This window comes from Cherax quadricarinatus, chromosome 21 (genome assembly GCF_038502225.1).
Source record: "Cherax quadricarinatus isolate ZL_2023a chromosome 21, ASM3850222v1, whole genome shotgun sequence".
In the NCBI taxonomy this organism is placed as follows: domain Eukaryota; kingdom Metazoa; phylum Arthropoda; class Malacostraca; order Decapoda; family Parastacidae; genus Cherax; species Cherax quadricarinatus.
The window spans coordinates 45,873,837-45,945,925 of NC_091312.1; the positions used below are offsets into that span (position 1 = coordinate 45,873,837).

Below are 72,089 nucleotides of genomic sequence, written 5' to 3' on the forward strand. Positions count from 1 at the left end.
GAGCTTATTTGATAGGAGTGAATGGAGTAAAATGTTTTTTAATACTTGACATGCTGTTGGAGTGTGAGCAAAGTAACATTTATGAAGGGATTCAGGAAAACCGGCAGGCCGGACTTGAGTCCTGGAGATGGGAAGTACAGTGTCTGCACGCTGAAGGAGGGGTGTTAATGTTGCAGTTTTATAACTGTAGTGTAAAGCACCCTTCTGGCAAGACAGTGATGGAGTGAATGATGATGAAAGTTTTTCTTTTTCGGGCGACCCTGCCTTGGTGGGAATTGGCCTATGTGTTAATAAAATATAATAATAATAATAATAATAAATAATAATAATAATAATAATAATAATAATAATAATAATAATAATAATAAGAAGAAGAAGAAGAAGAAGAAGAAGAAGAAGAAGAAGAAGAATGGTGAGATGATTTTACTGATAAAACTCATTCTCTCTCTCTTTCTCTCTCTCTCTCTCTCTCTCTCTCACACACAGATTCTAGACATGGATATAGAGTACAGTTCCGGGTGTGTGGGTGACTACCTGCAAGTGGGCAGACAGGAGAGACTATGTGGACAAAGGAATTCGGGAGAAATACGTAAGTACCCATTCACAAAACCTCTCACGTAAGTATATATACCAACTATCCCTTAGGTCAGTGCACTTACCCACATTCCGTCACGTCAGTGGACTGACCCACTACCCTACATATGAGCACATATACCTGTTAACCGTAATGGCAGCACTCATAGCATAGCACACACATTCCCACAACTCATCACGTCAGTAGTAGACGTAACTTCTACTCATATAGTCAGTATATATATATATATATACACACACACACACACACACACACACACTCACACACACACAGCTAGAGCATCAGGCGCATATAACAGGAAGGGCACTGCAATGGATCAGAGAATACCTGACAGGGAGGCAACAACGAGTCATGGTACGTAATGATGTATCACAGTGGGCACCTGTGACGAGCGGGGTCCCACAGGGGTCGGTCCTAGGACCAGTGCTATTTTTGGTATATGTGAACGACATGACGGAAGGGTTAGACTCAGAAGTGTCCCTGTTTGCAGATGATGTGAAGTTAATGAGGAGAATTAAATCTGATGAGGACCAGGCAGGACTTCAAAGAGACCTGGACAGACTGGACACCTGGTCCAGCAAATGGCTTCTCGAATTTAATCCTGCCAAATGCAAAGTCATGAAGATAGGGGAAGGGCACAGAAGACCACAGACAGAGTATAGGCTAGGTGGCCAAAGACTGCAAACCTCACTCAAGGAGAAAGATCTTGGGGTGAGTATAACACCGAGCATGTCTCCGGAAGCACACATCAATCAGATAACTGCTGCAGCATATGGGCGCCTGGCAAACCTGAGAACAGCATTCCGACACCTTAGTAAGGAATCATTCAAGACACTGTACACCGTGTATGTCAGGCCCATACTGGAGTATGCAGCACCTGTTTGGAACCCGCACTTGATAAAGCACGTCAAGAAACTAGAGAAAGTACAAAGGTTTGCAACAAGGTTAGTTCCAGAGCTAAGGGGAATGTCCTATGAAGAAAGATTAAGGGAAATCGGCCTGACGACACTGGAGGACAGGAGGGTCAGGGGAGACATGATAACGACATATAAAATACTGCGTGGAATAGACAAGGTGGACAAGGACAGGATGTTCCAGGGAGGGGACACAGAAACAAGAGGCCACAATTGGAAGTTGAAGACACAAATGAGTCAGAGAGATAGTAGGAAGTATTTCTTCAGTCATAGAGTTGTAAGGCAGTGGAATAGCCTAGAAAATGACGTAGTGGAGGCAGGAACCATACACAGTTTTAAGACGAGGTTTGATAAAGCTCATGGAGCGGGGAGAGAGAGGGTCTAGTAGCAACCGGTGAAGAGGCGGGGCCAGGAGCTAGGACTCGACCCCTGCAACCACAAATAGGTGAGTACAAATAGGTGAGTACACACACAGAAGAGGTATGATTAAGCTCATGGAGCAGGTAGAGTGACCTAGTAACGACCAGTAAAGAGGCTGGGCCAGGAGCTGTGAATCGAACCCTGCAACCACAACTAGGTGAGTACACACACTCACACCAGAGACTACAAACCTCACCCAAGGAAAAGGATCTTGGGGCAAGTATAACACCGGGCACATCTCCTGAGGCGCACATCAACCAAATAACTGCTGCAGCATATGGGTGCCTAGGAAACATAAGAATAACATTCCGACATCTCACTAAGGAATCGTTCTGGACCCTGCACACCGTGTACGTCAGGCTTATATTAGAGTATGCAACACCAATTTGGAACCTACACCTAGCCAAGCACGTAAGAAAATTAGAGAAAGCGCAAGGTTTACAACAAGACTAGTTCCCGAGCTAAGGGGCATGTCCTACGAGGAAAGGTTAAGGGAAATCGACCTGACGACACTGGAGAAAAGGAGAGATAGGGGGATATAATAACGATACAGCAACAAGGGGTCACAATTGGAAGTCAAAGACTTAGATGAATCACAAGGTTGGTAAAAGTATTTCTTCAGTCACAGAGTTGTTAGGAAGTGGAATAGTCTGACAAGTGTTGTAGTGGAGGCAGGATCCTTACATAGCTTGAAGAAGAAGTATGATAAAGCTCATGGAGCAGGAAGAGTGACCTTGTAGCGACCAGTGAATAGGCTTTGAATCGGCCCCTGCAACCATAACTAGGCGAGTACAACTAGATGAGTACACACAAACACCCACGAACACACAGACATACACATTCACATACACATAAAAACTATAATCCCATTCATTAAGAAAGGAGACAGGCAGCATTAAACTACTGACCACTTTCATTAACATATATAGTATGCTAAGTCATGGAGAAGCTTATCAGAAGAATGATGGATCACCTAGAAAGGAATGAGCTTATACACGGTAACCAGTACGGTTTCAGGGAGGAGAAATCCTGTGTCACAATCGTACTAGAGTTTTATGACAAGGTAACAAAAGTAAGGCAGGAGAGAGAGAGAGGGGTTGGTACATTGTATTTTCTGGGACGGTAAGAAGGCTTTCGACATAGTTCTGCACAAGAGGTTAGTGCTAAAGCTAGAGACGCAGACAGGAATATGAGGGAAGGCTCTACAATGGATCAGATAATACCTAACAGGAAGGAAAGAACGAGTGATGGTACGTGACAAGGTGTCAGAGTTAGCGCCTTTAACGAGCGGGGTTCCACAAGCATCAGTCCTATGGCCGATGCTGCTTCCTGGTATGTGTGAATGACATGACAGAAGGGGTTAATTCAGAGGTGTCTCTGTTTGCAGACGATATGAAGCTAATGTGGAGAATTCATGCGGACGAGGATCAGGTAGGACTACAAAAAGATCTGGACAGGCTGTAAGCTTGGTCCAACAACTGACTCCTGGCGTTTAACTCCGCCAAGTGCAAACTCATGAAGATTAGGGAAGGTCAAAGAAGACCACAGACATAGTACAGACTAGGGGGCCAAAGACTGTAAACCTCACTCTAAGAAAAGGATCTTGCGATGAGTATAATACACAACACATCTCCTGAGGCGCACATCAACCAAATAACTGCTGCAGCATATGGTCGCCAGGAAAACCCAAGGACAGCGTTTCGACACCTGAGTAAGGAATCATTCAAGACTCTGTATACCGTGTACGTCAGGCCTAAATTGGAGTATGCAGCACCAGTTTGGAACCCACACCTAGCCAACCAAGTAAGGAAATTAGAGAAAGTGCAAAGGTTTGTAACGAGACTAGTCCCTTAGCTAAGGAGTATGTCCTACTAGGAGAGGTTAAGGGAAATCAACCTGATGACACTGGAGGACAGGAGAGATATTGGGTACATGATAACCATACAAAATACTGAAAATTACAAGGTGGATAGAAACAGAATGTTTCAGAAATGGGACACAGCAACAAGGGATCACAACTGGAAGTTGAAACTTAGATGAGTCACAGGGATGTTAAGAAGTATTTCTTCAGTTATAGAGTTGTCAGAAAGTGAAACAATCTGGAAAGTGATGTAGTGGATGCAGGATCCATACATAGCTTTAAGAAGAGATACGATAAAGTTCATGGAGCAAGGAGAGAATGGACCTAGTAGCGACCACCAAAGTGGCGGGGCCAGGAGCTGTGACTCAATCCCTGCAACAAAAAACAGGTGAGTACAAATAGGTGAGCACACACACACACACACACACATACACACTTCAAAACACGCTCACTATCCCTTCACCTCAGTATATATACACACACACACACACTTTACTATTCACGTCAGTACCCACACGCACACTCTACCCTTCACATCAATACACACCCACTACCCTTCACGTCAGTACCTTCCCACTACTTAACACGTCTGTGCATGTCTAATCACAATAGTCCTTGTGTCAGAAAGTTAGTACATATACCAACTACCCTTCACATCTGTACACATATCCACTACTCATCACCTCAGCATACATACTAATCTTCACATCAATACTCATACCCACTACCCATCACGTCAGTACTCATATGAACTATACCTCGCATCAGTACAAATACCATCTACTTCTCAGGTTAAGTTCTCAACTTCATAATGTCTGTTTGATCAGGGATAAGGTCATATTCAGTAGGAAGTAACGCATTAATAATCTATTTGACCAGAGACTGACGTCCCTTCAGACTTGGACCTGTGATGTGAAAATTTGTGTGGACTGCCTCCAAGTGAGTCGCCTACCCTGGCAAACTCTGTTGACACCGAGCTCTGAGGTGGGTACCTCAGCCTCACAAGTGGCTTATAGGACAGATTTTCACAAATGATTGGTATTGCAAGAAACCTCGCCTGCATGCACGTATAAAGGACTAACTTACTTGGTGTTGCAGCATATATCCTGATCTTCAACTTCCTAAGCCTAGCTTTAGCCCCTTTGGACTTCCCCTCAGAAACCACGTGCAACCGGGAGCATTAACTCCTGCAATATTCAATCGTAATTAGTGTCCTGCCTGCACCTCAGAAATTCCTATATCCAAGAGGGTATGTATCCCCTAGTATAACTATGCAGACTCAGACACTAGCTTCAGATGGCTCTGAGACACTGGTACTTACTGGGCATGCTCTCTCTGTAGCACGCCGGGCCCACAGTTAAAACTCAACCCACAATCTCCCAATACACTGGCCAGAACCTACAGGAAAAGGTGAAGATCTTGTCTTACTGTAAGGGCTGATGGAGGAGATCATCTACGGTACATCAAGGTGCCTCTACCAGATTTCCCCAGGTCTCAGATGTGAAGACACGTGGGGGCGCCGTCTGCTGTTCACGGCACGTCTTGTCCAGTTGGTGTCTGTCGTAAGAAGGACCCTATTCTGTCTTTGTGACCCGCGCCTCCTCAATCAAGCTAGGGCTGCCAGTTCTCCCTAGCTAACTTATCCTAGTGTTTGCCTACATTATCGGCCTATAACTACCTATGTTAAGGTCTTAGGTCTACTTTATCATTATCTACAGATGCCTCAGTAAACCTAATATTAGTGTACTACCAGTAAAACTACCTACTCCTTCCCTGAAGAGTAAATCTATAAATTAAATAAGCTTACCAACAACTGCCAACCAGAGAATGCCTTGTTTGGGAGGGTTTAAGGGCCGTCCGGCTCAGCCGACCAGACGACCATGCTGGATCTGAGCTGTGGAACTATTTGGACCAAATAAATTTCCACATGTGAGTTGGTTGTAACAAAAGTTCATCAGACGTCAAGCTAAATTAATGTATTCAAAGACTCTTCTTTGGAAATTCATATGGCTAGGATATCAACTACGATTTAAAGCCAATTAATTATTTATTAGGAAATGTTATTACAGGAAGGTATTAATAATAATGAGTGAGTTATAAACTGGTATCAAACATGTAAAATTTATTTTGCTATTGTTTAAAACAAGTTAGATGTATATTAGATAAAGTTATAGGCTGTCGATACATTGTACATAGTCAACACTCTAAGTTAAAAATTTTAAAATATACAAATATATAAAAGAATAGATCAATACTGGTAAATATTAAATGATAAGACTGTTCCACTACTAAGTTGAATGTACATGTTGAATATTACATACAACATAAAATATTTATTAAAAAATATTTACTAATGTTCCATGGACAGTGTTAAAATAATTACTATATATAATTATACATTACGGAGACAGATCTGTAGATCCAGCAAATATGTTTGTATACATGTGTTGTATATCTGTTGTGTATATCTGTTGTATGTATCTGTTGTATATATCTGTTGTATGTATCTGTTGTATATATCTGTTGTATATATCTATTGTATATATCTATTGTATAGGTAAGGAAACCGTATAGTGACACTATGACTGCCACACCAGCAGTGATCAATAACATCGTTTAGTGGCACTATAATTGACACACTGGCAGTGATCAATAACCCCGTGTAGTGACACTAAGACTGCCACGCCAGCAGTGATCAATAACCCATTGTAGTGGTACTAAGACTGCCACACCAGCATTGATCAGTAACGCCGTGTATTGACTCTATGACTGCCACACCAACAGTGATCAATAACCCTTGTAGTGACACCAAGACTGCCACACCAAGAGTGATCAATAACCTCGTGTAGTGACACTATGCCTGCCACACCAAAAGTGATCAATAACCCCGTGTAGTGACACTATGACTGTCACACCAAGAGTGATCAAGAACCCCGTGTAGTGACACCAAGACTGCCACACCAAGAGTGATCAATAACCTCGTGTAGTGACACTATGCCTGCCACACCAACAGTGATCAATAACCCCGTGTAGTGACACTATGACTGCCACACCAACAGTGATCAAGAACCCCGTGTAGTGACACTCTGATGCCACACCAACAGTGATCAATAACCCCATGCCGTGGTACTAAGACTGCCACGCCAGCAGTGATCAATAACCCAGTGTAGTGACACTAAGACTGCCACACCAACAGTGATCAATAACCCCATGTCGTGGTACTAAGACTGCCGGGCCAGCAGTGATCAATAACCCAGTGTAGTGGTACTAAGACTGCCACGCCAGCAGTGATCAATAACCCAGTGTAGTGGTACTAAGACTGCCATGCCAGCAGTGATCAATAACCCAGTGTAGTGGTACTTAGACTGCCACGCCAGCAGTTATCAATAACCCAGTGTAGTGGTACTAAGACTGCCATGCCAGCAGTGATCAATAACCCAGTGTAGTGGTACTTAGACTGCCACGCCAGCAGTGATCAATAACCCAGTGTAGTGGTACTAAGACTGCCACGCCAGCAGTGATCAATAACCCAGTGTAGTGGTACTTAGACTGCCACGCCAGCAGTGATCAATAACCCAGTGTAGTGGTACTATGACTGCCATGCCAGCATTGATCAATAACCCAGTGTAGTGGTACTTAGACTGCCACGCCAGCAGTGATCAATAACCCAGTGTAGTGGTAATAAGACTGCCACGCCAGCAGTGATCAATAACCCAGTGTAGTGGTACTAAGACTGCCACGCCAGCAGTGATCAATAACTCAGTGTAGTGGTACTAAGACTGCCACGCCAGCAGTGATCAATAACCCAGTGTAGTGGTACTAAGACTGCCATGCCAGCAGTGATCAATAACCCAGTGTAGTGGTACTTAGACTGCCACGCCAGCAGTGATCAATAACCCAGTGTAGTGGTACTAAGACTGCCACGCCAGCAGTGATCAATAACCCAGTGTAGTGGTACTAAGACTGCCACGCCAGCAGTGATCAATAACCCAGTGTAGTGGTACTTAGACTGCCACGCCAGGAGTGATCAATAACCCAGTGTAGTGGTACTAAGACTGTCACGCCAGCAGTGATCAATAAACCTATGTAATGACACAATGACTGTCACACTGGCAGTGATCAATAACCCTATGTAATAACACTATGACTGTCACACTGACAGTGATCAAAAGTTAAGGGTTTCCTATAAAACGTTTTCTCCATTACACGGTTCGGTTTCTCGGAACGGAAAAAAATTTAGTGACGCAAACTGGATGACTGACTTACTGACTGACTTGATTTATTGATTTTCTGAATGACTTGATTGACCTAACTTGACTGATTTACTGAATTGCTGACCTGATTTACTGAATTACTGACCTGATTTACTGAATGACTTGACTGAATTACTGACTGGCTTACTGACTTGACTGACTAACTCACTGGCTTGAGTGATTGATTTACTGAATGACTTACTTGACTGACTGACCTGCTGACTTGACTGATTTACTGAATGGCTTCACTGATTTATTGAATAACTTACTTGAATGACTGACCTACTGACTTGACTGATTTACTGACTTGACTGACCAACTTGACTGATTGACTTACTGATTTACTAAATGACTTGACTGATTTACTGACTTGACTGACCAACTTGACTGATTGACCTACTGATTTACTAAATGACTTTACTGATTGACTTAATGATTTACTGAATGACTTGATTGATATAATGACTGCTTATTACCTGACTGACTGATTTACTGCCTGATGGCCTACTAATTTGACTGACTGACTTAACTGATTTACTGAATGACCTGACTTACTGATTTACTGAATGACCTGACTTACTGACTTGAATGAGTAACCTACTGAATTGAATGACTGTACTGACTTGAGTGATTGACCTACTGACTCACTTGACTGGACTGACTTACTGAGAGGACTACCATTCACCTCAGCCCAGATGGGCCTCAGCATGCCTCTCCATTCCTTCACAATCATCCACAAAAACCAGCAACTACAATTTACTGTAAGAAATATTTGTAGCATTTTTAGCTTTAAGCAACAGAAAAAACATACATTGTAACATTAATGAATAACAACTGAATTATTATTTTTATTTTTGTAAGATTTGGAGACCCCCCCCCAAAAAAAAAAGTAGTTGTTAGGCTTTTTTGGGGGTTTTAGGAACGTAACCCTATTTTTCCTATAAGTCCTTCAGTTCCTTTAACATGGATTCATCTAACACTGCATTTTCAGGAGCTTAACTACAGACTTAATCGACAGTCTACTATACATACTAGTGTCATGATCGCTGTAGGTCTATAATTATTATTAATAATTACAGACATATATATATATATATATATATACTATATATATATATATATATATACAGTGGACCCTCGACCAGCGATGGCATCGATTAACGATAAATCTGACTAGCGATACATTTTATCGCAAAAATTTTGCCTCGATTTGCGCTAAAAAAACTCGACCAACACTATTCGTTCCATCTGAGATGCGTCCACTTCTGGCCAGTGTTTACAAGCCAGCCAGCCACCGCAGTCGTTTCCAAGCATACAATCGGAACATTTCATATTGTCACAGCCTTTTTAGTGATTGCACCTGCAAAATAAGTCACCATGGGCTCCAAGAAAGCTTCTAGTGCCAACCTTACAGCAAAAAGGGTGAGAATTACTATGGATATGAAGAAAGAGATCATTGCTAAGTATGAAAGTGGAGTGCATGTCTCCGAGCTGGCCAGGCTGTACACAAAACCCCAATCAGCCATCGCTACTATTGTGGCCAAGAAAACGGCAATCAAGGAAGCTGTTCTTGCCAAAGGTGCAACTATGTTTTCGAAACTGAGATCGCAAGTGATAGAAGATGTTGAGAGACTGTTATTGGTATGGATAAACGAAAAACAGATAGCAGGAGATAGCATCTCTCAAGCGATCATATGTGAAAAGGCTAGGAAGTTGCATGACGATTTAATTAGAAAAATGCCAGCAACTAGTGGTGATGTGAGTGAATTTAAGGCCAGCAAAGGTTGGTTTGAGAGATTTAAGAATCGTAGTGGCATACATAGTGTGATAAGGCATGGTGAGGCTGCCAGTTTGGACCAAAAAGCAGCTGAAAAATATGTGCAGGAATTCAAGGAGTACATAGACAGTGAAGGACTGAAACCTGAACAAGTGTTTAATGGTGACATTGACAATGTTGTGAAACACTTTAGGAATGTCATAAAAGAACGAGAGGTACAGGCCTCTATGAGCAGATATGTTGTGCGACAGAGGTCCAGTGACTCTCAAGCTGGTCCTAGTGGCATTAAAAGAAGAAGGGAAGTAACCCCGAAAAAGGACTTGCCACCTCAAGTCCTAATGGAAGGGGATTCCCCTTCTAAACACTAAGACCATCAACACACTCCCCTCTTCCCATCCCATCAATCATCACCAGATCTTCAATAAAGATAAGTGTCATGTAACTGTGCATGTCTTCTTCAGTTTGTGTGTATTAAAATTAATATTTCATGTGTTAAATTTTTTTTTCAATTCTTTTGGGTGTCTTGCACGGATTAATTTGATTTCCATTATTTCTTATGGGGAAAATTAACTTGACTAACGATTATTCTGACTAACGATGAGCTCTCAGGAACGGATTAATAGCGTTAGTCGAGGGTCCACTGTATGTTGTAACTTTTCCTTCAGTTAGTAAGTTGAAATTTATAAGAAATTTAACAATAGTTTTTTTCTGCCAGCTTAAATTTAGTACGGCTGTTTTTTTCTTCTGGTTGGGTTTGTGTTGTATCAATTTGTTTGGGTTAGGTTAGTATGGGTTAGGCTAGGCTGGGATGGATTGCGTTGGGTTAGGCTGGGTCAGGCTGCTTAAATTTGGGTCAGGTTAAGTCAGTTTGTGTTGGACTGGATTACGTTAATTTAGGTTAGGTTTATATGGATTTTGTTAGACTGGGACGGGTCGGACTGTTTTACATTAGGTTACATTATACTAGGATAGGATTGGATAGGTTTTGTATGGTTAGGACACATATGAATAATCTGTATTAGAATAATCTATATTTGAATAATCTACATTTGAATAATCTACATTTGAATAATCTATATTTATAAATATTTACCTGTTATAAATCGACAGTGTCAATGAAAATAAATATCTGCCTGACAACTTGCAGCGCTAGTCATATCATAGTACCTCTGGTACCTCTGGTATCCCTATAAGTGTTTAAAGGATTAGTAAAGTATTAGTATAGTCGTGAACACTTAAAACATTGGTAACTAAATAAACTTTTAAAGCGTTGGTATCGACATGAATAATTAGAGAGCTGGTAGCCTCATAATAATTTATGGGGTTAGTCTCCCAAAACGCTTAAAGCTCCAATATGGATGGGCTATAATATACAACATTCTCTAATGTATTTCTTGCCTGCAGTGAGATACTGAAATCTTTGTGTTCAATATTATGTAATAATTTCAGCTGAATATTAAAGTACTTCCGAGAATGACGTTACGTTGACTGTCAGTTTCATTCTTTTATTCACAGGCAAGTACCACTTCACCACTCCACTCCTGGATCTCTACTTTCACTCCAACGCATCGGGTTCAAGTCGTGGGTTCAGCATTGAGGTCACTCAGGTCACCTGCGGACACTTCAGGCCCACTTATCCAATCTACCCAAGGTATCCCACTTACAGGCCGCACTATCACCACCACCGTTATAATTACAACAGCCGCAGACCAGGATTTTTCAGGCCTACTAGACCGATTTTGAAACCAAAACTGAATCCATTTTCGAAGTTCAATCCTTTCTCCCGTCGTCGTTACTCAGGTCATTACACAAGTCTTCCCCTCAGCTCCAATAACGCTCCAAGTTATGGTACTTCAGTTCCAAGTGGTAGAACTCCAGCAGCAAGTTACAAGGACCCAACGACAAGTTATGGGGCACCAGTTACAAACTACAGGGCCCCAGCCACAAGTTATGGGGCACCAGTTACAAACTACAGGGCCCCAGCCACAAGTTATGGGGCACCAGCCACAAGTTATGGGGCCCCAGCCACAAGTTATGGGGCCCCAGTCATAAGTTATGGGGCCCCAGCTACAAGTTATGGGGCCCCAGCCACAAGCTATGGGACACCAGCTGCAAGTTACGATATAAGCATAGGTTATATTTCCCCAAGTACAACCTACACTACATTTAGTCCCGGATATTTGCCTCCCATTCCTGATTACACCACCCATAATCCCTTCATTCCCTTTTTCCCAACTACTCCCTACCCAATCACCACACCTTTTCCGACCATCCCATCTACCGTCTCTACCTCATCGACAACCTCTTCTCCTACTCAGCCTACAGTCACTCCTGTTTTCTTTTCACGGCCTATCCTTAAGCCAGCACCTGAAATCCTCTTACCTCAGGCGTTTAATATTAGCAACACCAGGGCAACAACAAACCCTGACGTCGAGAGGATTAAGCCCACCTTTAGGCAGCGGGACCCTAAAGTGATACAAATGCACGATGGCCGTGAAGAAGACGCGTCCTGTCGTCAGGATTTCAACAGCACGAAATTCACTATCCAGAGCCCAGGCTATCCTGGTCCATACTACACCAACATGAGATGCATCTACACTATCATCAGGTAGGTTCTGTCACTCAGGTAAATTCTCCACATCAGGTAGCTTCATTCTTAGATACGTATTCTCCATCAAGAAGGTTCTCCCCATCAGGCAGATCCTCTCCACCAGGTACGTCCTATCCACCAGGTAGGTCCTCTCCGCCAAGTTCGCCCTCTCCACCGGATAGGTCCTATCCACCAGGTAGGTTCTCTCCGCCAAGTAGATTCCATCTACCAGGCAGATTCTGTCCACCTGGGAGATTCTGTCCACCAGGTATATTCTATCCACCAGGTAGGTTTTATTCACCAGGTAAGTTCTATCCACAGGTAGATTCTATCCACCAGGTAGATTCTATCTACCAGGCAGGTTCTATCCACCAGGTAGGTCCTATCCACCAGGTAGGCTCTATCCACCAGGTAGGCTGTATCCACCAGGTAGGTTCTATTCAGCAGGTTGGTTCTGTCCACCAGGTAGGCTCTATCCAATAGTAGGTTCGGTCCACCAAGTAGATCCTGTCCACCGAATAGGTCCTATCTACCAGGTACATGCTCTCTACTATATAGTGCCTCTCCACTAGGTAGATCCTCTCACAGTAGTGGGACAAACCAAGTCAGTTATACACTCAACTGGGTCTAATGAGCAAATGACAAATGCAGAATCATTACTGGGGTGTGTACACAAGGGGCGATAGAGGTTGTACATTACCAAAACATCTCAAATGGTAGATCCTTTTTTGCAAACGTTTAGAGTTTGAAAGCAAATAAAAATGACAAAGATATTTATATTAGTGGGCTCCTCTCAGAGGCGAATCCCATGTTTGGAGCATTTGCAAAAATACTTGCAAGGGATGTTTTGGACGGTAAAATAGTGATTAAAAAACTGTAATATGTATAGATGCTACATAGTTAATAAATCACAGGGAGGAGTAAGACTCTGAAAAGATTATTTTTGTTACACAGAATTCATCAAATTATTCAGCAAAAGTTCTAGGAATTAAAGTAGAAAATAGGAACGTGGTAATTATCCTAGTACCGTCAGCAAAAGCTGAGGAATTTAAAGATTAGATAAGGACGATAGATAGTTGTCTTGAAAGGCTGAAAAATCCGACAGCAAATATGTGAAATGAAAGATGGTTCATCACAGCAATACCAGAAATAGTTCCTGGTTTAACAGGTTTATATCAGGGAAGTAATGAGGCTTTGTGAAAAGTTAGCACTGAACCAACAGATAACTCATCCCATTGGATCTGATTCACAAACAACAAGGAACTTATCAGAGACATAACAATCACAAAAACAATCTAACTATACTCTGACCACAATATCACAGAAGTACAAACGAGTATAAACCTCAGGTTGGGGTATTCCAGCAATAAAGTACAAAGAAGGGATGTTCAGTAACAACTATAGAACTGACTGCGATAAACTTAAACAATAACTATCAGACATCTTGGAAAACATTTATAAGCACCCTAAATCCTCACCAGTGCCTGGAGAAGCTTAACACAAATTCTGTGTTAAATATGTACCATCAAGGAATCCTAGAAGATCAGATATAGAAAGAGAGCACAGAGATTTTTAGAATTTTGCCACCGAAGTGGCTACTTTATTGTGCACCCCATATCCATCCTGTGGACGGTAGCGCAAGAGCATACGGATACACAAAAGACCTAGAAACTAGGCCCTGAAAGAGTTAACAGGTGTACAACTGCTTCACCTGCTTCACGAGACTGCTGGTCTGGTTGCTTTGGTGTTGTCCCTTCCACATTACGGAGGAACCTAAACGGAGATCTGCGATTAACATCTGTACCGGGAGATATCTCAGTTTGGTGCACCATAGTTGCTTCAGCTCTCAACTTTGTACGAATAATACTACAAAGACAAAGCTCCGCAGCAGTGATAGTCCATTGATAATACCAATAGAACTAGCAATTTGCCAGCAATGATGTAGAGATAGTTTGGACAGATTTAGTAGTGTGTATTCAGACACAAATCACTTGACTCATGTCGGTGGCATTAACCCCAACCCAACATGCTGTTTGCATTATAGGCAACAAGCAGCAGTGAATGTGGGATATGCACACACAATAGCAAGGCTGACGTGCAATAACGAAAGTGACAGCAATGCCGACAAACAATGCTGAGCGATAGCAAGGCTGACAAGCAATGCCGAGTGATAGCAAGGCTGACAAGCAATGCCGAGCGATAGCAAGGCTTTCTGAATGGCCCTAAGACCAGCTCCAGCTCTAGATCCCGGACAGGCCCTCATATTACAAACACAGGTAATAATGGCATGTTGACCTGGTCGTAATCGATCTTGGAGCGAAAATAAATACAGCATTAGTCTTTAACTTGTACTTTCCTTCACCAGTAAGATTCAGCTATGTACACTATGTACATGGAGTTGAAATATAAGTGTACCACACGGTGTTTAAAGACCACAACAGAACCCAGAGAGAGCACCGTTCTTCAGCCAGCTAGAAGCAAGTCTGGCAAGGGCTGACTGCGAGTGAAACCACATTGCCTCAGCCCTTGGCAGGCCCGCCTGTGATTGGTTAACGAACGAAGGTACTGATTTAACGATGGGTACCCTTACCGTTAAACCCTTAGCACCTGGGAGTGTGTACATGCTCTGAATAAAGTGTAACACAGTCTTTGCATGCCACATAGATCCTCTCTGTCAGGCAGGTCCTTTCCACCAGGTAGATCCTCTACATCAGGCAGGTTCTCTCCACACCAGGTAGATCCTCTCCATCAAGTAGGTCTCCTCCACCAGGTAGATCCTCTCCATCAGGTAGTTCCCCTCCACTGGGTAGATTCTCTCCATCAGACAGGTCCTCTCCACCAGGTAGATCCTCTCCATCAGGCAGGTCCTCTCTGTCAGGTAGATCCTCTCCATCAGGCAGGTCCTCTCCACTAAGTTGCTTCTCTCCTCCAGGAGTTCCCTCTCCACTGTCAGCAAAGTGAAGCTTCTCAGCAAGGCTGCTCCTCTTAGAATGTTTGGGCCTCTCGCCAATGTGTGGACTTAAAGCTAATTAGGGCCTCTCGGCTCGTTGTGGCTTCTCAGCTCACTATATCCTCTCAGCTCACTGTAGCCTCTCAGCTCATTGTGACCTCTCAGCTCACTGTGTACTCTCAGCTCACTGTGGCCTCTCATCTCACTGTATCCTCTCAGCTCATTGTTTCTTCTCAGTTCACTGTGGCCTCTACTTCGAGTAGATTTCCTTCAGGTACGTCTTCTTCTTCAGGTAGTTCGTCTACATGTTTACCTGGAGTTTACCTGGAGAGAGTTCCGGGGGTCAACGCCTCCGCGGCCCGGTCTGTGACCAGGCCTCCTGGGGGATCAGAGCCTGATCAACCAGGCTGTTGCTGCTGGCTGCACGCAAACCAACGTACGAGCCACAGCCCGGCTGATCAAGAACTGACTTTAGGTGCTTGTCCAGTGCCAGCTTGAAGACTGCCAGGGGTCTGTTGGTAATCCCCCTTATGTGTGCTGGGAGGCAGTTGAACAGTCTCGGGCCCCTGACACTTATTGTATGGTCTCTTAACGTGCTAGTGACACCCCTGCTTTTCATTGGGGGGATGGTGCATCGTCTGCCAAGTCTTTAGCTTTCGTAGTGAGTGATTTTCGTGGTGTGCAAGTTCGATACTAGTCCCTCTAGGATTTTCCAGGTGTATATAATCATGTATCTCTCCCTCCTGCGTTCCAGGGAATACAGGTTTAGGAACCTCAAGCGCTCCCAGTAATTGAGGTGTTTTATCTCCGTTATGCGCGCCGTGAAAGTTCTCTGTACATTTTCTAGGTCGGTAATTTCACCTGCCTTGAAAGGTGCTGTTAGTGTGCAGCAATATTCCAGCCTAGATAGAACAAGTGACCTGAAGAGTGTCATCATGGGCTTGGCCTCCCTAGTTTTGAAGGTTCTCATTATCCATCCTGTCATTTTTCTAGCAGATGCGATTGATACAATGTTATGGTCCTTGAAGGTGCGATCCTCCGACATAATCACTCCCAGGTCTTTGACGTTGGTGTTTCGCTCTATTTTGTGGCCAGAATTTGTTTTGTACTCTGATGAAGATTTAATTTACTCATGTTTACCATATCTGAGTAATTGAAATTTCTCATCGTTGAACTTCATATTGTTTTCTGCAGCCCACTGAAAGATTTGGTTGATGTCCGCCTGGAGCCTTGCAGTGTCTGCAATGGAAGACACTGTCATGCAGATTCGGGTGTCATCTGCAAAGGAAGACAGGGTGCTGTGGCTGACATCCTTGTCTATGTCGGATATGAGGATGAGGAACAAGATGGGAGCGAGTACTGTGCCTTGTGGAACAGAGCTTTTCACCGTAGCTGCCTCGGACTTTACTCTGTTGACGACTACTCTCTGTGTTCTGTTAGTGAGGAATTTATAGATCAATCGACCGACTTTTCCTGTTATTCCTTTAGCACGCATTTTGTGCGCTATTACGCCATGGTCACACTTGTCGAAGGCTTTTGCAAAGTCTGTATATATTACATCTGCATTCTTTTTGTCTTCTAGTGCATTTAGGACCTTGTCGTAGTGATCCAATAGTTGAGACAGACAGGAGCGACCAGTTCTAAACCCATGTTGCCCTGGGTTGTGTAACTGATGGGTTTCTAGATGGGTGGTGATTTTGCTTCTTAGGACCCTTTCAAAGATTTTTTATGATATGGGATGTTAGTGCTATTGGTCTGTAGTTCTTTGCTGTTGCTTTACTGCCCCCTTTGTGGAGTGGGGCTATGTCTGTTGTTTTTAGTAACTGTGGGACGACCCCCGTGTCCATGCTCCCTCTCCATAGGATGGAAAAGGCTAGTGATAGGGGCTTCTTGCAGTTCTTGATGAACACAGAGTTCTATGAGTCTGGCCCTGGGGCAGAGTGCATGGGCATGTCATTTATCGCCTGTTCGAAGTCATTTGGCGTCAGGATAACATCGGATAGGCTTGTGTTAATCAAATTTTGTGGCTCTCTCATAAAAAATTCATTTTGATCTTCGACTCTCAGTCTGGTTAGCGGCTTGCTAAAAACTGAGTCATATTGGGACTTGAGTAGCTCACTCATTTCCTTGCTGTCATCTGTGTAGGACCCATCTTGTTTAAGTAGGGGGCCAATACTGGACGTTGTTCTCGATTTTGATTTGGCATAGGAGAAGAAATACTTTGGGTTTCTTTCGATTTCATTTATGGCTTTTAGTTCTTCCCGCGATTCCTGACTCCTACAGGATTCTTTTAGCTTAAGTTCGATGCTTGCTATTTCTCTGACCAGTGTCTCCCTACGCATTTCAGATATATTGACCTCTTTTAGCCGCTCTGTTATTATTTTCCGTCACCTGTAAAGGGAGCGCCTGTCTCTTTCTATTTTACATCTACTCCTCCTTTTTCTTAGAGGAATAAGCCTTGTGCATACATCGAGTGCCACCGAGTTAATCTGTTCTAGGCATAAGTTGGGGTCTGTGTTGCTTAGTATATCTTCCCAGCTTATATCGGTTAGGACTTGGTTTACTTGGTCCCACTTTATGTTTTTATTATTGAAGTTGAATTTGGTGAATGCTCCCTCGTGACTAGTCTCATTATGTCGGTCTGGGGCTCCACGCATACATGTCTGAACCTCAATTATGTTGTGATCTGAGTATATTGTTTTTGATATGGTGACATTTCTTATCAGATCATCATTGTTAGTGAAGATGAGGTCTAGTGTATTCTCCAGTCTAGTAGGCTCTATTATTTGCTGGTTTAAATTGAATTTTGTGCAGAGATTTAAAAGCTCGTGTGAGTGTGAGTTTTCATCAGAGCTGCCTCCTGGTGTTATTACTGCAACAATATTATTTGCTATATTCCTCAATTTTAGGTGCCTTAAGTTGAAATCCCCCAGGAGCAAGATGTTGGGTGCAGGAGCTGGCAGATTTTCCAGACAGTGGTCAATTTTTAACAGCTGTTTCTGGAATTGCTGGGATGTTGCATCCGGAGGCTTGTAGACTACCACAATGACTAGGTTTTGGTTCTCGACCTTTACTGCTAAAACTTCCACTACATCATTTGAGGCATTAAGCAGTTCTGTGCAAACAAGTGACTCTGCAATGTACAGGCCAACCCCCCCCCCCTCTTTTGCCTGTTCACTCTGTCACATCTGTATAGGTTGTAACCTGGGATCCATATTTCGTTGTCCAAGTGATCCTTCATGTGGGTCTCAGTGAAAGCCGCGAACATTGCCTTTGCCTCTGCAAGCAGTCCACGGATGAAAGGTATTTTGTTGTTTGTTGCTGGCTTTAGACCCTGTATATTTGCAAAGAAGAATGTTATCGGACTGGTGGTGTTGTTGGTACTGGGGGGGGGGATTTTTTTTTTCCGGCATTAGTATCTGTATCTGTTGGTTTGGAGTGGAGGCCATCGACTGTGGTTCCACTCCAGGAATGACTGGATTTGGTGTACGATTTCTGCCATTTCCTGCCAGTTTTTTTTCCTTCCTGGCACTAAAAAACCTCTCCCTCTTGAGTGGCTGTGGCTACCCAGGTTTTCCCATGGCCTGGATGTTTTGTATCTTTTTGTCCCCTTTAGATGGTATGCCTGGCAATTTAAGTTATAGCACAGTCTTTCCTGTACTGAAGAGGTACACAGTTCAGGGTGAAAAAGCTTACAGGAAGGGAGTTTGCATTTTCCTGTTGTCATATGGGCATGGCATTTTCTAGGGTGGTCATAGTTGCACGTCCCATCTGTTTTTCCAGATTTCCCATGCCAGCAGATACCAAGTGCATAGTATGTGCACAGGCTTGGTTTCCGTTTGCCTTGGGTTTCTGTGACTGTATTCCCTGTTGGTGCATATTTTACTTCTATCCTCCCTAGCACCAACAATGCAGCTCCCACCAGTTGTTTTTGGCAATATATCCTCACTATTGCTAGTGGAGTCCTCTTGTTTGCTTTTTCCTGCGGTATTTCTAGTTTGCAATATTGGTTTTATCTTATCTTTGACTACACTTGTTTCCCTACTATGGCTCCTGTCCCCTATGAGGTCATTTATATGTATTCCTTCCTGCGTATAATTCCCGACTACCTGGACAAAATCTCCAGCTTCACCATTACTGTCTCCCAGGACAGCATCTCCAGCTTCACCATTACTGTCTCCCAGGACAGCACCTCCAGCTTCACCATTACTGTCTCCCAGGACAGCACCTCCAGCTTCACCATTACTGTCTCCCAGGACAGCACTATCAGCCCCACATTTACTGACTACCAGGACATCACCTCCAGCCTTACAGTTTGTGACTACATGGCCAGTATCAAGGGCAGTACCATTCAGCCCAGACTTTTTATGTTCCCATCTGTTGTAGAAAGCTTCCAGGTTTTCTATGAAAGCAGCTTTGATGTTGTCCTCTTTTAATACCCTTGTGATTTTAGTCCACAGATTTTTCTCATTTGGGCATACCCAAAAACACTTCCCTGTTTTAACACTGCTTGTAGCTAGTTCTTGGATATCTGCACAAGGGGCGTGACACCAATTTCCACAAAAATGACAATTTACCCATGTGGAAGCCCGTTTGTTTGACTGACCACAGACTACACACAGCTTCATAATGATTTGAATGGTTGATTTACTGCAATTCTACTAGCAACCTCTTGAATATTCTATTAATAACCTCCTTAAATGAAGCTCTAGCTATTTGTATTTCTGTTTCTAACTGTTTTTGTATATTGGACAGCTTACCGTCACGTTCCTGATTTATATTTAATGATTGTGTTTATAAGGGCGCCTACAACCCCATCCGTTTACAGTCTGCTTTATTGTCCAACGAAACCGTTTGAAACCAGTCAAGGGTTCGGACCAGTCAAGGGTTCGGACCAGTCAAGGGTTCGGACCAGTCGATCTGATCTGATCAGTGGGTCACTTATTTAAAACATACTGGTCGGTGATTTGAGCTAACACATGAAGGATCTACTGGAAATTATTTACCCGAGTAATATGTGATTTGATTGATACAAAAGTATAACTTGCGTGCTGAAGAAACCGGTGACTGCTGGCAACTCCTACAATGACGAACGGTCGACCTCAACCCTTGTTTATCAATCGCTGTATCTAGCTTTTCTATTTTTTTTCCGTCTCCACCACAATAAATGCTATATTATCACTATAGTTGACTGGTGGAAATTTTGGAGGAAGGACGCTTTTTCTGTAGTAATAATTGCTTCTCGTTGTGTATATTGCGAGCGCTGGTAACTACAGGTTATATGAAATTCACAGTATACGTCTGGTATTTCAAGAAAAAAGAAACTAATGAAAATCACTCCACTCCACTAAGTACCATTATAATACTGGTTAGTTGCTACTACAACACTGTATTCTGCTATTCACTGGTATCACTAGATTATATGCGAGTACACTAGCAAGCCAGGAAGATTATTAAAAACAGCTGACCTGTGGTAAGTTTCTGGCGACTTCTGGCACCTCCCTCTATAGGCTTATCACTTCATTTACAAATTCACCTGTTTTCAAATGACACTTTAGCCTTTATCATCAATATACTGTCAATATATGTCGCAGGTCATCCATCTTATGTAAGTTGTCTTATACCGGTTGGTCTTCTACTTTAGGTTGGTCTTCTGATTTAAGTAGGTTTTCTAATTTAGGATAACAGATGAACAAGGAGGCTTTAGGAAAGGTAGGGGGTGTGTAGACCAAGTGTTTACAGTGAAACATATAAATGAACAGTATTTAGATAAGGCTAAAAAGGTTTTTGTGGTATTTACGGATTTTGGAAAAGGCATATGACAGGGTGGATAGGGAGGCAATGTGGCAAACGTTGCAGGTGTAGGGTATAGGAGGTAAGTTACTGAAGCAGTAAAGAGTTTTTACGAGGCTAGTGAGGCTCAAGTTAGAGTATGTAGGAAAGAGGGAGATTATATCCCAGTAAAAGTAGGCCTTAGACAATGATATGTGATGTCATCGTGGTTGTTCAATATATTTATAGATGGGGTTGTAAAAGAAGTGAATGCGAGGGTCTTGGGAAGAGACGAGGAGTTTAAAGATAAAGAATCAAACATAAAGTGGGAGTTGTCACATTTGCTTTTTGCTGATGACACTGTGCTCTTGGGAGATTCTGAAGAGAAGTTGCAGAGGTTGGTGGATGATTTTGGTAGGGTATGTAAACGAAGAAAATTAAAAGTGAATACAGGAAAGAGTAAGGGTACGAGGAAAACAAAAAGATTAGGTGACGAAAGATTGGATATCAGATTGGAGGGAGAGAGTATGGAGGAGGCGAATGTATTCAGATATTTGGTAGTGGACGTGTCAGCGGATGGGTCTATGAAACATGAGGTGAATCATTGAATTGATGAGGGCAAAAGGGTGAGCAGTGCACTGAGGAGTCTGTGGAGACAAAAAACTTTGTCCTTGGAAGCAAAGAGGGGAATGTATGAGAGTAATGTCTGAGGGCAATGTGTGGTGTGAATATAATGCAGAGAATTCGTAGTTTGGAAGTTAGTAGGAGGTGCGGGATTCCCAAAACTGTTGTCCAGAGGGCTGAGGAAGGGTTGTTGAGGTGGTTCGGACATGTAGAGAGAATGGAACGAAACAGAATGACTTTGAGAGTGTATCAATCTGTAGTGGAGGGAAGGCGGGGTAGGGGTCGGCCTATGAAAGGTTGGAGGGAAGGGGTAAAGGAGGTTTTGTGTGCGAGGGGCTTGGACTTCCGGCAAGCATGAGTGAGCGTATTTGATACTAGTGAATGGAGACAAATGGTTTTTAATACTTGACGCGTTGTTGGAGTGTGAGCAAAGTAACATTTATTAAGGGAGTCAGGGAAACCGGCAGGCCGGACTTGAGTCCTGAGGATGTGAAGTACAGTGTCTGCACTCTGAAGGAGGGGTGTTAATGTTACAGTTTTATAACTGTAGTGTAGAGCACCCCTCTGGCAAGACAGTGATGGAGTGAATGATGATGAAAGTTTTTCTTTTTCGGGCCACCCTGCCTTGGTGGGAATCGGCCGATGTGTTAATAAAGTAAAATAAAATTTTAATTTAGGTAGATCTTGAGCTTTAGGTAGGTCTTCTAATTATGGTAGTCTTCTAATTATGGTAGTCTTCTAATTATGGTAGTCTTCTAATTATGGTAGTCTTCTAATTATGGTAGTCTTCTAATTATGGTAGTCTTCTAATTATGGTAGTCTTCTAATTATGGTAGTCTTCTAATTATGGTAGTCTTCTAATTATGGTAGTCTTCTAATTATGGTAGTCTTCTAATTATGGTAGTCTTCTAATTATGGTAGTCTTCTAATTATGGTAGTCTTCTAATTATGGTAGTTTTCTAATTATGGTAGTCTTCTAATTATGGTAGTCTTCTAATTATGGTAGTCTTCTAATTATGGTAGTCTTCTAATTATGGTAGTCTTCTAATTATGGTAGTCTTCTAATTATGGTAGTTTTCTAATTATGGTAGTCTTCTAATTATGGTAGTCTTCTAATTATGGTAGTCTTCTAATTATGGTAGTCTTCTAATTATGGTAGTCTTCTAATTATGGTAGTCTTCTAATTATGGTAGTCTTCAAATTTAAGTAGGTCTTCTCTAGACATCCTCTCCACCAGCTAGGTCTTCTCTATCAAACAGTGCCTCTTTGCCTGGTAGGGGCTTTCTACCAGGTACATCTTCTCCACCACTGACAGGAAAGTATATATAGAATAATAATATTTCCGACATATGATGACACCATCGTTACCCTGGAACGTTCCCCGAACTTCCGAAATCTGTATTGCGAAGCAAATAATTTCATTTAAGTAAAATAATTCCATACAAAACTCGAATAATTTTCATTTTACAAACTGATTACAGTTTTTTGTATCTCAGAAAAGTCTTTGAGAAGGACAACTGCTCTTTCCCACTGTGCTGTTTACTCCAGGAATATCCTCCTCGGGAAGGTAAGCTCTCGCTTGCTTCCTATGACACTCTTTACCCCAGGAAGATCCTTGTCAATGTAAACTGTATCCTTCCCATTGCACTGTTTATCCCAGGAAGATCCTTGACAATGTAAACTACCTTCTTCCCGAGTGCTGTGCACCCCAGGATGATCTTTAACACTTGTGGACTCAAAAATAAAATGGAGTCCCAGTGTAAATACACTAAAATAGGTCCAGAGACTTGGCCCCAGACATCTGTCGTGGAGCTCCTCGGTAATCACTTCCTTCCCTTCCTGCAGGTATGGCGTGGACGTGTGTGGTGTCGAATTCCTCACTGACCAGTTCGACGTAGAGGAAACAGCTGGATGCTCTGAGGCTAGCCTGGTACTGGCTGGACGTACATACTGTGGAACCATCCCCCCAGGCTCCCACAGTGAGTGTAGAGTGTGTGACACCCCCAGTCTCCAACAAGTGAGGAACGAGGTATATAATGTGGGACAATTCCCAGGCTCCCACAGTGAGTAAAGAAGTATGTACTGTGGGACAATCCCCTCAGTCTCCCACAATGATTAAAAAAGGATTATGCTGTGGGACAATTCCCCCTGCTCCTACAATGAGCAAAACGGTTTATTCTGTGAGACCATTCACCGCAGGCTCCCACACTGGGTAAAGAAGTATATACCCAAGACCATCCATCCAGGCTCCCACAGTAATTAAAGAGGTATTGAATGTGTGACCATTTTCCCAGTGTCCCATTGTTTGCAAAGAGAGCCATACTGTGGGAGTATCTCTCTTGGCTCTCACAATAAAGAGGCATATTCCGTATTTCCCCTATCTCCCACAGTGAGAAGAGAGGTTTGTACTGTGGGATTATTATCTTAGGGTCCCACGGGGAATAAGAGGCAAATAGAGTGGGATTACATCAGGCTCTTCAATGAGCACGCAAGAACACACATCCGTCTCTCGCCGATTAATGAACACAAATTCCATGGGTGACTTCTTTACAAGTAGAAAGAATAACACACATTATCGCAAGCCTCTGTATGCCTGACCAAAGAATATGTTGACCAAAGAATATCATTAAACAGTCACCATTTCCATAAGGTGTACTGGCGGCTCACGCCGGCTGGCTGCCTATCATAAAACGTTTTCCACAGAACAATTAAATACATACGTTTACATCTGGCACTATTAAACGGGTAAGGCACACCCCACCACACATTTTGGTACAAAACTTCGCCTATACTGAACCAAACACCCTCCTAAAATTTCAGGAAACCCGAAGCTGTTTGCTTGTCCATTTCGTCATCACGATGACTATCCGCCGCCTCCGCCCTGCATACAGCTTTGACGTGATACCTCGTCATATAATCCAATCACAAATGTTCAATAACCCAAATACAATATACAATATACTCATAATTCAATTACATTGATAATTTTTAACTATATTTTAACCCAAAAATTATTTAGTATATTTATTGCAAGAACACTGAACAAATTATTACCAAAACTAAATGCATAGAGTTCCTTGCGTAGTAGTATATACAGTATACTGTGGGATCATCCTAAGGGCTCACACAGACCTAGGGGAAACAAACCATGGTAGTTACAACCACTCTAGAGAAAAAGATAGAGAAAAAGATTTTTTAGTGTCAGGAAGAAAAAACTGGCAGGGAATGACATAAATACTACACTACCTCGGATCTCTACTGAAGTGTAGGCACAATCAGTGGCCCCCATTCCAGAAGAACAGATATTAGTGCCAGCAAATAGTCCCCCTATATACCACCAATTCAACATTTGAATCTGTAAATATGCAGGGTCTAATGCCACCAACAAACAAGAAAACACCTTTCATCAGTAGATTCCACGCAGTCAAATGCTTTCACAGACACATACACAAAGGATCACTTTGACAACGAAATATGGATCCCAGGGCAAAACTTATTCAGATGCGATAGAAAGAACGGGCAAGAAGGTGAGGTTGGCCTGTGTGTCATAGTCGCTTATTTGCTTGGAATTGCTAAATGCCACAAATGATATAGGTGAAGATTTAGCAGTAAAGATTGAAAAACCAAAACCTTGTCATTACAGTTGTATACAAGCCACCTGATGCATCTTCCCAACAGTTCAAAGAACAGTGTTTGAAAATTGGCTACTGTCTGTTGCTGGGTGATTTCAGCTTCAGACATTTAAAACTGAGGTATGTGGCAAATAAGGTCTTTGCTGAGATAAGCCCAGGAAGCAGCTCTGATGAAAATTCACACACAGACTGCAATGAGTTCGCCTTAAGTAAGCAATTAGTAGAGCCAACAAGACAGGAAAATTTATTTGACCTTATTTTCGCTAATAATGATGATCTGGTACGAAATATAACAGTAACAAAGACAGTTCACTTGGATCACGTAATCAAAGTACAGACATGTATGCGTAGAACTCCTGACCAGCAAAATGAGATCGGTTATGAGAGTACTTGCACCACATTCAACTTCAATAACAGAAACATACAGTGGGATCAAATTAACCATGTCTCAAATGAAACAAGCTAGGAAGATATCCTAAACAACATGGATCCAAACCTTTGCCTAGAAAGAATTAACTCTGTGGCACTTTAGATATGCTCAGGCACATTCCTTTAAGAGAAAAGAAAAGTAGATATAAACTAGAAAAAGAGAGACGTTTCCTCTACAGGCAAAGACGAAGAACCATAGAGCTGCTCAAAGAGGCCAATCTATCTGATATACAGGAGACACTGGCCAGGGAAATAGAAAATATCGAACCTAAGCTTAAGAAATCATACAGGGGGCAAGAAACGCAGGAAGAACTTTAAGCGATAAATGAAATTGAAAAAAATATATTTCTTTTCTTATGCCAAATCTAAAATAAAAAAAACACAGTACTGGGTCTCTGCTCAGATGAGATTGGACTTAACATAGATGATACAAAAGAAATGAGTGAGATTCTGAAGTCCCAGTATGACTTAGCATTTAGTGAGCCGTTAATCAGACTGAGGGCCGGCAATCTAAATGGAATTTTTATGACCGAGACTCAAAATTTAGTTAATTCATGAATTTTTGATGTAATCCTAACACCACAGGACTTTGACTAGTGGTCCCAAGCCCAGACTCGTGGAACTCCATGATCATTAAGAACCACAACAAACTCCCTTACACGTGCCTTAAATGTTCAATGAAGAGAGAGCATAGATACAAGGGTCATCCTACAGTCACTAAAAACAACGGATATAGTCGCACCCTGCAAAGGTGGCAGTAAAGCAATTGCAAAGAATTACAGACCGATAGCACTAACATCCCGCTTCATAAAAATCTTTGAAAGGGTTCTAAGAAGCAAGATCGCCAGTCACCTGGACACCCAACAATTGCACAGCCCAGGGCAACATGGGTTTAGAACAAGTTGTTCCTTTCTCTCACAACTACTGTACTACTATGACATGGTCTTGGACGCACTGGTGGACAAACAAAATGCAGATGAAGTATACACAGACTTTGCAAAAGCCTGTGACCAGAGCGATCATGGTGAAATAGCACACAAAATGTGAGATAAAGGAATAACAAAAAAAGTGGGTCAGATGGATCAATAACTTCCTAACAAATAGAACACAAAGACTAATAATAAACAGAGTAATGTCAGAGGCTGCTATAGTGAAAAGCTCTGCTGTACAAGGTATTTACTCCCATCCTTTTCCTCATCTTCATATTTGACATAGGCAGAGATGTAAGCCACAGCACAGTGTCCTCCTCTACTGACGATACCAGAATTTGCATGACAATCATCCATTAAGGACACTGCAAATATCCAAGAGGATATTAACCAGTCTTTAAATCAGCCTTAGAAAACAATATGACATTCAATGAAGACCAATATCAATTACTCCGTTATGAAAAACTCGAGGAAGCAAAAATTGGATCGGAGTATAAAACAAATTCCAACTACACACTAGAGAGAAAAATGAATGTGATGGACCTGGGAATGATAATGTCAGAGAATCTCACTTTCAAAGATCACAATAATATATCCATCACATCTGCTAGGAGAATGATAGGATGGATACTGAGAACCTTCAAAACTAGGGATGCCAAGCAGTGATAATTCTCTTCAAATATCTTGTTCTCTCTAAGTTGGAATATTGCTGCACACTAATGGGCCCTTCCGAGGCAAGCGAAATTGGAGACCTGAAGAATATAAAGAGAATTGTCACTGCACGTATAAGTACAATAAAGCACCTAAATTACTTGGAATGGTTGAAGTTCCTTGACCTTTACTCCTTGGAACGCAGCCTAGAAAGATACATGATAATATACTCTTGGAAAATCCTGGAGGGATTAGTCCCAAATCCGCACAAGGAAATCACTCCCTACGAAAGCATAAGATTCTGCAAGCGGGCAACATCCCCTAGTGGAAAGTACAGTGCCTACATTCTATAGGATGGGTGGAGATATTTGCAGTTTTCAGCTGTAGTATCGACGACCCTCTGGCAAGACAGTATGGTGTGAGTGATGGTGAAAATGTTTCTTCTTTTTTGAGGTCACTCTACCTTGGTAGGAGACGGACGGTTTGTTGAGAAAAAAATATTGATCAAAATTTGGTACATTATCATAGTGCTGTTTCCCTATTACATAGGATGGATTTTAACAGCTTGATATGGAAACTCCGGTTGGACATTGATGATGTCTTTAGGTATTCTATGTGCGGCCAGTAGTAACAGCCTCGTTGATCAGGCCATGATATACCGGAAGACCTGGTCGTGGGCCGGGCTGTGGGGGCATTGATCCCCAGAAAGCCCTCTAGGTAGACTCCAGGTAGGTAGGGTTCATCAGCTACAGAGGCTTCGAAGGTTTCATTGAAGCAGAAATGGAGTTACTGTTACTTGGGAATTACCATTCCTCAAGATGGCATTTCCCATACACACGAGAAATGGAATTTATAAAGAAGTCTTATAAATAGGTATATAAATGCCTATATACACATTTAAATACAGACAATACCTTCGACACAATTCTAGCAAACATATGCAGTGTCAGGAGAGTATGAGGACAGGTGTGTAGGTAGAGTGGGGGAGGTGTGTAAGTAGAATGAGACAGGTGTGTAGATGGATTTGGGAAGTTGCGTAGGTAGAGTGTGGCACATATGCAAGTAGAGTGGGGCAAGTGTATAAGAATGAGACAGGTATGAAGGTCGAGTGGGGAAGTTGTGTAGGTTGAGGGTACAAATGTGTTTATAAAGCGAGACAGGTGTGTTGGTAGGGCAGGATATGTGAATATATCAAATAGAGGAGATTAGTAGTTTGAGTGAGGCAGGTTTGCAAGTAGACTGGGTAAATATGTTCACAGAGTTGCGTAAGTGTGTAGGTACAAAGAGACGTGTCGGGACTGGTATAGTTTGTATTTTTCACCTGTCCACTCTTGTTTCTCTGTCCAGGTGTGGTACCCTTCCCTAGGGAGGGACCAATCATCATGATGTTTGTCACAGGACGCTTCCACACGGGCGCCGGTTTCAGCCTCCGGGGCCGCCAGATTCCTTGTTCTGAACGATCTCCTATGGTGACTTCAGAGGATAACAAGTCTGGCTCTAGAGTAATGAGTCATCAAAACCCTAAACGAGAGATCAAGGAAGAAGAGAAGGAGGCAGCGCCGCTGCGATCGTCGGAGGGACACCAGGAGGCCGAGTGGGTGGACGGATGGACGGAGGAAGACACATGGGCAAACGTGGGTAAAATATCACTTTTACCTGAGCATTATGGCTGAGGTATTGCTCAAGGCTGTTGATGAAATCTGTGGTGAAAACCAAGACCGATGCGAAGGTAGAAACCACATTTAAATGCAGTTCTGTTGAACAAGTTTGAAAACAGTGTTACAGAAGCAGGCTATCATGATATATTCTTTGTAAGTTGTCGTTATTTGTGCTTTGTTGAGGCGAAAGTGATGGTCTTCTTGAAGCCATGACACTCCTGAGAGTTTAGACGTAGACGCTCAGGCTGGTACTGGCTCTGCCTTTAGCTGGGTCTCTCTCTCTCTCTCTCTCTCTCTCTCTCTCTCTCTCTCCCTCTTTGTCTCTCTGTGAGTGTTTCTGTCTCTCTATCTGTCTCTGTCTGTCTCTCTCTGCCTGTCTCTGTTTGTCTGTCTCTCCCTCTCTCTCTCTCTCTCTCTCTCTCTCTCTCTCTCTCTCTCTCTCTCTCTCTCTCTCTCTCTCTCTCTCTCTCTCTCTCTCTCTCTCTCTCTCTCTCACACACACACATACAGGGTTTTACAAGGTTAGGGTAAGGATTCTTAACTTTATATACAAGCTAAGAGCTGTTTCCTACATCAGCTCATTTGAAATAATTTTTGTTGTTATGAAACATACAAGTCGGGAACAGGATGAAGTTAGAGCCATCAGTGGGCCAGCAATTTCATTTGATCAACTGACTTTATTTCGCTGATATCATTATGCTGTACGAACATGTTTCAGTCTCCAGTCATCTTAGAAATAAATGATCTCATATGAAGTGATGTTCTGGAAAAGAGTACAGTTAGAATGTTGCTGCTTGCTGTCCTTGTACAAAAACTCGCTTCTCGTTGTTCTAGGAGTGGAGCCAAGTGTGCTACTTTGACAATATTGGCCTTGTATATAACACTAAGGCCACCCACGTCCCTCCTGTATTGAAGGCTCTGCTGAAATGACAGATCTATCCAGACTGAGTCCAGATGAGACGGAGGGCAGGCAATCCAAGAAAGTGGAACATACTCAAGGTGTGAGCATACCTGCGCCTCGTACAGAATCTTGCAACCTCTACTGTTGAGCAGATGCGAGATACGTCGAAGTGCTGCCTTGTTTGCAAGATTTACAAAGTGGTTCTTCATGGTCAGTTTGGAGTCAAATTTAACCCCAAGGATATCAGCTTCGTCCCCGGGTACCAACACTTTCCCATTCATTCTTATCACTGCTCCAGCATTACCATCATGGTGCTTAGAGACCATCATCTGTCTTTTCTCAGGAGTAAACGTGACCTGCCATCGTTTACCCCAGACTGATATGGCTGTAAGCTGGTGATTGATGTAACTTAGAGCAGCTGGCATTTCCTCTCTTGGATAAGTTAATGTCAGAGTACAGTCGTCTGCATATGCATGGGATTTTGGGATAAGATGAAGAAGGTCATTGAAGTAGACATTCCACAACAATGGCCCAAGTACACTTCCCTGTGGAACCCTTTCACCAATGGGATGTCTTGCTGACTCTGTCCCATTGAGAACTACACTTAAAGATCTACCTTGAAGGTAATCACTGAAGAGACATAGTGTAGAGCCTGCAATTCCCAATGCTTGCAGTTTTGCCAAGAGGCCCTGGTGCCATACTCGGTCGAAAGCACCAGCTATGTCCAGTGCAGCTACACAACTGACTTTGGATTCATTAAGTGTCTGGTGCCACTTACGGGAGAGGTTTAACAACAGATCAGCAGCAGAGTAACCTTTTCTGAAGTCATATTGACGGTCACAAGTAAGTGAGTGGTAGTCGAAAAACTCCATCATCTGCTGTGAGATTATTGTCTCAAGAATTTTGCTAGTGATTAACAGGCTTGACACTGGTCTGTAGTTGCTGATTTCTGCTCTGTTCTTGTTTTAGGGAACAAGGATTACATTAGCCTCCTTCCACAGAGAAGGCCACTTACACTTTGCTAGGCAGTGCTGATGCGAGTTAGAGGTGCTGTTAGCTGGTCTGCACATCTACATAGCAATCTTTGGCTCAACTTATCTCTCTCTCTCTATCTCTGCCTCCCATCCCCCTCCTTTCCGTCTCATACAAATATTACCGTGTATATTTGTGTGCGTGTTGATTTAGAGAAACAATATCTATATTTACTGTATGAGGAATATTCTATAAATAACCATTATTAGTGATACCTTTATTAATAAAGAATCTTATGACCACATACGCTGGATTGATTTCATCCTCTTGTTCTCATTACTCGGGCACACTAACTTGAACTGACTATTTTCCCAACAGGTAAGTGTGAATACCGACCCATAACACAGAGCTATAGAACACAGAGATGTGACTACAAACCAAAACTATAGTACTAGACTAGAGGCAAATATAACTACATATCCAGATTAAACGCCTTTACCAGTACACCTCTTTTACATGATCACAGTATTTACTGGAATGAAGATGAAAAGGTATGCGAGACCCCAATATTTAATAATTGTTAAGAATTTCAGCTGACCCCTAGGGTTAAAAGCCTTGTCGAGGGGCGCTAAACAGCTGGACAATACTTTAGGGTTCATTACCAGGAAGGACAGATAAACTCGCATATACAAAAATATATTATCAGTAAAACTATATACACAACATAAAACCTACCTACACCACTTTTCACTGCTACTAATTATTTAAAGTCAGGCCACATGATAACGCCACACCAGCATCTGCCTCCTCCTCACTGCCTTACACACCTCTCTCAGTCGCCTGTACATAAAAATGGCCTTCTCTAAAACACGTCCATTTGCCGTTCAGTCCGCTTCCACTGACACTATTTATTGAGCGTTTTTTCACCCACACTACTACACTTTTTATATTTCACAACAATTCAGAATCCTGCATAATAATAATCATCTATGTCTTTCTGAAGCAGGAAGCGTCTCTCATGGAATCACTGCGTTAGTGACAGATTTTAGCCCACTAGGTACGTGTACTATATGCAGTAACAAGCTGTTTGCTACCCATCTGTCTAGAGCAGTAGTCTCTAACCTTTCTACATAATTGAACCACATTAGATGTTCAAATGTGTGATGAAGGGCACACCTTAAAACAAGTGATAAGAGCTCGGCCTGTACTTGTTAATTTCGGTTGGATCCCTTCATTTTTGGATTGAGTTGCAATGAAAATCGATAGCACATTGGCGAGTTATATATATATATATATATATATATATATATATATATATATATATATATATATATATATATATATATATATATATATATATTTATATATATAAATATATACATTTATATATATATATATATATATATATATATATATATATATATATATATATATATATATATATATATATATATATATATATATGTCGTGCCGATTATGTAAAACTGGTCAATTAGCAAGAACTCATTTAAAATTAAGTCCTTTCTAAAATTTTCTCTTATACGTTTAAAGATATATTTTTCTCGTTAATGTTAATGTAAAAATTTATAATTTTTCACCACAAGAATCTTAGAAAACTTACCTAACCTTATTATAACAAGCGTAATTTATTTTAGCCTAACCCAACTAAATATATTTTAGATTTGTTTACAGTAATTTAATACTAAACAAACACAGTTAGGTTCAGAATGATTTTGGCGAAATTATTGCATACACAAATTTTCGCTTGTCCTATATGGCAAGATGAACGTTGCTATTTAAGCCAAGATCGCAAGTTCTGCCTATTCGGCACGATATATATATATATATATATATATATATATATATATCTTTCTTTCAACACACCGGCCGTATCCCACCGAGGCGGGGTGGCCCAAAAGGAAAAACGAAAGTTTCTCCTTTTACATTTAGTAATATATACAGGAGAAGAGGTTACTAGCCCCTTGCTCCCGGCATTTTAGTCGCCTCTTACAACACGCATGGCTTACGGAGGAAGAATTCTGTTCCACTTCCCCATGGAGATAAGAGGAAATAAACAAGAATAAGAACTAGAAAGAAAATAGAAGAAAACCCAGAGGGGTGTGTATATATGTGCTTGTACATGTATGTGTAGTGTGACCTAAGTGTAAGTAGAAGTAGCAAGACATACCTGAAATCTTGCATGTTCATGAGACAGAAAAAAGGACACCAGCAATCCTACCATCATGTAAAACAATTACAGGCTTTCGTTTTACACTCACTTGGCAGGACGGTAGTACCTCCCTGGGTGGTTGCTGTCTACCAACCTACTACCTATAATAATATATATATATATAATATATATACATAATATATATATATATATATATATATATATATATATATATGTATGTATATATATATATATATATATATATATATATATATATATATATATATATATATATATATATATATATATATATATATATATATATACATATATATATATATATATGTGTGTGTGTGTATATATATATATATATATATATATATATATGTGTGTGTATATATATATATATATATATATATATATTTGTGAATGTTTTGTCAATGTACTTTGTCTTTAAATAAAATATATATTAAATATAGGGGGTGGTAGGAGAAAATTCTCAAACAGCTTCAGGGAGAACCTTGAGTTTTCCCTGAAGCAAGTTCATTCTTGTATATATATATATATATGTATATATATATATATATATATATATATATATATATATATATATATATATATATATATATATATATATATAGATAGATAGATTCTTCTTTCAACACACCGGCCGTATCCCACCGAGGCAGGGTGGCCCAAAAGGAAAACGAAAGTTTCTCCTTTTACATTTAGTGTTATATTCAGGAGAAGGGGTTACTAGCCCCTTGCTCCCGGCATTTTAGTCGCCTCTTACAACACGCATGGCTTACGGAGGAAGAATTCTGTTCCACTTCCCCATGGAGGTAAGAGGAGATAAACAAGAACAAGGACTAGAAAGAAAATAGAAGAAAACTCAGAGGGGTGTGTATATATATGCTTGTACATGTATGTGTAGTGCGACCCAAGTGTAAGTAGAAATATATATATATATATATATATATATATATATATATATATATATATACATATATATATAAATGGTGGTACATTCAGTTTCTTGCCTGCTTTGTTTTTTTTGGGCATTTAGTATTGATGTTGTCTATGTAGTATTAGTTGCGGACAGGTAGAGCGAGTTTTAATAACCCTCACTGAGGTAATCAGTAACCTGGGCAATTAGGATTCGGATTTCATTGGCAAGGAAATGCCCTATGGCTGAGAAGAAGCTGCTATAATTATTTACTTTATCAGGCGCATTGGTGGGAGTTTTGTTAGGTCTGATTAGTATAATTTCTTTGGCCGTTACAATTTTGAGACGAGTATACGAGAAAGTGTTCTCCAGGTCTTTTTTGATATCGCTCTTTATTTCTTAGAAACTGTTATCATAATACAGCTTTCTGAATTTCTTTATAAGCATGGTAAGTTCTGATGTATATCTTTTCCTAATTTTGTTTAGGGAGGGGGTGGGGGCGGGAAATTAGGTCCATTCATTATTGTTATTCACTGTTGTGCTTCTTGTCAGTGAATCTGGAAATGCTGTTCAACCAAGGACTATTTCCACTCATCGTGACATGTTTGATTTCTCTTTGCCAGTGAAAGTTACTTAATACTATAATAAAATTATTCACTAATACCTCATTGTGGAAACTCAAAAGGATTTTTTTTAGTGTCAATTGATGATATAGTTATGTTGATGACTATGAAGAGTTGATGAATTTGCATCTTGATTTGACCACATGTGGTCAAATGAAGCTGCAAATGTGTCAAGTTTGTCTGACAATGTTAGTTGCCATGTTGCTGTCTCTCTTCAAAGGGGCCAACGTTAGTCTTGTTGATGATGCATCTTGCATCAAGTTTCCTGCAATCACGCAAGAAGTGAAAAGAGGAAAGGTATTAAGCTGAAAGCTTGTGTGACATATATTCATTTTTTTATAGGAAATGTAAACTAGAAATTGATAGCACTTAAGTAGAAGCTGATTACTACTTCCCTCTTAGTCCTTTTGTTATGTTGTTAGAAGTGTATTTTTTTTCTTGTTGTAAGTCTGTAAGAGCATATCAAGAAAAGGTAGCTGATTATTCTCCTCCACTAGAGTGAACTTAATAGTTGATTCAAGAGTATTTGTTGATGGAGTCAAGGATAACTCACACTTCAAGATTTTGGGCAAAATGACTAAAGACATCCAAGTGACTGAACTGACAATGGTAGGTAGATTACGGTTGAATTATAATGTCCTGAACTGTATATAATTGTCTTTATCCACATCTCGCTGGTGTGGTTTTATCCCATTTTGGGAGATAGTTATAGATACAGGTATGAAGTGACCAACACCTAATGTTGTTACGTGTTCCTGCGTTTATAACTAAGTGAAGATGATTTAGGGTACGCTATGGTGGAGAATATGTGGTAATAGGTGTTAAAGTTATATTTATGAAATGAGATTGGTAAATTAGTGGGTTTAAAAGCTGACCTGACTATGAAAGACAGAGCGGGTCCTGCTATCTGGGAGACACCAGTGTCTACCTCTTCTGGGACTTCCACAAGTTCTCTACCTTCAATTTGACCCATGATTCTTAAATAAGAGTACCAGTGCGTTGGTTCTTAGCTACAAATAATTAAATTTATTTAGGTAAGTTAAATTATCAGTGGATGACATGTACTGTAAATCATTAATATTAAAAAAAATAAATACCACAATAAAATCAGTGTACACATATTAATGGTAGCATATAATATTTGCATGGCAGCACATAATGTAACCGAGAGACAGGTCCTAAGCAGGTAGGCTTATATTTTGAGAATACCACTAAAAATATAAATTAGGAGTAGTGATGAGATGCAACACAAAGTGGAAGCGACCACCACTGTAAATTATGTCTGGGCCAGTGATTAATAATCTACGGTAATTATAACAGCCAACATGATGCTGATATCATAAATTATGTCGTCACTAATTACATTAAGAATGGTTGGTTAAGTAATAATATTATCTATATCAATGGAATTTTGTAAATAATAAATATGGGAAAAATAAAATATCACTTGCAAGCTGCACGATTATTATATTTCAAGATTACACTACACAAGACATACATTCCCTTGATAAAGTATACATATTACACTACATAAAAGACATACCCTCCCCCTGATAAAATATACATATTACACTACACAAGACATACATTCCCTTGATAAAGTATACATATTACACTACATAAAAGACATACCCTCCCCCCTTGATAAAGTATACATATTACACTACACAAGACATACCCTCCCCCCTGATAAAGTATACATATTACACTACACAAGACATACCCTCCCCCCTGATAAAGTATACATATTACACTACACAAGACATACCCTCCCCCCTGATAAAGTATACATATTACACTACATAAAAGACATACCCTCCCCCTGATAAAATATACATATTACATTGCACAGAAGACTTATCCTCCCCCCTAATAAAGTATACATATTACACTACACAAGACATACCCTCCCCCTTGATAAAGTATACATATTACACTACACAAGAATTCCTCCATCCCCCGATAAAGTATACATCCATCCCATTCCTCACATTTTTACCACTGTTTCCCTTGACAAGGAAGAACACACCACAGGATTTATTGTAGTGTGTTCTGCCGTAACCAGGAGGACCAAGACTCTTTAATAATCACAGTCCTTTGATGGCATAACACGGTTCAATACCCGAGCACCTCATACATGGAATACAAGACGTCACATACTCTCCTCAAGGTGGTGAACATAGAACAAAAACTAAGCTACACTAAGTGTTCTCAAAATCAACAGTAGAATTTTTAGTTGAAAATTCACGTGAAAATAATATCCATGTTAAATAATCCTTAACAATATTACTATGACAGAAATGTGAATTGTATTTTTCAAATTCTGTATATTACCCAAATTCGACATTTTTAATAAATTAATCTTGTCTTATTTATAATAATAAATAATGCAGTATTGTAACTTTCAATGATAAGTTACAATACTGTAGCCGTAACACCTGACACATAACTTACTTAAGCTAAGACGAGGTTCTGTCTGTCATGGATCACTGTCAAGTCACAACAGACTTGACAGTGTTTTGAATATGACTTGACAGTGTCGTGAATGCGACTTGACAGTGTCCTGAATGTGACTTGACAGTGTCGTGAATGTGACTTGACAGTGTCGTGAATGTGACTTGACAGTGTCGTGAATGCGACTTGACAGTGTCCTGAATGTGACTTGACAATGTCGTGAATGTGACTTGACAGTGTCGTGAATGCGACTTGACAGTGTCCTGAATGTGACTTGACAGTGTCGTGAATGTGACTTGACAGTGTCTTGAATGTGACTTGACAGTGTCCTGAATGTAACTTGACAGTGTCGTAAATGTGACTTGACAATGTCGTGAATGTGACTTGACAGTGTCGTGAATGTGACTTGACAGTGTCGTGAATATGACTTGACAGTGTCGTGAATGTGATTTGACAGCGTCGTGAATGTGACTTGACAGTGTCGTGAATGTAACTTGACACTGTCGTGAATGTGACTGGACAGTGTCGTGAATGTGACTTGACAGTGTCTTGAATGTGACTTGACAGTGTCGTGAATATGACTTGACAGTGTCGTGAATGTGACTTGACAGTGTCGTGAATGTGACTTGACAGTGTCGTGAATATGACTTGACAGTGTCGTGAATATGACTTAACAGTGTCGTGAATGTGACTTGACAGTTTCGTGAATGTGACTTGACAGTGTCGTGAATGTGACTTGACAGTGTCGTGAATGTGACTTGACAGTGTCGTGAATGTTACTTGACAATGTCGTGAATGTGACTTGACAGTGTCGTGAATGTGACTTGACAGTGTCGTGAATGTGACTTGACAGTGTCGTGAATGTGACTTGACAGTGTCGTGAATGTGACTTGATAGTGTCGTGAATGTGACTTGACAGTGTCGTGAATGTGACTTGACAGTGTCGTGAGTGTGACTTGACAGTGTCGTGAATGTGACTTGACAGTGTCGTGAATGTGACTTGACAGTGTCGTGAATATGATTTGACAGTGTCGTGAATGTGACTTGACAGTGTCGTGAATGTGACTTGACAGTGTCGTGAATATGACTTGACAGTGTCGTGAATGTGACTTGACAGTGTCGTGAATGTGACTTGATAGTGTCGTGAATGTGATTTGACAGTGTCGTGAATGTGGCTTGACAGTGTCGTGAATGTGACTTGACAGTGTCGTGAATGTGACTTGATAGTGTCGTGAATGTGATTTGACAGTGTCGTGAATGTGGCTTGACAGTGTCGTTAATGTGACTTGACAGTGTCGTGAATGTGACTTGATAGTGTCGTGAATGTGATTTGACAGTGTCGTGAATGTGACTTGACAGTGTCGTGAATGTGACTTGACAGTGTCGTGAATGTGACTTGACAGTGTCGTGAATGTGACTTGATAGTGTCGTGAATGTGGTTTGACAGTGGTCCAAGGCGGGCTGAAACATCATCGTTAATCATGTCTGTAATTATCAAAAACCTGCAAGTATATGTACATAAATACTCAACACAAATTTTAATAAAAATTAAAATAATGCAGACAATGATACTTTCTCCCCGACAAGTCCTGTACAATGATACTTTCTCCCCGACAAGTCCTGTACAATGATACTTTCTCCCCGACAAGTCCTGTACAATGATACTTTCTCCCCGACAAGTCCTGTACAATGATACTTTCTCCCCGACAAGTCCTGTACAATCATTATTAAAACCTTGAAATTCTTATAATTACAATAAACAAACCATATTTTAACCTTCTTTGGTGTTTGAAAAATTGTTTATCGTCAACATAAGAGTTTACGATGCATGCATAAGTAGGGAAGATTTAAAAGTATTAACAAATTAACAAATACAGAGGCATTTTAGCGGCTATACTCAATTCTGCAAATATGCGACTTGTAAATATATTTACCTGACCAATAACAGATAATTTATTAAAGAAATACAACACATACCTCCTAAAATCTTAGTCTATCTTACATCGTGGTGTGTGTGTGTGTAGGGGGGTGTAGGGGGGTGTAGGGGGTCGAGTCACAGCTGCTGTCCCCGCCCCTTCACTGGTCGCTACAAGGTCACTCTTCCTGCTCCATGAGCTTTATCGTACCTCTTCTTAAAGCTATGTATGGATCCTGCCTCCACTACATCACTTCCCATACTATTCCACTTCCTGATTTCTCTGTGACTGAAGAAATACTTCCTAACATTCCTGTGGTTCACCTGAGACTTCGTCTTCCAACTGTGACCCCTTGTTGCTGTGTCCCATCTCTGGAAAATCCTGTCTCTGTCCACCTTGTCGATTCCTCTCAGTATTTTATATGTTGTTATCATATCCCCCCTATCTCTCCTATCTTCCAGTGTCGTCAAGTCGATTTACCTTAACCTCTCCTGGTTGGACATGCCTCTTTGCTCAAAGGACTAACCCCTGTGAAACTCCGCTCGTTACAGGGGCCCCCTCTGAAACCTCGTCACGTACCATGACTCGCTGTCTTCCTGACAGGTATTCCCTGATCCATTACAGTGCCTTCCTTGTTATACCTGCCTGGTCCTCCAGCTTTTGCACTAATCTCTTGTGTGGAACTGTGTCAAACGCCTTCTAACTATCCAAGAAAACGCAGTCTCCCACCCCTCTCTCTCTTGTCTTACTGCTGTCACCCTGTCATAAATCTCCAGTAGGTTTGTGACGCAGGATTTCCAGCCCCTGCAACCGTGCTGGTTGTCGTTGATAAGCTGATTCCTTTCTAGGTGTTCCATCACTCTTCTGATAATCTTCTCTATGACTTTGCATACTATACATGTCAATGACACTGGTCTGTAGTTTAATGCTACGTGTTTATCTTTAAAAATTGGGACTACATTTGCTGTCTTCTTTACCTTAGGTAGTCGCCCTGTTTCGATAGATGTGTTGAAGATTGTTGTTAATGGTGCACATAGCGCCTCTACTTCCTCTCTCAGGACCCATGGAAAGATGTTACACGGCCCCATCACCTTTGAGGTATCTATCTCGGCGGTATGTATTGCGCTGAGGTATCTTCTTCCAGGCGTTATGTATTGTGTCCAACACTTGGTGGTGTGCCCCACCTTTCCGTCTTTCTAGAGTCCCTTCTGTCTCCTCTGCGAAACTTCTTTGAACCTCATGTTGAGTTCCACATATACTTCGCGGTCGTTTCTTGTGTTCTCCCCTTCTTCCTTCCTCAGCCTGATTACCTGGTCCTTGACTGTTGTTTTCCTCCTGATGTGGCTGTACAACAGCTTAAGGTCGGATTTGGCTTTCGCTGCTGTCATTTTCATATTGTCGTTGGGCCTCCCTTCTTATCTGTGCATATTCATTTCTGGTTCTACGACTGCTTTCCTTATTCTCCTGGGTCCTTTGCCTTCTATACTTCTTCCATTCCCTAGCACACTTGGCTTTGGCCTCTCTACACCTTTTGGTGACCAAGGGCTCATCCTGGCTTTCTCGTTATATCTGTTTCCCTTGGGTACAAACCTCTCCTCAGCTTTCTTGCATATTGTTGCGCTATGTGTGTGTGTGTGTGTGTGTGTGTGTGTGTGTGTGTGTGTGTGTGTGTGTGTGCTCACCCAGTTGTACTCACCCAGTTGAGGTTGCAGGGGTCGAGTCCTAGCTCCTGGCCCCGCCTCTTCACTGATCGCTACTAGGTCACTCTCCCTGAACCGTGTGCTTTATGATACCTCTGCTTAAAGCTATGTATGGATCCTGCCTCCACTACATCGCTTCCCAAACCCAAACTATTCTACTTCCTGACTACTGTGTGGCTTAAGAAATACTTCCTAACATCCCTGTGATTCATTTGTGTCTTCAACTTCCAACTGTGTCCCCTTGTTGCTGTGTCCAATCTCTGGAACATCCTGTCTTTGTCCACTTTGTCAATCCCTCTCAGTATTTTCATTGTCGTTATCATGTCCCCCCTATCTCTCCTGTCCTCTAGTGTCGTCAGGTCGATTTCCCTTAACCTCTCCTCGTAGGACAAACCCCTTAGCTCTGGGACTAGTCTTCTTGCAAACCTTTGTGCTTTCTCTAGTTTCTTTACGTGCTTGGCTAGGTGTGGGTTCCAAACTGGTGCCGCATACTCCAATATGGGCCTAACGTACACGGTGTACAGGGTCCTGAACGATTCCTTATTAAGATGTCGGAATGCTGTTTTAATTTTTGCTAGGCGCCCATATGCTGCAGCAGTTATTTGGTTGATGTGCGCTTCAGGAGATGTGCCTGGTGTTATACTCACCCCAAGATCTTTTTCCTTGAGTGAGGTTTGTAGTCTCTGGCTCCCCTAGACTGTACTCCGTCTGCGGTCTCCTTTCCCCCTCCCCAATCTTCATGACTTTGCACTTAGTGGGGTTGAACTCCAGGAGCCAATTGCTGAACCAGGTTTGCAGCCTCTCCAGATCTTTTTGTAGTTTTGCCTTGTCTTCGATCGAATGAATTCTTCTCATCAACTTCACGTCATCTGCAAACAGGGACACTTCAGAGTCTATTCCTTCCGTCATGTCGTTCACAAATACCAGAAACAGCACTGGTCCTAGGACTGACCCCTGTGGGACCCCGCTGGTCACAGGTGCCCACTCTGACACCTCGCCACGTGTGTGTGTGTGTGTGTGTGTGTGTGTACTGAGGTGTGCTGTCTTACATTGAATTGTTATGGGTTGAATTATGGTGCGATCCATTACGCTGGGTGTTTTGAATTGTGATATGATTCAGCGTGTTATTTCAGTGGGTTGATGTATACTGTGATCCGGTATGCTGCGAAGTGTTCAGATGTGGAGATATGTTTCAGGGTGTGGTACGATACAGTGTGCTAGTATGTCTTGAGATGTGGTGTGATACAATAAAATAATTGAGGAGTGGTGTCATACATTGTGCTAATAAGTGTAGTGTGATACAGAATGTTAGGGTGTACTGATGTTTGTGATTCAGTAGGTAGGTTGTGTTGACCAGTGTGAGCATGTTTTGGTGTGTTGAGGAGCGGAGTGAAAGCATTATGCCGTGTTGAGATGTGGTGATAACGGGCATTTGTTTTGTGTGCCAACAGTGGGGAATAGATTAGTGCACATCATTTTCTCAAAATTATCACACGCATATCATCCCCAGTCTTAATTTTTGTTGTTGCGTTCCTTTTCTGAGTGCGTTGTGTGCTAATTTCTTTTCGAGTTGCTGGAGGTAGGTTGCCTGCAACATCCAACGACACACAAAAGTGTCAGCCACTTGCCAACAGGCGGAAAGTCAGGGCATTTCGGAAGTCATTCCTCACTGAGAAAATAGTGAAACGAAGTTAAATGTTGATACAGCCTTTAACATCTGGAGAAAAACATTTTTAAAGCACGTAAATCACTTGCTAATTCACATAAAATGTAGAGCAATATGACAAATATATCCTGGAGACGAGAAGTGGAATATTTACCTGTATTGAACAGTGAACGGGTGGCGGAGGAAGACCAGTGTTCAGGAGAACGAGTGGGGGTGAACCAGTGTTAAGGAGAACCAGCGTGGAGGAGAACCAGTATTTAGGTGAACCAGAGAGGAGGAGAACCTGCTCAGGAGTATGAGAGAGGAGGAGAACCAGTGTTCAGGAGAACCATGTTCAATAGAACACTAGTGAAGGAGAACCAGTGTTCAGGAGAACCATGTTCAAGAGAACACGAGTGAAGGAGAACCAGTGTTCAGGAGAACCAGAGAGGAGGAGAACCAGTGTTCAGGAGAACTAGAGAGGAGGAGAACCAGAGTCCAGGAGAACCAGAGTGGAGGTGAACCAGTGTTCAGGAGAACCATGTTCAAGAGAACACGAGTGAAGGAGAACCAGTGTTCAGGAGAACCAGAGAAGATGTGAACCAGTGTTCAGGAGAACCAGAGTGGAGGTGAACCAGTGTTCAGGAGAACCAGAGAGGAGGTGAACCAGTGTTCAGGAGAACCTGATTGGAGGCAAACCAGTGTTCAGGAGAGCCAGTGTTAAGGAGAACCAGAGTGGAGGAGAACCAGTGTTCAGGTGAACCAGAGAGGAGGAGAACCAGTGTTCAGGAGAACCAGAGTGAAGGAGAACCAGAGCTCAGGAGAGTGAGAGTGGAGGACAACCAGTGTTCAGGAAAACCAGAGAGGAGCAGAATCGGTGCTCAGGAGAACCAGAGAGGAGGAGAACCAGTGTTCTGAAGAACCAGAGAGGAATAGAACCAGTGTTAAAGAGAATCATTGTTCAGGAGAACCAATGAGAAGGTGAACCAGAGTTCAGGAGAACCATTGAGGAGGTAAACCAGAGTTCAGGAGAACCAAAATGGAGAAGAACCAGTGTTTAGTAGAACCAAAGTGGAGGTGAACCAGTGTTCAAGAGAGCCAGAGTGGAGGTGAACCAGTGTTCAGCAGAACCAGAGAGGGGGAGAACCAATGTTCAGGAAACGCAGAGAGGAGGTGAACCAGTGTTTAGGAGAACCAGAGTGAAGGAGAACCAGTTTTCAGGAGAGAGAGTGGAGGTGAACCAATGTTCAGGAAAACCAGTGTTCAGGAGAGTGAGAGTGGAGGAGAACCAGTGTTCCGGAGAACCAGAGAGGAGAAGAACCAGTGTTCAGGAGAACCAGTGATCAGAAAAGTGAAAGTGGAAAAGAACCAGTGTTCAGGAGAACCAGAGAGGAGAAGAACCAGTGTTCAGGAGAACCAGTGATCAGAAAAGTGAAAGTGGAAGAGAACCAGTGTTCAGGAGAACCAGAGACGAGGAGAACCAGTGTTCAGGAGAACCAGTGTTCAGGAGAACCAATGTGGAGGTGAAACAGTGTTCAGGTGAACAATGTAGAGGTGAACCAGTGTTCAGGAGTACTAATGTGGAGGTAAACCAGTGTTCAGGAGAACCAGAGTGGAAGTGAACCAGTGTTCAGGAGAGTGAGAGTGGAGGAGAACCAGTATTAAGCAGAACCAGAGTGGAGGAGAGCCAGTGTTCAGGAGAACCAATGTGGAGATGAACCAGTGTTCAGGAGAAGCAATGTGGAGGTAAACCAGTGTTCAGGAGAACCAATATGGAGGTGAACCAGTGTTTAGGAGAACCGGAGTGGAGGAGAACCAGTGTTCAGTAGAACCAGAGTGGAGGTGAATCAGTGTTCTGGAGAACCAGAGCGAAGAAGAAACAGTGATCAGGAGAACCAGTGTTCAGCAGAACCAGTGTTCAGGAGAGTGAGAGTGGAGGAGAACCAGTGTTCAGGAGAACCAGAGAGGAAGAGAACCTGTGTTCAGGAGAACCAGTGATCAAGAGAACCAGTGTTCAGGAGAGTGAGAGTGGAAGAGAACCAGTGTTCAGGAGAACCAGAGAGGAGGAGAACCAGTATTCAGGAGAACCAGTGTTCAGGAGAACCAATGTGGAAGTGAACCAGTGTTCAGGAGAACCAATGTGGAGTTGAAACAGTGTTCAGGAGAACCAATGTGGAGGTGAACCAGTGTTCAGGAGAACCAGATTGGAGGAGAACCAGTGTTCAGGAGAACCAGAGAGGGGGAGAACCAATGTTCAGGAGACGCAGAGAGGAGGTGAACCAGTGTTCAGGAGAACCAGAGTGAAGGAGAACCAGTTTTCAGGAGAGTGAGAGTGGAGGTGAACCAATGTTCAAGAGAACCAGTGTTCAGGAGAGTGAGAGTGGAGGAGAACCAGTGCCCGGGAGAACCAGAGAGGAGGAGAACCAGTGTTCAGGAGAACCAGTGTTCATGGGAACCAGTGTTCAGAAGAACCAATGTGGAAGTGAACCAGTGTTCAGGAGAACCAATGTGGAAGTAAACCAGTGTTCAGGAGAACCAATATGGCGGTGAACCGGTGTTCAGGAGAACCAATGTGGAGGTAAACCAGTGTTCAGGAGAACCGGATTGGAGGAGAACCAGTGCTCAGTAGAATCAGAGTGGAGGTGAATCAGTGTTCAGGAGAACCAGTGTTCAGGAGAACCAGTGTTAAGGAAAGTGAGAGTGGAAGAGAACCAGTCTTCAGGAGAGTGATAGTGAAAGAGAACCAGTGTTCAGGAGAACCAGAGAGGAGAAGAACCGGTGTTCAGGAGAACCAATGTGGAAGTGAACCAGTGTTCAGGAGAACCAATGTGGAAGTGAAACAGTGTTCAGGAGAACCAATGAGAGTGAGAGTGGAATAGAACCAGTCTTCAGGAGAGTGAGAGTGAAAGAGAACCATTGTTCAGGAGAACCAGAGAGGAGGAGAACCGGCGTTCAAGAGAACCAATGTGGAAGAGAACCAGTGTTCAGGAGAACCAGTATTCAGGAGAGTGAGACTGGAAGAGAACCAGTCTTCAGGAGAGTGGGAGTGAAAGAGAACCAGTGTTCAGGAGAACCAGAGAGGAGGAGAACCGGTGTTCAGGAGAACCAATGTGGAAGTGAGCCAGTGTTCAGTAGAACCAGAATGGAGGTGAATCAGTGTTCAGGAGAACCAGTGTTGGAAAAATAAACACATATGCAGTTTAATGTGATCCTTTATTGACAACGTTTCGCACACACAGCGTGCTTTTCTCAAGTCACAAACAGATCAACCTGGGGTGGAAGGTAAGCGAGTATTTATACTCCCGTACCTTCCACCCCAGGTAGATCTGTTTGTGACTTGATAAAGCCCACTGTGTGGGCGAAACGTTGTCAATAAAGGATCACATTAAACTGCATATGTGCTTATGTTTCCATTGTGTCGGAATTTTATACCATTTATTTTCAGAACCAGCGTTCAGGAGAGTGAGAGTGGAGGAGAACCAGTGTTCAGGAGAACCAGAGAGGAGGAGAACCTGTGTTCAGGAGAACCAGTGATCAAGAGAACCAGTGTTCAGGAGAGTGAGAGTGGAAGAGAACCAGTGTTCAGGAGAACCAGAGAGGAGGAGAACCAGTATTCAGGAGAACCAGTGTTCAAGAGAACCAATGTGGAGGTAAAACAGTGTTCAGGAGAACCAATGTGGAGCTGAACCAGTGTTCAGGAGAACCAGAGTGGAGGAGAACCAGTGTCCAGTAGAACGAATGTGGAGGTGAACCAGTGTTCAAGAGAACCAGAGTGGAGGTAAACCAGTGTTCGGCAGAATCAGAGAGGGGGAGAACCAATGTTCAGGAGACGCAAAGAGGAGGTGAACGAGTGTTTAGGAGAACCAAAGTGAAGGAGAACCAGTTTTCAGGAGAGTGAGGGTGGCGGTGAACCAATGTTCAAGAGAGCCAGTGTTCAGGAGAGTGAGAGTGGAGGAGAACCAGTGCTCGGGAGAACCAGAGAGGAGGAGAACCAGTGTTCAGGAGAACCAGTGTTCAGGAGAATGAGAGTGGAAGAGAACCAGTGTTCAGGAGAACCAGAGTGGAGGCGCACAAGTGATGACGAGTGCGAGGCGATGAGGAACCATTAATGTTATTATCCAGTATCCCTGTAATGATACTTGTCCTTGATGGACTGATTTTCTCTCTCCCTCCAAAGTTTAACTTTTTTTTTTTGCTAATTACTTCATAAGGCCACATTTGATGGGCTTTAGATTTTCATTGTTGATGAACCGTAACTTTTTCAAATTTCCTGCACGTGATGGCATTTCCAGATCAAAGTTATAAGACCAATTCAAAGAGTTTTGGAATGGTTTCGATAACTCTTTGAGTGCTTCCTGTGCTTAGCTTCGAATATCCCACGAAGACGTTGAAGCGTCTCGGCGCTCAGTCGGCAATTTCATATATAGTGTGAATTTTTTTTTTTGTCTTAACAGAAAAAAATCACACTATACAGGAGGAATTAACCAACAAACGAAGCTTGTAGTGCCCGCTTTGTGCCTCTAGTGCCTGCTTTCTGCCTCTAGTGCCTTCTTTGTGTCTCTAATGCCTTCTTTGTGCCTCTAGTGCCTGCTTTGTGCCTCTAGTGCCTGCTTTCTGCCTATAGTGCCCGCTTTGTGCCTCTAGTGCCTGCTTTCTGCCTCTAGTGACCGCTTTATGCCTCTAGTGCCTGCTTTCTGCCTCTAGTGCCAGCTTCCTGCCTCTAGTGCCTGCTTTGTGCCTCTAGTGCCTGTTTTCTACCTCTAGTGCCTGCTTTGTGCCTCTAGTGCCTGCCTTCTGCCTCTAGTGCCTGCTTTCTGCCTCTAGTGCCTGCTTTCTTCCTCTAGTGCCCGCTTCGTGCCTCTAGTGCCTGCTTTCTGCCTCTAGTGCCTGCTTTCTGCCTCTAGTGCCTGCTTTCTGCCATTAGTGCCTGCTTTCTGCCTCTAGTGCCTGTTTTCTGCCTCTAGTGCCTGCTTTCTGCCTCTAGTGCCTGCTTTCTGCCTCTAGTGCCTGCTTCCTGCCTCTAGTGCCTGTTTCCTAACTCTAGTGCCTGCTTCCTGCCTCTAGTGCCTGCTTTCTGCCTCTAGTGCCTGCTTTCTGCCTCTAGTGCCTGCTTTCTGCCTCTAGTGCGTGCTTCCTGCCTCTAGTGCCTGCTTCATGCCTCTAGTGCCTGCTTTCTGCCTCTAGTGCCTGCTTCCTGCCTCTAGTGCCTGCTTTCTGCCTCTAGTGCCTGTTTTCTGCCTCTAGTGCCTACTTTCTGCCTCTAGTGCCTGCTTCCTGCCTGTAGCTCCTGCTTTCTGCCTGTAGTGCCTGCTTCCTGCCTCTAGGGCCTGCTCTCTGCCTCTAGTGCATGCTTTCTGCCTCTAGTGCCTGCCTTTTGCCTCTAGTGCCTGCTTCCTGCCTCTAGTGGCTGTTTCCTGCCTCTAGTGCCTGCTTTCTGCCTCTAGTGCCTGCTTCCTGCCTCTAGTGCCTGCGTCCTGCCTCTAGTGCCTGCTTTCTGCCTCTAGTGCCTGCTTCCTGCCTCTAGTGCCTGCGTCCTGCCTCTAGTGCCCTCTTTCTGCCTCTAGTGCCTGCTTCCTGCGTCTAGTGCCCGCTTCCTGTCTCTAGTGCCCTCTTCCAGCCTCTAGTGCCCGCTTCCTACCTCTAGTGCCTGTTTCCTGCCTCTAGTGCCTGCTTCCTGCCTCTAGTGCCTGCTTCCTGCCTCTAGTGCCTGCTTCCTTCCTCTAGTGCCTGCTTCCTGCCTCTAGTGCCTGAGTCCTGCCTCTAGTGCCTGCTTCCTGCCTCTAGTGCCTGCTTCCTGCCTCTACTGCCCTCTTCTTGCCTCTAATGCCCGCTTCCTGCCTCTAGTGCCCGTTTCCTGCCTCTAGCGCCTGCTTCCTGCCTCTAGTGCCTGTTTTCTACCTCTAGTGCCTGTTTCCTGCCTCTAGTGCCCGCTCCCTGCCTCTAGTGCCCGCTTCCTGCCTCTAGTGCCTGCTTCCTGCCTCTAGTGCCTGCTTCCTGCCTCTAGTGCCCGCTTCCTGCCTCTAGTGCCTGCTTCCTGCCTCTAGTGCCTGCTTTCTGCCTCTCGTGCCTGCTTCCTGCCTCTAGTACCTGCTTCTTGCCTCTAGTGCCCTCTTCCTGCCTCTAGTGCCTGCTTCCTGCCTCTAGTGCCTGCTTCCTGCCTCTAGTGCCCTCTTCCTGCCTCTAGGGCCTGCTTCCTGCCTCTAGTGCCTGCTTCCTGCCTCTAGTGCCTGCTTCCTGCCTCTAGTGCCTGCTTCCTGCCTCTAGTGCCTGCTTCCTGCCTCTAGTGCCTGCTTCCTGCCTCTAGTGCCCTCTTCCTGCCTCTAGTGCCTGCTTCCTGCCTCTAGTGCCTGCTTCCTGCCTCTAGTGCCCTCTTCCTGCCTCTAGGGCCTGCTTCCTGCCTCTAGAGCCTGCTTCCTGCCTCTAGTGCCTGCTTCCTGCCTCTAGTGCCTGCGTCCTGCCTCTAGTGCCTGCTTCCTGCCTCTAGTGCCTGCTTCCTGCCTCTAGTGCCTGCTTCCTGCCTCTAGTGCCCTCTTCCTGCCTCTAGTGCTTGCTTCCTGCCTCTAGTGCCTGCTTCCTGCCTCTAGTGCCTGCTTCCTGCCTCTAGTGCTCTCTTCCTGCCTCTAGGGCCTGCTTCCTGCCTCTAGTGCCTGCGTCCTGCCTCTAGTGCCCTCTTCCTGCCTCTAGTGCCTGCTTCCTGCTCTAGTGCCTGCTTGCTGCCTCTAGTGCCCTCTTCCTGCCTCTAGTGCCTGCTTCCTGCCTCTAGTGCCTGCTTCCTGCCTCTAGTGCCCTCTTCCTGCCTCTAGTGCCCTCTTCCTGCCTCTAGTGCCTGCTTCCTGCCTCTAGTGCCTGCTTCCTGCCTCTAGTGCCCTCTTCCTGCCTCTAGTGCCTGCTTCCTGCCTCTAGTGCCTGCTTCCTGCCTCTAGTGCCTGCTTCCTGCCTCTAGTGCCCTCTTCCTGCCTCTAGTGCCCGCTTCCTGCCTCTAGTGCCTGCTTCCTGCCTCTAGTGCCTGCTTCCTGCCTCTAGTGCCTGCTTCCTGCCTCTAGTGCCTGCTTCCTGCCTCTAGTGCCTGCTTCCTGCCTCTAGTGCCTGCTACCTCACACATGGATCTCATGAGAAAGTTCCCCTAACCCGCAGCTTAGTTATGAAAAACAAAGAGGACTGATGTCTAACCAACGTAGTACAATGTCAACACCAAGGATATGACGGACTGTGTGATTATGCTTAAGAAATATGTTGTAATTAACACAGTACTTGCCTTCATAATTTGGTTTTGCATTACAGTGTCAGAGATACCTGACATTAACTGTCCTACCAGCATTAGCTTTATGGTCCCATTCACAGTGAATGGGTACCTGGTAGGCTATTAGATTGTATCAGGAAAGGTACTTTCCTGGTAGACGGAAAAACGGGTCGATAAATTCACGCTGTTCTCATTTATTCGATTCCATTTCAGCTACACAGCGTGTCACAAACGTTCAGCTGACAATAATTATGAGAAATAATCACCTTTTTCTAGGAAGCTCTGGAGCAAGTATCAAAACTCTTAACACTTTCTCAAGTCGACTTAACACAGAGAAGAGGAAGGAATACTCCTACAGACCACTCGCCTAAAGCTAATATCCTACCCAAATTACTGACTAGGACATTTAAATTTAATATATTCAAGCTCTATGCCTAATTTCTGGACGAACCCTTTAATAAATTATAGAAATTAATAATTTTTTCCAATTGCACATGTCAAAGATTTATATTATCACTTGAAAGAAATTAGTTAACATGGGCGTACATGGTTGACATGCTTGGGACCTTCCAAGACTGGGTAAGGAATCAATGAGATACCCTGGAGCAGGTTTTTTTATGCAGAACCATAAAATTACTCACTATAATTTGCTTGGTTTGGGATTCGTTACATAAACGGGAGACAAAATTGAAAATTAAAAGGCATTGTTCGACACTGAACACTGACAAAAAGTCTCTTACCAAGTATCACCGAGTGACTAACTAATAAGAATTAGACACATGTGCAACATTTGGGTAGTTTTATATGTAGATCTCTCGCTGTCCAGCAGTTTTATCAACACAAATTTCCTGCCTGTTCTTTAGATTCTTCAAGACTTCGGTGCTCATCACCAACTCCTAGACAGAGGGACTGATTACCTCGTATTTTGTATATAACTCTACGGTCTTCGCAGTATGTCCTTGAATTGTATTGATAAAGCCACTGGATGGCGCAAAGTCTACATATAAAGATACCCAGATGTTGCACATGTGTCTAATTGTTCATCCTGTCGGTATTGTATACTATTCATATGCAATATTATAAGAGATTAAAGATACACACACGCTCATAACTCGAGAACGCGTGATCCAGTCACCTCCAAATTTTACATCGCTTGTGTACGGTAACGAGCCCCATATTCTTGGAACATCTTGTATGTTTACGTGTCCTATTAATGAAATTGTTGAACCCGTTCACACCAGCCTTAATAACTACAACTAAGTCGATTCGATTCGATTCTTATGAGCAGAGTCTTTGGTAAGATGGGTAAGGAATAAGGATGGGTAAGGATAGAAACATTGGAAAAGGGTGGGATGGGGGGAGTGAGGTAGGATATTAAAGGTAAGTGGCCCAACCACTTTGGTGCAATTTAAAAAGTGAATGTGGAATAATAAAATATTCTTGAAGGGGTATAATACTAACCCATTAGAGTCACATAGATATAACTGATATATAAGTACATGACTCTGATTTGGTAGTAAATATACAAGTTGCAATTTTTTTTTTTTTTTTTTTTTTTTTTTTGTGACTGCACAACGAATATTTAAACGACAATGAAGGCTGGAGGGAGACTTTCAGGCCGTCCAGGTTACTTATGCTTCATATAGGGAAATTAGGTAAAATAAAAAGATCGTAAATGAATAACCAATAGATTAAATCATACCATAAGTCAAAAGAGAGGAATTTACAGGCTAATCAAAAGAGGAGAGGGACACTTAAGTTAATCAATATATTTAATTGACAAGAGAAATAAAAAAGGAATTAGAGATTCAATGGTTAACCCAAAAGGTTTCTCTCAAGTACACAAGTACACAGAGAAGATAGGCCCACGTAAAAGTTGTTCAGATAAGCTCACTGACAGTGACGAAGATATGAGTACAATCTTCATTGTTTCCCTCTCAGTTATTAAGAGGAAAAATACAAGATAAATTTCAGAAAAAAAATGTACATCAGGACGAAAATAAGTTGTGGACGATCCAAGTCACTAGTGAAATGGTTCTCAGACTAATATATAAATTAAGACCTAACAAATCCCCGTCCCTGACGAACCGTTCTCAACAGTTATAAAGGATTGTAAGTCTAGTCTTTTCAACATCTTACTACAATACTAGTATAATGCCAGAAAATAACAAATGTGATACATTTCTACAAAGCGGTAGCTTCGAACTATAGACCAATAAGCCTAACCTCCAATGTGGGGAAAATTGGTGGAATCAATAATTGCCGAGGCTATTCGAAGCCACCTTAAGACATAATTGATCAGTGAACCTCAGGATGGTTTTACAAAAGAGCTTTCCTGTCTTACGAATTTGCTAACTTTTTTCACTAAGGTATTTCAGGAGGTAGATCATAGTAATGAATATGATATTTTGCATATGTATTCATTAAGACTTTTGATGGAGTTCCTCACATAGATTGTTTAGGAAAGCAGAGACACACGGGATAAGAGGATCATTTTTTTCCCGGATGGAGGCGTGGTTGACAGATAGGCATCAGAGAGTACGAATAGATGGGGAGAAATCAGACAGGGAAAGCGTCACAAGAGGTGTTTCACAGGAGTCGGTGTTGCGCCCTTTGTTGTTCACAATATACATAAATAACTTAGATGATGAATGATGGATGTAGGTACATAAAGCAAGCTTGCTGATGACACCAAAATAGGCCGTCGAATTAATTCTGACGAAGTCATTAGAGCGCTACAGGAAGATCTGAATATACTGATGCAGTGGTCGAAGAAGTGGGAGATGAAGTTTAATATAGACAAATGCAAAGTTCTAGATCTTGGAAAAGAAAATAACCATGGCACTTATAAACTAAATAATGAAGATCATAATCACTCTGAATGCGAGAAAGATTTAGGAGTACTGGTTAGCAGTAATCTAAAACCACGACAACAGTGCGTAAGTGTTCACAATAAAGCTAACAGAATTCATGGCTTTATATCAAGAAGTAAATAACAGGAGTCCTCAAGTTATTTTTCCGTTCCTTATACATATCCCTGGTTAAGCCTCATTTAAATTATCCTGCACAGTTTTGGTCACCGTAGTAAAGAATGAATTTAAATGTGCTGGAAAACGTGCAGAAAAAGATGACAAATTTAATCCCATATACAAGAAATATTTCTTACGATGACAGACTGAGGGCACTAAACCTGCACTCTCTAGAAAGGCGTAGAATTAGAGAGGATATGAATAAAATGCATAAGTAGAAAATAGGAATAAATAAAAGGGATGTAATAACGTGCTAAAAATGTCAAACCAAGACAAGACTCGCAGTAATGTGTTCAAGGTGGAAAAAAAATGATTTACAGAGGATATAAAAAAGCATTGGTTTGATACTATAATTGTGGATGAGTCGAATAAACTTCCGTGTAATGTTAATGAGGCTGAATCATTGAGTAGCTTAGACAGGTACATGAATAGGTGGGTGTGAGTTGGACTAGCTTAGCTGGGGCTAGTAGGTTGCAGCTGTGCTCCTTCCTTCATAAGTGGATGTGATCTGGACGTGCCTAGCATAGGCCATTAGGCCTGCTGCAGTGCTCCTTATTTTTTATCTTCTTATGTTCATCCTGTAAAGGCTAGAATAACCTCTTCAACCCTCAGCGCCGTTGCTTCATACGTTACAAAAAACGAGCCAAAAAAATCGACGACAGCGGAGAGTGAAATTGTGTAGGTGCAAATTCGAAAATTTTATGTGTTAACTACTAATCATGGGAAGCGCTAAACCCGTAGGGATTATACAGTGCCTATGGGGGGATGGAAGGTATTCAGACTCAATTTGGGGAACTGGAGCACAAATCAAATTCCCCAGATCAAGAGCCCCTCACCAGCGTCAAGGAACCTTTTATGTGTAAAATAGTGTGAAATTTTTATTCCCGTAAAATCACGTTAAATAATTTTCAGTTTACCTCTTCTGAACAGCTTCAACATTTAATGGGTGATACATCTAAGACCAGGACAGTACCTGTCAAGTTTCGTTGACGTGCAGACATGTTCCCTGATACAGTAAAATGCAAACAAAAACTTTTCATCGGTGGTGTTTTTTTTCTGAACACCAAACTCACGTTGAACCATAAGTCCAAATTTGTCAGATTCATTGAATAAACAGTGATATTAATTATTTTATTCAGTAAATAATGATGCTTCATCTGATTGGCTTCAAAATATTATTAACGACGTATTTTATAAGAAGGGTGACACCCCATGAGCTTAGTTAGAGTAGGTATATACATAATTTTTTTTCTGAAATAGTTAAGAAACTTGGAATCGTTGGTATCAAATCAACTGGAGAATGTTTTTTTTTTCTAATCGGCTTCAAACTTTTACTGTTGATGGCTTCATTAAAACTTAGCTTGCTATTATTATTATTATTATTATTATTATTATTAAAGATTCGCCGGTATTCTCCTGGCCCAGGCCTTTTCCAAGTGGTGGCCCTGCCTTTGCTCCCTGTCTTGGGAGTGTTTGAGACCTAAGTCTCCCATGGGAGGAGGTACAAGTACCCCCTCATCTTTGGGACCAACTGTCCCCAGGCCTAGCCATATTCCTCGCCCTCACGGGGCTCGTAGGGAGAAGCTAGGCCTCTCTGGTCTGCCATCCCCGTCCCAAAGAGGCTAATGGGATCGATGCAAGAGAGAGTGTGAGTCCGAGGATCAAAATGGGTGCGAGTACCTGTATTTAAAATATGGAGGGGGTGGGTAGCAAGAAAAGCCTCTAACTGAATGCCACGGGAATCACAGTGAGACCCCCCCAGAGGAAATGATGGGCATTAAAATCGCCAAGTAACAGAAGCAGTGGCGGTAATGACGAAACAAGAAAGGCAATATCCGGGTTAGATAATGACCGAGAAGGAGAGAGATATAAAGAACAGAGCGTATACCACCTATGCAAGTGGATACGGGCTGCTGTGTAATGCAGTGAAGTACGAACAAATAGCTGATGGTACGGAATATCAGTGTGTAGAAGAAGGGCACATTCATTAAAGGTCCCATCAGGAAAAGGATCTGAAGAATAGAATAAATTATAGCCTGAGATGGGATAGATAACAGCAGATTGTAATTTTGCTTCCTGTAAGCAAACACCAACAGGGGAAAACTGGGAGAGTAACATCTGAAGCTCACCCCAATTACCCCTGAGGCCGCGCATATTCCACTGTAAATAGGCCATGTTTGGAAACGATAAAGATACCTGAAATTCGTAGGTAAAGGTTCCTACGGACTAGAGAGGTTAGAAAAGTCTACATGCGGTGGCAGCGGAAAACGTTCAAGCAGCAAAGGAACGGTGCGCTGCGAAGAAAGGAGTTGCACAGATGGGGGAGAGGAGAGAGAAGGAACAGAGGGTGGATCAGTGTCCATTGATGGTTTGGTCTCTGCAATATATTCAGAGATTGCTTCAAGTGTTTCGAAATTAAAAGACGTCGTATGGGAGACAATAATGGAGATGGAAGGGGGAGGATGAGTAAAGATTGAAACTGTAATGGACTGTACCAAGGTAGGGGGGAAGCGAAAGGGTGGAGGGAACTGGAGAAGAAGCGTGGAAGGGGACAGAAGAGACAGAAACCTGGGAGGTGGCAGAAGAGGAAGAAACTTGGGAGGGAACAGGGGAAGAAGGTACAGTACTAGGAAGAGGGTGAACCTCTACACTTGTAACAGAGCCAGTGAGAGGGGAAGAACCAGGTACAGAGACAGGGAAGGTAAAATGAGGAGGTAAAAGAAGGGAACGAGGGGTTAAAGGAGCTTTTTTTTGACTTCTGAGAAGTAGAGGGACGATTGGGAGGAGGTGTCGTACGAGATCTCGTCGACACCGAGGCTTGTGAGGGAGAACACGAAGAAGCGAGAACAGACTGAGGCATTGAAGTAGGGACGTCTGAGCCCAGGACAGCAAAAGAATTAGATACAGGAGTGACTATGGGAGGGGTAACCACAGAGGAGGCTGCAGAAGATGGGACCCCAGAAGTGGGGGGACATTTTGAAGCATGGGAATAAGAAACACGGGGTAGTCTCCCTTGAAGGCAGAGATGAGAACTGCCATGGCATAAGGGAGACCTTCTGCCTCTTTGAGATAACGGATTTCCCGCTCATTTAAATAGACTTGGCAACGGCGAGAGTACGAAGGGTGAGCATCGTGACAATTAAGGCAAGAGGGAGGTCGATTGCAAGACGTATTAGAATGGTCATCAGTACCACAGACTGGGCATTCGGCTATAGATCTGCAATATTTCGCTGGATGGCCAAATCGCCAGCAATTTCTACACTGTTGCGGTGTAAGGATCACCTTTCGAACTTGTAACCGATGTCCTGCTACACAAACTGAGGATGGGAGTTCACGACTGTTAAATGAGCCACATTGCTAGGGTATCGTCTCCGCCCTCGGGCAGGAAGAACATAAGTGTCTACCTTGAGGATTGGGAGATCTTGGAGTTCCAGCTGTTCAAGAATGTCATTGCCACTTGTCTGGAAATTTTGTTGAACTATGGTATGGGGCAGAATGACGGTACCACTACAAGAATTGAGTGAATGATGTTTTTCAATAGTGACAGGAACAGTATCGGTATGGGAAAGAAGAGAAAGATCATGAGCTTGGGTAGCGTTCTGTACAGTGATGATGCGCATACCACTCTTAAGAGCATGAAAAGAAATATCTTTACCAACATGGCATAGGAGTGCCTTGCCAATACTTTGGTCAGAAAGATAGACAATAGAGGAAGTTGGTATTAAAGTGAAGAATTTAGTCCATTGTGCATTCTGAAAGTGAGTGTGGAAAGGGAGTGCATGATGTGATCTTTTCTGAGAAGAACGAGGTGGAGAAGTATCATCAGCAGGTAACTGTCGTTGGCATTTAGGAGTAGGACCAGAGTTGGTCCGACGTGGAATGGGCCAGCGATTCGAAAATTGCCGCACCGTAGAGGGAGAGGCCGGAAGCATAGTCAAAGGAAAGCGGAGGTCAGATACATCGAAAGAGTCAGTCGAGACCTCAGTACCTGAGGTGTCAGCACCAGCAAGAGGATAGAGGCATTAGGAGTGTCAGAAGAGTGGTCCAAAGACCAGGCGGGGTCAGAACGGGGTACCTTATCAAGAAGGGGCCCAGGGGTAGCAGGTTCATGGACTAGGGCTTCCATGGTTAGGTTACTTCTTTCTTTTTGTTTTTAAGAAAAAAAGAAGAAAAGAAAATAAAAATAAAAAAAAGAATAAAAAAAGGGGGGACTGGGGAGGGATAGTTCCTGGGAGGAATGAGAGGGCCAGAAATCTCCCTCCGTGCCCAAGAGGACCTCAGCACCGCAAGTAGAGCAGATGCAGCATGGAACCCGTGCCATACTCTACCCATCATGACAGTAAACCAGCAATCTGGGATAGCAACCTCACATTTGCCGAGCTACCTCGGTGGACAAAAGAGAGGGCGGCCGGATATCCGCCACAAAGCATACCTCCTTTGGCCACCACCCCCAGAATCGGAAAGGCAGCCTCCAGAGATACACCAGTCGCCCGAAAGATACCCAAAGCCACTCCTCGGGAGACCGGAGAGGGATTGGGACATCCCCAGGCGATCCAGATTCCACGGAAACTACACCACCGCCAAGAACCTCAACGGAATGGAATGGACCCCAGTACCCTTTCCCCTACCCAGGAACTAGCATGCCTGTGGGGGAAAAAAAACAAAGGCCAAAAAGAGGAAGGGTAATAGGGAGGGATCGGGAGGAGGAGGAGGAAAAGAAAAAGGGAAGGGGGATTGGGGGGTAATTAGGTTCGGTCTGAGGAAGGAGACCAACAGGTTTAATTCCTCAGACCAAGAGCCACTTCACCACGCCAAGGAGCCCCCCTTGAAGAGGTGGAAGGGGTAAACAGGATTATTTTTATTTTAATATCCAATATTAAGCGCTAAACCCACAAGGGTCATACAACGTTGCAGGGCTAGTGTGTGCTATAGGTTTAATATGCTTGATCTTGGACTAGCAAGGGTGGAGAGTATAACAGAGGTAGAGCTAATAAGGTCGGTGAGGAGTGCTAAAGGAAATATAATCGAAGTTTGTGTAATAAATCTGTTGCTGTCAAAAAAGTCGAAGAGGGAATCTATGTCAAAGGTGGAGCCGTCAGCGAGGAGGGAAGATAAAGGGTGTTAGAGCGGTAACGACAGAGGTAAATTCTGCGTGCTCGCTAGTAGACAGAACAGTCCAGTAGAATATAGCATACTGAAATCAAAACCTGACAATTCTCACAGAGTGAAATTGGGCACCTTTCCATGAGATGCCCATGAGTGAGACGTGTGTGCCCGATGCGAAGATAGGAAAGAGTAGTCTCCCAACCATGACACTGATGATAAGAAAACCAGAATCCTGAAAACAGTTTGATAGAATATAATTTGTTATGAATCACCTCAGACTAATTTTGTTGCCAAAGGTTGCAAATGTGGTTAGATATTACAGCAAAATAGTCTGAAACGTGAAGGTCATGTACCATTGACCGTGCAGCAGAGACCACTTGTTTATTTCTCTGAACATCCACATGAAATTGAAAGAAATTCGAAATATTTCATTTCATATGCCAAAAACAAGGCAAATACCACATCTAGCATCGGGCCCTTGCTCAGACAAGATGGAACTTACATAGATGACAACAAGGAAATGAGTGAAATACTGAAATTCCAGTGTGACTCTGTGTTTAGTGAGCCACTAATCAGTCTGAAGATCGACAATCCAAATGATTTCTTCATGAATGAGCTTCAAAACTCCATCAATGTATGCCAGATTTCCGACATTACCCTAACTCCGATAGACTTTGAACAAGCCATTGACAGCATGCCCATGCACTCAGCCCCAGGCCGAGACTCGTGGAACTCTGTGTTCATTAAGAACTGCAAGAAACTCCTTTCATGTGCCCTAAGTATACTATGGGGAAGGAGCTTAGACATGGGTGAAATTCCACAGTCACTAAAAACAACGGACATTGCCCCACGCCAAAAAGGCCGCAGCAAAGCATTAGCTAAGAACTATAGACCAATAGCTCTAACGTCCCATATCATAAAAATCTTTGAAAGAGTGCTAAGAAGCATGATTGCAAACCACCTGGATTCCCAAAAACTGCACAATCTAGGGCAACGTGGGTTCAGGGCAGGTCGCTCCTGCCTCTCGCAACTACTGGATCACTATGATATGGTCTTGGATGCACTGGAAGAAGAACAGAATACAAATATAGTATACACAGACTTTGCAAAAGCGTTTGACTAGTGCAATCATGGCGTAATAGCACAAAAAATACGTGCTAAAGGAATAACTGGCAAAGTGGGGAGATGGATCATCAACTTCCTAACCAATCGAACACAAAGAGTAGTGGTCAACAGAGTTAAATTGGAAGCTGCCATAGTGAAGAGCTCTGTTCCACAAGGCACAGTACTCGCCTCTATCCTGTTCCTCATCCTCATATTAGACATAGACAGAGATGTAATCCACAACACCGTGTCATTCTCTGTAGACGATACTAGTATCTGCATCTATTGAGGACACGGATAACCTCCAAGAAGATATAAACCAAGTTTTCCAGTGGGCAACGGAAAACAATATGATGTCCAGTAAGGACAAATTCCAACTACTCCGTTATGGAAAACTGGAGGAGATAATAACTAGAACTGAGTATACTACAAACTCTGGCCATACAATAGAGCGGAAAAATAATGTAAGGGACCTGGGGGTGGTAATGTCTGAGGATCTCACTTTCAAGGATCACAACAGTGCCAAGATCACAAGTGCAAAGAGAATGATAGGATAAATAATGAGAACATTCAAAACAAGAGATGTCAAGCCAATGATGATCCTTTTCAAATCACTTGTTCTATCTAGGCTGGAATACTGCTGTACATTAACATCTCCGTTGAAAGCAGGTGAAATTGCAGATCTAGAGAGTGTACAGAGAACCTTTATTGCACTTATGAGTTCTATCAAGCACCTCAACTACTGGGAACGCTTGGAAGCACTTGACTTGTACTCGCTGGAACGCAGGAGAGAGAGATATATTATAATCTACACTTGGAAAATCCTAGAAGGAATGGTTCCGAATCTGCATTCAGAAATCACTCCCTACGAAAGTAAAAGACTGGGCAGGCGATGCAAAATACCCCCAATTAAAAGTAGGGGCGCCATTGATACACTAAGAGAAAACACCATAAGTGTCCGGGGCCCAAGACTGTTCAACAGCCTCCCAACAAGCATAAGGGGAATTACTAATAGGCCCCTGGCTGCCTTCAAGAGGGAGCTGGACAGATACCTAAAGTCGGTGCCAGATCACCCGGGCTGTGGTTCGTACGTTGGACTACTTGGACTACAGCAGTAACAGCCTGGTTGATCAGGCCCTTATCCACCGGGAGGCCTGGTCGTGGACCTGGCCGCGGGGGCGTTGATCCCCGGAATAACCTCCAGGTAGACTCCAGGTAGACCAGGAACCCAGCAGAAAACGATTTCATTATTTTTGCTAGAAATGCGTCACAACCAAAGTTGTATAAGAAGAAGTAGGATATAAGGCGAATTAATTTTTTTATAGCTTGCAAAGCCCTAAAGTAGACAGAAACTACACGAATGTTAAGGTCCAAGTGATTTTTTAGTGGCAGGAAAAAAAGAAAGAAAACTAATAGAAATACCCAAAATAATCCACCACCTTGGAGCTTTGTTGGGCTGTTGGCCCTCCATGTCCCTCCAGAACCACAACTACTTATGCCAACACCAAATTTTCCCCGACAAACACGAAACACGACTTCATTTATATTTGCTAATATACAGGGCCTTAAGCCATCCACCACCAACAAAATACTTTTCACCGGTGGACTTTTAAGGGAGTCAAACGCGATGTTTGCGGCCTTCACAGAGACCCACGCAAAAGATCACTTTGACAATGAAATATGGATAACTGGCTACATTCTTTTTAGATGCGACAACAATAACAGACAACAAGGGGAGGATGGCCTGTATGTAAAAGAGTCGCGCATTTGCATGGAGATACTGAACACCACAAATGATTTAGTTGAAGTTCTAACATTAAAGATCGGGAACCAAAACTTAGTCATTGTGCTTGTACATAAGCCACCAGATACAACTTTCCAACAATTCAAGGAACAGCTATTGAAAATTGACTACTGTCTAGAAAACCTTCCAGCCCCATCCTCAAACATCTTGCTGGTTGGTGATTTCAATCTAAGACATGCAAAACAGAAGAATGTAGCAAATAATGTTATAGCAGAAATAATCCCTGGAGACAGATCAGATGAAAAGTCATACACACATGAGCTGCTGAATTTCTGCAATAAAAACACCCTAAGTCAGCAGATAGTGGAGCCAACAAGACTGGAGAACACACTTGACCTTATTTTCACAAATAACTAGGACCTGGTAAGAAACATAAAAATATAAAAAACAACTAATTCAGCAAAAGCATACAACTAAGAGGGTGCCTTCACCAAACTCAATTTCAATAAGAACATCAACTTGGACCAGGTAAACCATGTTCTAAATGGAACATGTTGGGAAGATATCTTAAATAACATGGACCTTAATCAGTGCCTTGAGAAGATCAGCTACCTGGTAGCTGAAATATGTTCAAGGCATATTCCCCTAAGAAAAAAGAAGAGAAGAAGTAAATTGGAGAGAGACGCTCCCTCTACAGAAGAAGGCAAAGAGTCACTGAGCTCCTAAATAATGCTAGATTATATGAAACACGGAAGGAAGCACTAACCATGAAAATGGAAAATTACCGAATTAAAGTTAAAGGATTCACACAGGATCCAAGAGAGACAAGAGGAGCCAAAAGCGATTAGCTAAATTGAAAGAAATTCGAAATATTTCATATCATATGCCAAAAACAAGGTAAAACCACATCTAGTATCGGGTCCCTCCCCAGACAAGATGGAATTTACACAGATGACATCAAAGAAATAAGTGAGACACTGAAATCTCACTACGACTCTGTGTTTAGCGAGTCAATAATCAGTCTAAAGATCGACAATCCAAATTATTTTTTCATTAATGAGACTCAAAACCTTGTTAATGTATGCCAAATTTCTGACATAAACCTAACTTCACTAGACTTTGAGAAAGCCATTGACAATGTGCCCATGCACTCATCCCCAGGCCCAGATTCGTGGAACTCTGCGTTCATTAATAACTGCAAGAAACCCCTTTCGTGGGCCTTAAGTATTCTATGGAGAAGGAGCATGGACACAGATGAGAGTCCACAGTCACTAAAAACAACAGATATAGCCCTACTCCATAAAGGTGGCAGCATAGCAATAGCTAAGAAATATAGACCAATAGGTCTAACGTCCCACTTGGATTCCCAACAATTGCACAATCCAGGGCAACATGGGTTCCGAGCAGGTCGCTCCTGCCTCTCGCAGCTACTGGACTACTATGATATGGTGTTGTATGCACCGGAAAACAAACAGAATGCAGATGTAATATACACAGATTTAGCAAAAGCCTTTGACAAGCGCGATCATGGTGTAATAGTACACAAAATGCGTGCTAAAGGAATAACTGGCAAACTGAGCAGATGGATCTTTAGCTTCTAACGAATCGAACACAAAGAAGTTGTAAACAATTAAATCGGAAGCTGCCATAGTGAAGAGCTCTGTTCCACAAGGCACAGTACTCGACCCCTTCCTGTTCTTCATCCTCATATCAGACACAGAGATGTAAACCATAGCACCGTATCATCCTTTGCAGATGATACTAGGATCTGCATGAAAGTGTCATCCATTGAGGACACGGTAAATCTCCAAGAGATATAAATAAAGTCTTCTATTGGGCAACGGAGAACAACATGATGTTCAAATTCCAACTACTCCGTTATGGAAAAATGGAGGAAATAATAACTAGAACTGAGTATACCACAAACTCTAATCACACAATAAAGCGGAAAAGTAATGTGAAGGACCTGGGTGTGGTAATGTCTGAGGATCTCATCTTCAAGGATCACAACAGTGCCACTATCACATCTGTGAGTAAAGTGATTGGGTGGATAATGAGAACATTCAAAACAAGAGATGCCAAGCCAGTGACGATCCTTTTTAAATCACTTGTTCTCTCTAGGCTGGAATACTGCTTCTACACTAACCTCTCATTCAAGGCAGGTGAAATCGCAGATCGAGAGAATGTACAGAGAACCTTTACTGCACATAATAGTTCCGTCAAACTCCTCAACTACTGGGAACGCCTGGAAGCACTTGACTTGTACTCAGTGGAGCACAGGCGAGAGAGATACATCATAATTTACACCTGAAAAATCCTATAGGGACTAGTTCCTAATCTTCACACAGAAATCACTCCCTACGAAAGCAAAATATTTGGCAGGCGATGCAACATACCCCAGTGAAAAGTAGGGGCTTTACTAGTACACTAAGATAAAACACAATAAATGTCCGGGGCCCAAGATTGTTCAACAGCCTCCCACTAGCCATAAGAGGAACTACCAATAGACCCCTGGTTGTCTTTAAGAGGGAACTGGAAAGATACCTAAAGTTAGTGCTGGATCAGCCGGGCTGTGGTTGGTATGTTGGACTACGTGAGGCCAGTAGTAACAGCCTAGTTGAACAAGCCCTGATCCACAGGGAGGCCTGGTCATGGACCGGGCCGCGGGAGCATTGATCCCCGGAATGCCCTCTAGGTAGACTCCAGGTATACCTGGAAGCAATACGTATAATCGCTATGGGAACTGCTTAGAGTTCTGCTGTGAAAATGCTAGCCAAGTCTAATAAATTACCTAGTACAGCACTGTCCGGGAACAATGTTGCAAACCAACACCATCAGAGGATTTAGAATCATCAGTATAAACTGCAACGGCATAAGAATTAGACTGTAAGTGGCTAAGAAAAAGGGAACAAGAAACAACTGTAGGAATTTGAGTTTCCTCTCAAACATACTCGAACTGCCGGAACCTCCCAAGGGAGGAGAGAAAAGTTAGATGCTAAATGAACATATACAGGGGGCAAATGAAGAGAAGCCAAGAGAGAGTGAAGACGAAGAGAAAAGGGAGGAAGAAAACAGGAGCGGCGAACAAATAATGGACCTTTACTAACGTCCGTTACTTTTCTGTACGTAGAAGAATCGTGGATCGGAGGCATTAGGCATCACGCCGATCGTTCAAAGGTTTAAATTCGCCTCTGCATATAGGCTTTCCACAGAGGAGGAACGAAAAGCACCTAGACACAAACGTAATCCCTGATGATGAATTGGATCAAGTTTAGAAAAGGTTGCGGGATAGGTCGCAGAATATATCGGATCACTGTAATCTAGTGAATTAGGGCTGAGTGAAGTCGAAGGAGAGTTCGATGATTCGCCCGTCAAGAAAGGTGAGCGAGAGTTTTAATGAGGTTCAACCGGCTGTGGCTGAACCTTCAGGTAGGAATGTGAGGTTTCCAGAACAGCAGGCAATCAAATAGAAGACAGAGAAATCCGACCGTGTCACGCTCAGGGATCTGGGAACCAAACAGGTATAACTGAGTATTAGAAGTAACAAAACGTCTAGTTAAAGTAATCCGGTGCGTTTTAGTACCAGAAAATTTAAACCAATGAAGAGTGACCCAATGGGAAACACATTTTATAGCATTCTGGAGAGAGGCGGCTACTAGGTGGAAGTTAGTACCTGCACAAGTTGTAGCAAACTCATCAACATAACGTAATGACCAAATATTAGATGGAGAACAGAGGCCAGATTATTAATAGCTAGTAGAAAAAGAGTGCCAAGTACACATTTCAGAGGACACCTTCAGCCTGGATATAGTCAGGGAAAAGCAGATTATCAACCCAAACACAGAAGTATCTTTGAGACAAAAACCTTTCAGGAAAATGGCAGACTGCCCTGGAGACCTAAGGAATGAGCTTGGGACAAGATATTATATCTCCAAGTAGTGTTATAGGCTTCTTCAAGATCAGAAAACACTGTGATAGACGAGTGTTTACTATCAAAGGCATTACAAGCATAAGTATCGGAGCGGAATTAGGGGGTCAGTAGTGGAGCAGCTCTTACGAAGGCCAAATTGACGAGTGGGAAGACTAATTTGTGTCTCCAAATACCACACTCAACGTCTATTTACTAAACGTTCCATCAACTTGCAAACTGCACCAGTAAGACTAATGAGTCGATATTGGGAGGCATCATTGCCCGAAATATCCGGTTCAGGAAGAGGCAGAACTACAGCAGTTTTCCACAGCTGGGGAAGAATTCCCTGTGACCAAACAAGATTAAAAAGACGTAATAGACCTGCGGATGTAAATTTTGAAGGCTGAGGCACTGACAACCTCAAATCAACGTATTTAAGGGTAATGGACTGATTGCATCGTCTTCACATCTTTAATGCTCCTGCCTACTTTCTGTACTCGAATGAAGAAGCCTACTGTGTAGGCGAAACGTTTCGGAATAAAGATGCCTAACTGTTGCCTATGTGTCTTACTTACCAACCTGTTGGTATTGTACGCCCTTTCGATATTCACTGTTGTCTTGGCTTTAAATTTCTGCTTACTATGACTCCCAAGTCTTTTTTATATTCTGTGAGTTGACGCTCTACATCAAAGAGATTATAACTTCGAGGGATGTTTTCATTCTCAAGGACTAGGACTTTACACTAGTCCACATTGAACGCATCTGCTACTTTTCAGACCAAGACATGAATTTGTCCAAATCCTCCTGAGTACACTGGTATCCTCTTCAGAATCAATTATTCGGCCTATTTTGTATCATCAGCAAATTTACTCATGTCACTTGCAATTCCCTCATCAAGGTCATTAACGTAAATTATGAACAATAATGGGCTTAAAACTGATCCTTGTGGAACGCCACTAGTGACTGATCCCAAATCAGACTTGACCCCATTTGCTTTCTATTGGTAAGCCATCCTTCGGAGCATTTAAGAGGAACAGCGCTCGAAAGAGTGAGAGGGGAGGAGGAACAGTGTTCAATATAGAGTGGAGGTTTACCAGTGTCAGGAAGAGAGAAGTAGGAGGTGGACCAGAGTACAAGAGAGCCAGGGTAGAGGTGGACCACTGCTCATGAAACTGAGGGAAGAGGTGAATCAGCGTTCAGGAGAGCGACTGAGGAGATGGACCTGTCTTCAGAAGAGCGAGTGGAGTAAGACCTGTATTCAAATGAGCAAGAGAGGAGTTTGACCAGTGTTCCAGAGAGCGAGAGTGGACTTGGACCAGTGTTCATGAGTGATGGTGGACTTGGACCAGTGTTCATGAGTGATGGTGGAGGTGCACCAGTGTTCAGGAGAGTAGTGATGGAGGTGCACCAGTGTTGATGAGAGTGATTATGGAGGTGCACCAGTATTCAGCTGCAGCAGGATCACTTCATATGTCACCAGCGCTCCCGTAGTCTGCTGAGGACATACAATGTATCTAGTTACTAATTGTGCATAATTTGGAGTTCATCATAAATATCTTTTATAAAATAATCATACTACTACTGCTACTGCTGCTACTTACTATTACTATTACTATTACGACCACTGCTGCTGCTGCTACTATTACAATTATTATTATTATTATTATTATTATTATTATTATTATTATTATTATTATTATTATTATTATTATTATTATTAAGAAAATTTTTTTAACACCTCGACCCCTCTTCCACTGATGTAGGGGGACCTAAAAGAGAGGAAACACTTTCTTTGTCATTCATTCTTGTGAGATGCATGCTCACATTATAATCCAGATAACCCTACCAACTGCAATATTCTGGCCCCTCCTTCACTGTACAGGTATTGTACTTCTCACATACACGATTTCTCACATTCAAACTGGTATCTCTTAATCGCTTTGTAAATGTTACCTTGCTCACTCTGCAGCAATACGTCACATTCGTCTTATATAACTTGCTCACTCTGGCCTGTTGGATGTCGAAGATCCTGGCGCTCAAAATCTTCTTTAGCCCTTTTCTCCAACCTTTTCCTTGAGGGTTAACTCCCCCGCGGTCCAATCCTTCACCAGGCCTCCAGGTGGATCAAGGCCTGATCAACCAGACTGTTACTTCTGGCTACATGCAAGGCAACATACGAACCACAGCCCGCCTGATCGCGTACTAATTTTAGGTATCTATCCAGTTCACTCTTGAGGCAGCCATTAGTAATTTTCCTTATGCACGTTGGGAGACTGTTGAACAGTCTTGGGCTCCAGATATTTATCGTGTTTTCTTTTCACTGGGGAGCTTTTTGCACTGTCTGCTTAGTTTTTTTTTGCTTTTGTAGGGAATGATTTCTGTGTGCAGATTTGAGACCAGTCCATCTAGTTGTAGATTATGATGCATCTTTCTCGTCTGCGTTCCATGGAGTACGTAACAGACTTCAAACGTTCCCGGTAATTAATTAAGGTGCTTGACTAAACTTATACTTACAGTGAAGGTTCTCTGGATATTCTCTAGATCTGCAATATCAACTGCCTAAAATAGTGCTGTTAGTATACAGCAGTAGTCCAGCCTTAAGAGAACAGATGACTTAAAAAGAATCATCGTAGGCTTGGCACCTCTTGATTTGAAAGTTCTCATTATCCATCATATTATTTTCCTCGCAGAAATGATAGTGACACTGTTGTGATCCTCGAAGGTGAGATCCTCTGACATTAACACTCTCAAGTCCTTCACCTCACTTTCTCGTTCTACTGTGTGGTGAGAGTCTGTAGTATACTCCATTCTAACTATTTATTTCCTCAAGTTTTCCATTACTGAGTAACTGAAATTTGTCCTAATTGAACATCATATTGTTTTCTGACACCCACTGGAAAATTTGGTTTATAACGGCTTAGATATTTGCTGTATCCTCAATGAAAGACACTCTCATGCTGATTCTAGTTTCGTCTACAAAAGACATGGTGCTACGGTTTACATTTCAGACTATGTCTGATATAAGAATGCGAAACAGGATGAAGGAGAGTACTGTACCTTGTGGAAGAGAGCTTTTCACTATGACAGCCTCTGACTAAACTCTTTGTGTTATATTTGTTATAAAGTTGAAGATCCAACTGCCTAGTTTTCTAGTTGCTTTTTTCCCACTCATTTTGTGCATTCTGTTTGACCTCCAGTGCATTCAAGACCATATTATAGTGGTCCCGTGGGATGAAACCTTTGTCCAGGTTCCTTCTCCATACCATACTTTTGGCATGCAAAAGAGGTTTCTTGCGGTTCTTGATCAATACGGAGCTCCACGAGTCTGGGCAGGTTGTCAACTGGTTTTTCAAAGTTTAGTGGAGTTAGAGTTATGTCAGAAATTTGGCATATATTGGCAGGGTTATGAGGTTCGTTCATGAGAAATTCATAATAATTATCAATCTCGTTTGATTATACGACTCGCTAAACACAGTCATACTGAGGTTTCAGTATCTCACTCATTATTATTATTATTATTATCAAAAAGAAGCGCTAAGCCACAAGGGCTATACAGCGCTGCAGGGTAGGGAAGGAAGCGAGGGTACTGGGCGGCAGAAGGGGGGAGGGATGATCAGTAGGTTACAGAAAACAGTGGGGCAGGGGATAGTGCAGGGGTAGAGGGCAGCAAGAGATTGAGGTAGAAAGGGCTGAAGGTATCAGAGTTTGTGAAGTAAGTCAGTTGTTGTCAAAAAGTCAATGAGAGAGTCCGAAAGGTGGGTCCATCAGCAAGAAGGGAAGGTGAAGAGAGAGCAGCGGAGCGAAGACGACGACGGAGGTAAATTCTGCGTGCTCGTTGATAAAGTGGGCAGTCTATCAGAATGTGACTGACTGATAATGGAACCTGACAATTCTCACAGAGAGGAGCAGGGCGCCTCTCCATGAGATATCCACGAGTAAGACGAGTATGGCCAATGTGAAGACGGGAGAGAGTAGTCTCCCAACTTTAACAGTGGTGACAAGAAGAGGCCAGTAACCTATACTCGGTTCAATAGATTGAAGTTTGTTATCGAGCATAGTAGACCACCGTTGTTGCCAACGGGTGTGAAGGTGGGTAGCTATTGAAGCAAAATAGTCCCTAAATGGAATACCTCTACATGAAACTGGTAGGTCATGTACTGCTGACCGCGCAGCAGTGTCTGCCTGTTCATTGCCCTGTACGTAAACATGACCAGGGACCCAACAAAAAACAATATCTTTATGCTTGGTAAAGATGCGGCGTAGCCAAAGTTGGATACGGAGGACTAAGGGCTGAGGTGTATCAAATTTCTGTATAACCTGTAAAGCACTAAGGGAGTCTGAGACAATCACAAATGATGACACAGGCATAGATGCAATATGGATAAGTGCTGCAAGAATGGCATACAATTCAGCAGTAAAAATACTTGCCGAAGATAGTAAATGCTCTCGTACGACGCTGTCTGGAAACATTGCTGCGAATCCTACGCCGTCAGAAGGCTTAGAGCCATCTGTGTACATTGCAATGGCATGAGAATGAGAGTAGAAGTGGTCAAGAAAAGAGAGCGGGAAGCGACCGTAGACAGTTGGACTTTCGAGCAAGGGAGAGATAAAGAACAGACTCGAACAGCTGGAACTTCCCAGGGGGGTAGGGAAAAGTGAGATGCTACTTGAACATAGAAAGGTGGTAATTGAAGAGAAGACAAGAGCGAATGTAGGCAAAGAGAGAAGGGATGGAGTAAACAGGGGTGGCAAACAAATAATGTCTACTAATATCAGTGACCATTCTATAAATGGAAGGATTCCGGAGATCATGAGAGCGTACATAGTAGCGAAGGCAATGGGCATCACGGCAATCGGATAAGGATGGAACGTTTGCTTCTGCATAGAGGCTCTCAACAGGGGAAGAGCAAAAAGCACCAAAGCATAAACGTAATCCTTGGTGATGAATGGGGTTAAGGCTAGAGAGAGTAGCAAGAGAGGCCGATCTGGTCACCATAATCAAGTTTCGATAAAATGAGGGTGGAATGTAGGCGAAGGAGAGTTCGACGATCAGCTCCCCATGAAGGATGAGCAAGGGTTTTAAGAAGGTTCAGCCGGCTGTGACAAGTTGCCTTCAGAGAGGTAATGTGAGGTACGAAGGATGATCGGAGATGACAGAGCATCTAGTGAACGTAATTTGGTGAGTTTTGGTACTGGAAAATTTAAACCCATGCATGGTGGCCCAACTGGAAACACGGTCGACCGCATGCTGGAGAGAAACTGTAATGAGGTGACAGTCAGCGCCTGCACAGGCAATAGCGAAGTCATCAACATAGAGTGATGACCAAATATTTGATGGAAGACTAGAGGCCAAATCATTTATAGCAAGGAGAAAAAGTGTTGTGCTCGGAACACATCCTTGGGGGACACCTTCAGCTTGGATAAAGTCTGGAGAGAGCACATTAACCCGAACATGGAAACGTCTGTCAGTTAAAAAGTTCTTAAGGAAGGATGGTAGATTGCCTCGGAGGCCTAAGGAGTGGGCTTGGGCCAAAATATTATACCTCCAAGTTGTGTCATATGCCTTCTCAATGTCAAAAAATATGGCAATAACTGAGTGGTTATTTGCAAAGGCATTACAAACATACGTATCCAAGCGTAGTAAGGGGTCTATGGTAGAACGTCCCTTACGAAAGCCATATTGACAAGTGGAGAGACTGTTGTGTGTCTCTAAACACCACACTAAACGTCTATTTACCAGGCGTTCCATCACTTTGCAAACTGCACTGGTAAGAGCAATGAGACGATAGTGGGAGGCTTCATGTCCCGTAGTACCCGGTTTGCGGAAAGGAAGAACAATGGCAGATTTCCACGGCTGTGGAAGAACTCCTTGTGACCAAATAAGATTGAAAAGGTGGAATAGGACTGCAAGGGCTGACTGATGTAAATGTTGTAGCATACGAATATGAATGTCGTCGGGCCCAGCTGCCGATGATCGGCAAGCTGAGAGTGTTGCCTCCAGTTCTTGAAGTGCAAAAGGCACATTATACTGTTCTTCTCTGAGAGAACAAAAGTTCTTGAGAAATATGGACCAGATGATTGCCAATTTCATTGACAACATCTAGTAGGTTTGCTATATCAACACCGGCAACCCGCAGAACAGGAGCCGGGTCAGGAGAATATTTACCACTCAGTTTTCGTACTTTTTTCCAGACTGCACTCATAGAGGAAACAGAGGTGACAGTGGAGACATAATCTCGCCAGCAAGTGCGTTTAGCGTCACGGATGACAAGGCGAGTGATCGCACGCTTCTGCTTAAAATCAAGAAGTCTCTCCATGGTTCAAATGTACTGCACGAGCACAAGCAGGAGACCACCAAGGCACGCATTTCGGAGAATGCCTGCCCGAAGATTGGGGTATAGAATGAGAAGCTACGGTTAAAAAGGAGGACGAGAAGAGGTGTAAAAGCTCATCAATGGAGGACGAAGAAGGAACCTCACTAAAAACAGTTAGCTGTGAGTAAAGGTTCCAATTTGCCTGATCAAATTGCCAGCGTGGGATACAAAGAGGTGGTGAATATGAAGGGGAAGTAAGAATGATTGGGAAATGATCACTGTCTTGTAAATCCGGGAGAACAGACCAGGTGAAGTCTAATGCGGCGGAGGAAGAGCAGACTGAGAGATCGATGCAAGAGAGAGTGTGAGTCCGAGGATCAAAATGGGTGTGAGTACCTGTATTTAAAATATGGAGGGGGTGGGTAGCAAGAAAAGCCTCTAACTGAATGCCACGGGAATCACAGTGAGACCCCCCCCCAGAGGAAATGATGGGCATTAAAATCGCCAAGTAACAGAAGCAGTGGCGGTAATGACGAAACAAGAAAGGCAATATCCGGGATGGACAATGCATGAGGAGGAGAGAGACATAAAGAACAGAGCATATACCACCGATGCAAGTGGATACGGGCTGCTGTGTAATGCAGCGAAGTACAAACAAATAGCTGATGGTACGGAATATCAGTGTGTAGAAGAAGGGCACTTTCATTAAAGGTCCCATTAGGAAAAGGATCTGAAGAATAGAATAAATTATAGCCTGAGATGGGATAGATAACAGCAGATTGTAATTTTGGTTCCTGTAAGCAAACACCAACAGGGGAAAACTGGGAGAGTAACATCTGAAGCTCACCCCGATTACCCCTGAGGCTGCGTATATTCCACTGTAAATAGGTCATGATTGGCAATGATAAAGATACCTGAAGTCCATAGGAAAGGGTTCCTACAGACTAGAGGGATTAGAAAAGTCCACATGCTGTGGCAGCGGAAAACGTTCAAGCAGCGAAGGAACAGTGCGCTGTGAAGAAAGGAGTTGCGCAGATGGAGGAGAAGAGAGAGAAGAAACAGAGGGTGGATCAGTGTCCATTGATTGTTTGGTCTCTGCAATATATTCAGAGATCGCTTCAAGTGTTTTGGAATTCAGAGACGTCATATGGGAGACAATATTTGAGATGGTAGGGGGAGGATGAGTAAAGATTGGAACTGTAATGGACTGTACCAAGGTAGGGGGGGGCGAAAGGGTGGAGGGAACTGGAGAAGAAGCTT

General features: G+C 42.8%; 1 protein-coding gene across 1 annotated transcript; it reads left to right on the forward strand.

Annotated features, from left to right (window-relative positions):
• The first annotated feature begins 490 nt into the window (after positions 1 to 490).
• On the forward strand, positions 491 to 31,226 carry LOC138853057 (uncharacterized). The gene is made up of 4 exons (XM_070087437.1): positions 491 to 589; positions 11,336 to 12,428; positions 23,602 to 23,735; positions 28,745 to 31,226. Exons 1-4 carry the CDS (start codon positions 496 to 498, stop codon positions 29,068 to 29,070), a joined length of 1,647 nt encoding a protein of 548 aa, XP_069943538.1. The 5' UTR covers positions 491 to 495; the 3' UTR covers positions 29,071 to 31,226.
• The last annotated feature ends 40,863 nt before the right edge of the window (positions 31,227 to 72,089 follow it).

Coding starts and splice junctions, on each gene's coding strand:
- LOC138853057 (XM_070087437.1), top strand. CDS start 496: ATGGATATAGAGTACAGTTCCGGGTGTGTGGGTGACTACCTGCAAGTG. Junction 590..11,335: donor AAGGAATTCGGGAGAAATAC/GTAAGTACCCAT, acceptor TTTTATTCACAG/GCAAGTACCACTTCACCACT. Junction 12,429..23,601: donor TGCATCTACACTATCATCAG/GTAGGTTCTGTC, acceptor CCCTTCCTGCAG/GTATGGCGTGGACGTGTGTG.